This window comes from Pongo pygmaeus, chromosome 20 (genome assembly GCF_028885625.2).
Source record: "Pongo pygmaeus isolate AG05252 chromosome 20, NHGRI_mPonPyg2-v2.0_pri, whole genome shotgun sequence".
Lineage (NCBI taxonomy): Eukaryota > Metazoa > Chordata > Mammalia > Primates > Hominidae > Pongo > Pongo pygmaeus.
Genome location: NC_072393.2, coordinates 64,199,644 through 64,270,519, shown reverse-complemented (window position 1 = coordinate 64,270,519; position 70,876 = coordinate 64,199,644). Strand labels below are relative to the sequence as shown.

At 44.0% G+C, this 70,876-nt stretch overlaps 3 protein-coding genes across 37 annotated transcripts; all 3 read right to left on the bottom strand.

Annotated features, from left to right (window-relative positions):
- Positions 1-27,380: 27,380 nt before the first annotated feature.
- On the bottom strand, positions 27,381-42,465 carry ZNF211 (zinc finger protein 211). 30 transcript variants are annotated; one of them, XM_063658545.1, is made up of 6 exons: positions 36,700-36,989; positions 36,230-36,423; positions 36,074-36,112; positions 35,199-35,319; positions 30,086-30,241; positions 27,381-29,451 (listed from the first exon to the last, which is right to left on the bottom strand). In XM_063658545.1, the coding sequence occupies exons 2-6, from the start codon at positions 36,314-36,316 to the stop codon at positions 27,974-27,976; spliced, it is 1,881 nt and encodes a 626-aa protein (XP_063514615.1). In that variant the 5' UTR covers positions 36,317-36,423; positions 36,700-36,989; the 3' UTR covers positions 27,381-27,973. The 30 variants fall into 30 exon arrangements, with proteins under 30 accessions (XP_063514615.1, XP_063514619.1, XP_054320572.2 ...); XM_063658549.1 differs by having other exon boundaries at positions 36,263-36,423; positions 36,700-36,988; XM_054464597.2 differs by lacking the exons at positions 35,199-35,319; positions 36,230-36,423; positions 36,700-36,989 and adding exons at positions 35,382-35,508; positions 39,628-42,465.
- Positions 42,466-45,363: 2,898 nt separating this feature from the next.
- ZNF134 (zinc finger protein 134) lies at positions 45,364-56,018 on the bottom strand. 2 transcript variants are annotated; one of them, XM_054464587.2, is made up of 3 exons: positions 55,558-56,018; positions 50,531-50,627; positions 45,364-49,878 (listed from the first exon to the last, which is right to left on the bottom strand). In XM_054464587.2, exons 2-3 carry the CDS (start codon positions 50,568-50,570, stop codon positions 48,635-48,637), a joined length of 1,284 nt encoding a protein of 427 aa, XP_054320562.2. In that variant the 5' UTR covers positions 50,571-50,627; positions 55,558-56,018; the 3' UTR covers positions 45,364-48,634. The 2 variants fall into 2 exon arrangements, with proteins under 2 accessions (XP_054320562.2, XP_054320563.2); XM_054464588.2 differs by having other exon boundaries at positions 55,748-55,855.
- Positions 56,019-56,635: 617 nt separating this feature from the next.
- Positions 56,636-69,495, bottom strand: ZNF530 (zinc finger protein 530). Of its 5 annotated transcripts, XR_008495801.2 has the most exons (4): positions 69,246-69,477; positions 64,997-65,126; positions 61,378-63,717; positions 56,636-57,556 (listed from the first exon to the last, which is right to left on the bottom strand). XR_008495801.2 is itself a non-coding variant. In XM_054464584.2 (3 exons), the coding sequence occupies exons 1-3, from the start codon at positions 69,273-69,275 to the stop codon at positions 62,078-62,080; spliced, it is 1,800 nt and encodes a 599-aa protein (XP_054320559.1). In that variant the 5' UTR covers positions 69,276-69,495; the 3' UTR covers positions 57,563-62,077. The 5 variants fall into 5 exon arrangements, 4 of the variants coding, with proteins under 4 accessions (XP_054320559.1, XP_054320560.1, XP_063514628.1 ...); XM_054464584.2 differs by lacking the exon at positions 56,636-57,556 and having other exon boundaries at positions 57,563-63,717; positions 69,246-69,495; XM_054464585.2 differs by lacking the exon at positions 56,636-57,556 and having other exon boundaries at positions 57,563-63,717; positions 64,997-65,123; positions 69,246-69,495.
- Between the last annotated feature and the right edge of the window lie 1,381 nt (positions 69,496-70,876).

The window sequence follows — 70,876 nt, the reverse complement described above, 5'->3', positions numbered from 1 at the left end:
AATCAGATTACCTGGACAACTAGAGACACACCTTTTGGAATCCTGAATGGATAAAGAATTTAATCCCTTTTCTGTTAATATATCATTGCTATTTTTGTGTTTTTTCTCCAATTTTATATATGGTTAACATTTCAAAGATTTGTGCAATTTTGAAAAAAGCAAATTTCATGCCATAAAATCAGAAAATGGTAGGAGTAATACATGGACACACAAAAACTTAACTGATTTCTGTTAGTTAATGTTATTTCCTGCTTTGTGTTAATCTCATCTGGTCTGATTAGACCAGATCTGCTACCCTGATCGCATCAGTTAATGAGGCAGAGGTGATCCTGGTAAAACCTCCTAGGAGACAATGGAACACATTCTTGCCTTTCCCTAATCCATCTGTCATAATGCTTCCAGTCAACATTTATAAAATGCTAATCTGCTTACATCATACCCCACTCTACTCTCTGGATGGCTCCCCTTTGCCCTCAGGGAAAAGCACTGAGTCCTTGTCCTATGAGGCTTTCCTGGGCCAGCTCTACACTTCTCAAGCTCCATCTTAGGTGTTGTGGCTGATTCTCTATATCCAGGGACATTGGTCTCTCTCTCTCTCTCTTTTTTTTTTTCCTGTGGAACCCATGGCTTCCCCTTCATTTCACTTCCCTCCAAGTTCTCTTTTTGGATTACCCACCCTTTCTCCCCTATGACACACAGACCACATGTTCACACTTGGAGACATGCACTTTGTCCCACATAGACAAGGCTGCAAAGTATTATGGCTTATTTCCCAGAACCTGGGAATTCAAAACAAGGCTACCGGAGTTCTCATCTGGAGTCTGGCATTTATAAACTGTGACGCAGGCATGCTACCCCTGAGGTCTGGGTCTGTGTCCTGGGCTTTATGATCTCTAATGACACTCAGCTACATATTTCATATAATGCAATACAAAGGAATTACTAAGCTGGGCACAGTGGCTAACATCTGTAATCCCAGCACTTTTGGAGGCTGAAAGTGGGCAAATCACTGGAGGCCAGGGGTTTGAGACCACACTGGGCAACATGGCAAAATCCTGTCTCTACAAAAAATAGAAAAATTAACCTGGTGTGGTGGCATGCGCCTGTGGTCCCAGCTGCTCAGGAAGCTAAGGTGGAAGCATCACTTGAGCCTGGGGAGGCTGAAGCTGCAGTGAGCTGTGATTGGGGCTACTAAACTTTAGCCTGGGTGATACAGATCTTGTTTCAAAAAAAAAAAAATTACTAGAACATAAAGCCATACAATAGACTTTTCGAAGAAAAATCTTCAATCACACCAGGCCTTTATACAGAGTTCACAACATCAAGCCCTTTTGGGTCAGAGCTGTTGTAACAAAAGACCATTCCCTACACCTGGGAGATCCCCACATCTCTGTAGTTAGGAATTTTCCTGAAATAGCTATGCCTACATACACATGTATACACACTCAAAGACACAAAATTTTCCTTCCATTATGGAAGCTTACCTCCTTCTTGGTTGACTGGGTAATCCCGGGCTGAACACTGAGCTGATGTGTGACTAGCTTTCCACACTGGGTTTATCTGATGTGCCTCCTAAGGCTGCTCCCTTTTATAGGGGCTGGGATCAGTGATTGATTTAAAGACGTGATTGGATAACACTTGTCTGTTGATTGAATTACTGATGGAATCTTCATCCAGCCACAGCTCCATGTCTCTAACACAGTGTTATATACCATCACTGGTCCTGGGTCAACAGGTCATAAACAAACACATTAATATTTCTGCAGGCTAGGTGCAGTGGCTCACACCTGTAATCTCAGCACTTTGGGAGGCCGAGGCAGGCAGATCACCAGAGATCAGGAGTTCAAGACCAGCCTGGCCAACATGGTGAAACCCTTTCTCTATTAAAAATACAAAAATTAGCCAGGCATGGTGGTGGGCACCTGTAATTCCAGCTACTTGGGAGGCTGAGGCAGGAGAATTACTTGAACCCGGGAGGTAGAGGCTGCAGTGAGCCAAGATTGCACCACTGCATTCCAGCCTGGGAGACAGAGCAAGACTCTGTGAAGCTCTAGCCTGAGCAACAAAGCAAGACCCTGTCTCTACCAAAAATAATGTTAAAAATGTTAGCCAGGCATGGTTGGCATGTCCCTGTAGCTTGTTTGAGCCAGGGAGTTTGTGGCTACAGTGGATTATGACCGCCCCACTGAACTCTGGCCTGGGAAATGGAAGGAGACCCAGTCTCTGAAAAAACAAAACAAAACGAACAAAAAAAAACCACGCCTGTAATCCCAGCACTTTTGGAGGCTGAGGTGGGCGGATCACGAGGTCAGGAGTTCGAGACCAGCCTGGCCAATATGGTGAAATCCCACCTCTACTAAAAATACAAAAATTAGCCAGGCGTAGTGGCATGTGCCTGTAAGTCCCGGCTATTCAGGAGGCTGAGCAGAAGAATTGCTTGAACCACAGAAGCGCAGGTTGCAGTGAGCTGAGATTGTGCCACTGCACTGCAGCCTAGGCGACCGAGGTAGACTGTCTCAAAAACCAACAAACAAACAAAAACAAAAAAACACACAAAATCTGCGGTAAAATGTATAACGTCCACATTAAATGAAAATATAAAGACAGGCCGGGTGTGGTGGCTCCCGCCTGTAATCCCAGCACTTTGGGAGGCGAAGGCAGGTGGATCATGAGGTCAGGAGTTTGAGACCAGCCTGACCAACATGGTGAAACCCGGTCTCTACTAAAAATACAAAAATTAGCCGGGCGTGGTGGCGTGTGCCTGTAATCCCAGCTACTCAGGAGGCTGAGGCAGAAGAATTGTTTGAATCCAGGAGGCAGAGGTTGCAGTGAGCCGAGATTGTGCCACGGCACTCCAGCCTGGATGACAGAGCAAGACTGTGTCTCAAAAAAAAAAAGAAAATATAAAGACAAATGTTAGTCTCACAAATTCTGATCAAGTTTTATTATAAATTACTCATACAAACATGACAAACTTTTGCTCAAACTTTTAAGTTTTCAGAGATTTATGAATTACAAGGCTGGCAGAGGGCAAGGCTAATGCTGTGTCTCCTTCTGTGCCAATTACAGGCTGGTGAAACAGAGGGGGCCCGGGACCCCAGAGAAGGCATTCCTAATCCATCAAAAAGATGACAGGGGCTGAGACTAGGATTATATCAGTGGAAAGGGAGAAATTGGTGCCTATTTTATATTGAGAAAGCATATGATGTTTGATAGACTTAACGTGAGGCTTGAGAGAGATGGAGGAGTTAAAATGGTGAGAAGCGCCTGGTCACCTAGTGTGGTGGAAGCTGTGCCTTCTTCCCTGCACTCTCCCTCCCCACTTTCCACCCTCATACAGGCTGAGGCTTTGGTGGAGTTGAGAACACATGGAAGGGGTGGGAGCTAATTACAGCCATGTGTTTCATCTGCTCCATCAGGCATGCAGCCTCTTGGGGCTTAGATTGTCCCCCTATCACTGTTGGGTGCAGAGTTTGAATCTCCTGGTACTCCACTGATGAAATGTCTGCTTGACTTCCCCGCATTAGGAATTATGTTCTGAATCCTTACATTATAGGACTGTGTACTAGTCCATTTCTCCAAGGAGTTTCATCCACATATACTCCATACAGAGAAGTATCCCTGCTCCCATCAAGAGCCAATTTTCCACTGGTGGAAAATGTCACCAACTGTGCCATTAAACCAACTGTGACAGGAAAATCAGCTCTTGATGGAAGCAGGGATACTTCTCTGCTACAACAATGAAAAATGGGCTGGGCACAGTGGCTCATGCCTGTAATCCCAGCACTTTGGGAGGCCGAGGCGGGTGGATCACCTGAGGTCAGGAGTTCGAGACCAGCCTGGTCAACATGGTGAAACCTCGTCTCTACTAAAAAAATACAAAAATTAGCCAGCATGGTGGCGGGCACCTGTAATCCCAAGTACTCGGGAGCCTGAGGCAGGAGAATCACTTGAACCTGGGAGGCAGAGGTTTCAGTGAGCCAAGATCGCACCACTGCTCTCCAGCCTGGGCGACAGAGTGAGACTCCGTCTCAAAAAAAAAAAAGAAAAAAAAACAATGAAAAACAGACAATGTGAGTACCACTGGAGGTCAGTTGTTAATTTGTGGTGGGATGAAAGCATTTCCTGTCTGCTTCTGCAGTCCCAAGGAGTTCCTTGAGCTCTGTAAGGAGCTGTAAGGAAAAGGTTTGGGGAAAAGCTGGCAATTTCTGTTTGGAGGAGGTTATTGGATTTTTGAGTTCAGATATACAGCCAGCTGTTGGACGTGCTGGTGTGTAACTCTGGGAGCAGTTAGACCTGAGGCATAATGATATCAGTAAGAGTAGTAATAGCATCAGAGATCATAATAACTAACCTTTAAGCAGTCAGGGCATATTTGACTCTGTTCTCAGTGCTTTCTGTACATTAACCCATTTCCATCACAACAGTCCTGTAAAGTAGATCCTAAATAACTCCATTTTAACATCAAAGTAACAGAGGCACAGAGAAGTTCAGTACCTTGGCCAGTGCTACATAGCCTGTAAGTGGCTGGGCTAGGATTTGATACCTGGCTCCAGAGTGGGACTCTGAATGCTACATTAAGGAGGCAAAGACACACAGCCACTGTGTAAAACCAGCAGCTTTCTAGGGAATGGGCTAATGGAGGAGTGAAGGGCATGAGCAGGAGGATTTATCCTTGGGGAAACACAGATGGTGGAGGAAATGACCTGGTGATACCCCAACTTAGGCATAGAATAAACAGGCACAAAACAATAAAAATAAATGTGAAATCCACATAGTAATTTAATCAAATAAGGATATTACAAAGACAAGTATCAAATGCTTTTCTGATCAATTGGGAAGGCAGGTAGTGCTGCCTTTGGTAAAAATAGATGACCCGTTTACATCCAGCATCATCTCAACTTGTGTCTGGTGAGTATCCCCGCTCCAGTGTGAGTGAGGAAAATAACCCTTGTTTCCAAGAAGACAAAGCCAATCCGCCTCAGTATGTAAGAAACAGTGGTTTCAATTAGAATACCAAAAAAAAAAAAAAAAAAAAAAAAACCTGGTAGGAAAATAAACAAAACTGTTACTTTCTTTTTTTTCGAGACAAAGTCTTGCTCTGTCGCCCAGGCTGGAGTGCAGTGGCACGATCTTGGCTCACTGCAACTTCCGCACCCGGCGTAGCTGTAATTAAAGGCGTGCGCCACCACGCCCGGCTAACTTTTGTATTTTAGTAGAGACGGGGTTTCACCATGTTGGCCACGATAGTCTCAAACTCCTGATCTCAGGTGATCCGCCCACTTCAGCCTCACCAAGTGCTGGGATTGCAGGCGTAAGCCACCACACCTGGCGACTTTATTTTCTTTCTTTTTTTTTTTTTTGAGAAAAAATATTTAGTCAATTTATTTATTATTTATTTATTTTTGGTTGTTGCACCTACTTTAATAACAACTTCAAAAAAGGAACAACATTCATCCGGTTCTAAATGTCTTTATGAACGCAAAGACTGGGGTCCCCTGCCAGCTTCCGAGGCAGCCCTGCACGTCCCGTAGGTGGCCGCACTTGGACCGCACCACTCCATTAGCTTAAAGCTACAACAGTCGTAAAGAGAAGGAAAGAACTGGGGAGCCAGCACGCGAAGCTTCCAATGCTTCCAGTCATACAAGCAAGCTGCAGGATCTCAGGGAGGTGCGTGGATCACCCCGTGGAAATTCTCCAGGGCGCATCGAAGCTTAGCATGTTTAGTGGAGACTTGGACAAAGCCCCGAGTCTGTGCGGGACATGTAGGAACCATGGCAGGCATCGGCTGCTTCATGAGGATCTGACATGGTTCCTGTTTAAAAAGTGCATTCTTCAGAAGGCAAACTACCCAACTCCGTTTTAAATATGAATACGATACAACTTATAATACATACACTTGTCAAAATTGTGTGCAAAGAACTGCCAAAGTGACTTTCTCAAATTAAAAAATTGTCCTAAGATGATTTTCTGTAAACCTACTTGGGCCTCGCAAAGATACTTTAAGTATCAGTATTATTATTGAGACGGAGTTTCACTCTTGTTGCCCAGGCTGGAGTGCAGTGGCACGATCTCGGCTTACCACAACCTCCACCTCCCGGGTTCAAGCAATTCTCCTGCCTCAGCCTCCGGAGTAGCTGGGATTACTGGCGTGGGCCGCCCAGCTTATTTTGTATTTTTAGTAGAGATGGGGTTTCTCCATTTTGGTCAGGCTGGTCTCGAACTCCTGATCTCGTGATCCACCCGCCTCAGCCTCCCAAAATGTTGGGATTACAGGCGTGAGCCACCGCGCCCGGCCTTGGATTAATTTTAGAAAAAGGGTGACTTAGGTCAAACACACATTTACAAAAGAACAATGATTCACCCAGGAGCTGACAAGTGCTGACTGATGTCAGTGAACCTTGTCTGCTGGCTGCTTTTTTATGAGCTTTAAAAAAAAAGTATTAAAATTTAAAATGCAAAATTTGACACCAAGTGTAAACATATTTGTGTCTGCAGACACTGGAGATACCAGGTGCCTCCCTGTATTTAGCAGCCTACACAAATGGTAAGGGGTGTGCTGCGGGATTTAGCATGCTGGAGTGGCTGGGGTGGGAAGAACCGCTAGAAGCCAAGTAGATACACTCCAGGAAAAAAACATCAGAACTGAAGTTACAAAAAATGGAATCCTAGCAGCACAGTGGCAGCTAGATTCTTTTTGCGTTTGTCTGTAGCTTGCATTAGCAGAGTGCAATATCCAATTACTATCCACTTTACTATTCTAATCGTGCAGAGATCCCAAAAGGTAAAAGACCCATATGCTTCCAGCCAGCAGCGGCTTTGCATGAGGACTGCCAGGCTCTCAGACCCCACATCCCTTGGCCTTCTTAGTGGGGAGAGCTCCCAGAATGCCGCTGGCCAAAAGCCTATTTTGCCCCTGGTCAGTCACGGAATAGCCCAGTTTAGCCTCATTGTTAATGAAGGGCATCAATCCCAGGCCGGTCTCCATGAGGAGGGGGCGCTCCACGACCAGCACGCGTGCGCTTGTCCTGGAAAAGGACTTTCCTTTTTGGTGTTTTTGACCTTGGATTCACAGAGCCTTGAAACTTTCCATCAGGCACAGAGTTGCTGTGTTCTCATCCGCAGCAGCCATAGCGTGTTGTATGAAATTGGCACAGGGTACGTTTATGGACCAGGGATTCCATCTGTTTAAGAAGCAAAGGCGACTTCGCTTGCCCCACTGAATTCGAATCCCAAAACCTTCTCGCTTGTTGAGCGATTTAGGGGGAAATCGGAATTCTCCGCAGGAGACGGCATGCCATCCGGGCCGCCTGCCAGCCCTGGAGTCAGATGAAGCCGTCTTTACCGCTGAGCGCTCCCTGCCCCGTGACCAGCTCCCGCCGCTGCTTCTCACTGTCCCAGAGGCTCCACGGCCGGCAGCCGCAGCCCCCGGGTCTCGCTGTCCTCCACGGCCGCACCACCGCGCCGACTCCTCCCCCGCCCCGGGTGCTGCGGGGCGGGAACACCAAGGATTCCCTGACCGGTGCGGCTCTGGGTCCCAGAAGCTGAGCGGCCAGAGGGCCTAGAGCCGCGCCCCCGCGCCCCAGCTCCTCGCCCGCCGCCGGCAGCGCCCTGGGGCTCTTGCCCGCCGAGTCCACTGAGCCCCGCAGCTGCGGCATCGCCGCGCCCGACCCCGACCCCAACGCCGACCCCGACCCCCGACCCCGACCCCCGACCCCTCACTTTCATCTGCCCAGGAATTTCTTTTCCTTCCCTCCCTCCCTCCCTCCCTCCCTCCCTCCCTTCTTTCCTTCCTTCCTTCCTTCCTCTTTTTCTTTTCTCTTCGTTTTCTTTTTTGACGGAGACTCTCTCTGTCGCCCAGGCTGGAGTGCAGTGGCACGATCTCGGCTCACTGCAACCTCCGCCTCCCGGGTTCAAGCCATTCTCCTGCCTCAGCCTCCTGAGTAGCTGGGACTACAGGTGACTTAAGCACGCCCGGCTAATTGTTTTTTGGTATTTTTAGTAGGGACGGGGTTTCACCATGTTGGTCAGGCTGGTTTCGAACTCTTGACGTCAGGTGATCCGCCCGTCTCGGCCTCCCACAGTGGTGGGATTACAGGCGTGAGCCACAGCGCCTGGGCTTCTCTAGTAATTTCAAAATCGTTTTATTAAAATTCAATAAAATTTAAACATATCTATAAAATTTAAAGCATGCAATGAAGAGGATTTGTTCAATAAAAATAAATTCAATTACCAATAGCTTTTTTTTTTTTTTGAGTCAGGTTGTCACTGTCACCCAGGCTGCAGTACAGTAGTGGGATCTGGGCTCACTGCAACCTTGGCCTCCCAGGCTCAAGAAATCCTCCTACCTCAGCCTCCCGAGTAGCTGAAAGTAGCTGGGATTACAGGCTCATGATACCACACCCAGCTAATTTTTTTTTTTTTTTTTAGAGACATGGTTTTACCACGTTGTCCAGGCTGGCCTCGAACTCCTAGGCTCAAGCGATCCTCCCGCCTTGGCCTCCCAAAATGCTGGGATTACAGGCGTGAGCCACTCGCGCCCAGCCTATAGCATTTTCCTGACATAAAGGCCTACCATTATCTTAATGGTATAGAAAGGAAATGTGTGTGTATATGTACATAAATATAAATATTGGGACTTATTACCTAGTAATAAAATAGTATTAGTTGAAATATAGAAGTGATTTTTTTTTTTTTTGCCTCAGGTCTTAGCTTTAAAAAACATGTGGGATTCAAAGTGAAGAATAACAATCCCGGGTGCGGTGGCTCACGCCTGTAATCCCAGCACTGTGGGAGGCCGAGGCGGGTGAATCACTTGAGTTCAGGGGCCTGTAATCCCAGCACTGTGGGAGGCCAAGGCAGGCAGATCACTTGAGTTCAGGGGCCTGTAATCCCAGCGCTGTGGAAGGCCGAGGCGGGCGGATCACTTGAGTTCAGGGGCCTATAATCCCAGCACTTTGGGAGGCTGAGGCGGGCGGATCACTTGAGTTCAGGAGTTGGAGACAGCCTGGGAAACATGATGAAATCCAGTCTCTACAAAAAGTACAAAAATTAGCTGGGAGTGGTGGTACGCCTGTAGTTCCAGCTATTGGGGTTGGGGGGTGGGGGGCAGAAAAGGGGCTGAGGCAGGAGGATCTCTTGAACCCAGGAGGTTGAGGCTGCAGTGAGCTGAGATCGTGCCACTGTACTCCAGCCTGGGTGACAAATGAGAGCCTGTTAAACAACAACAACAACAAAAAACCCAAAGTAAAGAATAATCTTAGGCAGGGTGTAGTGACTCACGCCTGTAATCTCAACACTTTGGGAAGCCAAGGCAGGTGGATCACTTGAGGTCAGTAGTTCAAGACCAGCATGGTCAACATGGTGAAATCCATCTCTATTAAAAATACAAAAATTAGCTGGGCGTGGTGGCTTAAGCCTGTAGTCCCAGTTACATGGGAGGCTGAGGCAGGAGAATCACTTGAACCAGGAGGAGGAGGCTGCAGAGCTGAGATTGTGCCACTGCATCCAGTCTGGGCTATAGAGTGAGACTCCTTCTCAAAAAACAAAAACAGACGAACAAAAAACCAAATCTCTCAGTGGTAAAAATATTTGTATATTTTTACAATCTTGGATAGGTAAGCCATTAATATGTAAACACTGAAAAAAGGCAATTTTTAATAAAATGAAATATTAATGAAAAATAATTGCAAATTAAAATAATCTAAATAAGATATTTAAATACATAGAATGTAAAAGAGAAAGTTATCAATCACTTTACTATTGTTAATAGCCAGATAAAGAAAAAAATGCAACATATAAAAAGATATAATCCTGAGGAAAAAATAAAAACATAAAATGTTTGGCTCACATTCAAATGAAATTGAGATGACTTATTTTAATTGTAGCTTATATTACTTTGCTCAAATTTTGTTATGGGTTAAATTCTTCTGGAAGAAATTTTATGTTTCTTTTATTTTCTATCATAAACCATAATTAAACATGATTTACAAATTTACAATTGGCAGTTCTTTTTTTCTTTTCCTTTTTTTTTTTTTGAGACAGAGTCTTGCTCTGTTGGCCAGGCTGGAGTGTAGTGGTGCAATCTCAGCTCACTGCAGCCTCTGCCTTCCAGGTTCAAGCGATTCTCCTGCCTCAGCCACCTGAGTAGCTGGGACTACAGGCGTGCACCACCACATCCAGCTAATTTTTTTATTTTTAGTAGAGACGGGTTTTATCATGTTGGCCAGGCTGGTCTTGAACTCCTGACCTCAGATTTTCTGCCCACCTCAGCCTCCCAAAGTGCTGGGATTACAGGCATGAGCCATCGCGCCCAGCATGGTAGTTCTTTAAAGTAAGCTAAAACACTTAAAGATGTCAAAATTCTGAGTACAGAATATTCACAGACTTGTATTTATACAGGTCTAGTTTTATCATTCACTTTTACCTCAATAGGATTTTTAAAGAATTTCTAATTTTTGTTTCTGGCACATTTTATTTAGGCTTTATAAAAATAAAAAGTTTTCCTTTTTGTGATTATAGTTTAGTAGTTTTTATTACAGTAAACCACTTATGCCATTGAATAAATAGAGCAAATGGCATTAATTTTGGGAGGAGAAAACTCCCTGTTGATAAATATATACATCAACCTGTGGAGACAGACATGTTGGAGTTGAAAGCATTGATTCTACCAGTAACAATCATGTATGATTTATGGTCACTGATTAGCATGTTACATGAAGGGAATATGGAGAAAGAATTTACTCAGCAGTAAGTCAAGCAGAGGTGAGTTAAGGGAGATCTTGCAAAATTTATGTAAATTAATGGAAATCTATCTGGAAGGATACTCACCACTTGTAGACAGTGTTCCTTCCTTAGGTTGAGGATGTGGAAGAAGGAGGGGGATAGTGTGTCCCAGTGAGTATTCACCATAGACACATCATACGTTTATTCCAAATATTCATTAAAATATTTTAATATAAAAATAAAATAAAATATTTTAATATTAAGAAAAGTTATGAAATTACTGGTAAAATAAAAATATAGGGGATCAATGAGTCAAAAGAGAAGGAGAATAACTGGAAAACTTTTGGAAGAGAAATCTTAAAATGAATTTAAGTAACAAAATGTAGGTCAATAGACATAGTGTGGGCATTAATAAAGTTTCTCTAAAGTCCAAACACTGTTGCTGTGGTTATCAATCACACCAATTCTTCAAAAACGTAGTAACTAGTAATGAAGGCTCAATTTTATCCTGATCTGAAGGATTCTGTGGAGACAGAAGAGGAATCTACACCGGGGGCCAGGGGAGGTAAAAATGCCCTTCACTCACAGCCTCTGGTCAACACTTTTGTTTGCTAAAAATCCACTTAAACTAGGCAAGGAAGGGAGGAGGGAGGCAGAATAATAGAGGAGACAGGAACAGAGAAGCAATTCAGAAACTTTGAGGATAGAGAAAAGTACTGTGAGTGTATGAGAATGAGACTGTCAAGACACTTTTAGAAATATAATTATCTGTTTGCAGGGTGACATACTTAGGGATTTTTAAGCTCCATGAATTTTTCATGGCTGAAACTCACAACCCTCCTCTACTCCCCCATATTTATCTGTAAGTAAAATTTGCATTATTATAAATGGGATAATTGAGACTCATTTAAACGTTAGAAAAATGTTCAGAGTCTTCTGCTGATGACAGAATGTGGAGACATTACAGATTCCAGTTTGCACAACCTGCTCTTTCACAGAAGAAATGCACATATCAGCATCTGTCTCACAGACACCAGGTATCTGCACAGTGCCAAGAGCTCACCATTGTCATCCAACTGTTCTTAACATGTCTGTAGCATCAAGCCTTTATCTGTGGCATATAGACAGGATGCAATGTGTGTCTAGTTTTCTCAGCAAATGACTTTTCTACTATATAAACTCTTTTGTGTTCCAAACCCAGAAATGTTTTACAGAGAATAATTAATACTGAATTTTCTGAGATAGTTTCCATCTAAGGACCTGAAACTTACTTGAAAAGCATGAATTACTCACTTGGCATCTGGTGTCAGAATGATGGATTGACAGCATCCGTACACGTGTGGAAAGAACATCTGAACCTGAGATAAAGATTTGGAACTCCCTGATCTCACCTTTTTGCTGGGAAGTGGTTATCACTTCACCTGTAATTGCAGCGACCATCTGTAAGGAGAATGGAGGTTATTTGCGAAGAACATTTGAGTATTGTGTATATTACTGAAACTATTAATGGTGAATCATAAAGATATCTAATAGGAATGACAGAAGTAGCTGAGGAACACCCTATGTAGGAAAAAATGAAAAAGTAAAAATAAAATTGATCTGTAGGATAGGTAAGCAGAGGACAGCAAGATCTAAGGAGAAAGAGAATGAAGGTGAGAATATGGCTCTGCTGGATTCCTGGCCGCTTTGAAGGTTTTGGTAGCAGAATATAGAGCTGTGTGTGTGTTTTTTTAATCATCTCAGAACAAAGGTAACTTGAAGGTAGAGACAGTGAATGAATTAGACAGAATTTCTGGAGAGGTAAAAATGAATAAGAAATTGGTATGTCATATTTCTTCAGTGTTTCAAAAACTATTTATTGAGACCAGGTGCAGCGGCTCCCACTTGCAATACCAGCACTTTGGGAGGCAGAAGCAGGAGGATCCTTTGAGCCCAAGAGTTTGAGAGTTCGAGGCTGCTGTTAGCTGTGATCATGCCACTGAACTCCAGCCTGGACAACATAGCAAGGCTCTGCCCCTCAAAAAAAATTATTGCATATTTTTTGTGGGTCAGGTCCTTTTTTCATTATATGGGGTATAGCAACACACAAAATTAAAAAGAAAATTGCCTACGTGGAACTTAGACTTAGTTGATAGAAACATACAGTAAGCAGTAAGCAAAGCACCCATGTTATTAGGCTAATAGTGTATTAGAGTATGATGGGTCCTATGGAAAAGGGAAAAGAGCAGGATACAGCTGAGAAGTAAAGTTGGTAAGATGGGGTGAAACAGTAAATCAGGTGTTCATAGTAGGACTTACAGTGAAAATGACATTTAAGAAATATTTTAAGGGGGTGAGGAACTTAGCTTTGTTTCTTCTTTACAGATTATATATTTCTTGTCTCACCTGATTGCGTGAAATAGGACTTGCAGTATAATTGACTATATGTGCAGACAGTGACCATCCTCCTTTGGTTTCTGGTCTCAGGAAAATATTTTAATAATGGACCATGAGTTATTGTATTTACTCTAGGATTTTGCAGATGTTCTTTATAAGATTAAGGAAGAGTATTTTTGAGAGCAATTTGGGAATATATTACTTTTTTTTTTTTTTTTTTTTTGAGACACAGTCTCACTGTGTTGCTCAGGCTGGAGTGCAATGGCATGATATTGACACACTGCAACCTCTGTCTTCTGGGTTCAAGTGATTCTCCTGCCTCAACCTCCCAAGAAGCTGGGATTACAGGCACGTGCCACCATGCCTAGCTAATTTTTGCCTTTTTAGTAGGGACGGGGTTTTGCCATGTTGGCCAAGCTAGTCTTGAACTCCTGATCTCAGGTGATCTACCTGCCTCGGCCTCCCAAAGTGCTGGGATTACAGGCCTGAACCACTGCACCCGGCCAGAAGTATATTACTTCTTGAGCAGTGAATATTTTTGGTGTGTATTATTATTTTCCTTAAACAAATTTAGTGCAGTATAATACAAATAGGATGGTCCCCAATTTCCAGTGTATAATTTGACGAGTGCTGACAAATATAAACAGCATGTAACCACTACCACAATCATGATAGAGAAGGTTCTCATCACCCTACATACTCTTCTGCCCTTTGCAGTCAGCCCCTTCCACCCAGGCCCAGATCTGAGGATCATTCATTTGCATTTTGCCACTTGAGTTTTGCCATTTCTAGATTTTTATCTGAAAGAAATTTTACTGTATATAGACTTCTGAGTTTGGTTCCTTCACTTATGCTTTTGAGATTCAGATTAATGTTTTTTTCCCTTATGTCAGTAGTTCATTCCTTGACATTGATGAGGAATATTCTATTTATAAATGTAATACAATTACCCATTCAGATGTGCATAGACATTTGTTTTTGTTTTCCAGTCTTTAGCTTTGAAGAAAATTGTTGATAACACACAAAATCAGTTGGCTTTCTGTATCCATGGGTTCTGCATCTATAGGTTCAACCCACTGCAAATTAAATATTTGGAAGAAAAACTGCATCTGTACTGAACATGTACAGACCTTTTTTGGGTCATTACTCCCTAAGCAATACAACTATTGTGTAGCAGCTATTTAAACAGCATTTACACTATATTAGGTGACAATGTATAGCAACTATTTAAACAGCATTTGCATTGTATTAGGTATTATAAGTAATTTAAATTATAATTTAAATTATGTGGGAGGATATACACAGGTTATATGCAAATACCACATCATATTATATAAGAGACTAGAACATCTTCAGATTTTGGTATACTTGGGGGTCCTGGAATCAATCCCCCATGGATACTGAGGAATGATTATACAAGTATTTCTATGGACACGTTTCCATCTCTTGAGGTTATACTTAGGAATAAGATTAATTTATCAAATGATAAGTGGACAACTAACTTTAATATCGGCCACAGTGTTTTCCAAATTTATTTTACTATTTTGCATTTCCACCAGAAATGTATGAGAGCTCCAGTTTATTTCATATCTTCAACAGCTAGGTATGATCATTCTGTTAATGTTACTCATCAAAATGAGTATGTAGTGGTATCTCATTGTGGCTTTCATTTGTAGTTCCTTAAATAGTAATAATTCTGAACTTATTTTCATGCATTTATATACCATTAATATATCATCTTTAGTGAAAAATGTGTTCAAATATTTTGCCTTCTTTTTTTTTTGACATGGAGTCTAGCTCTGTTGCAGACAGACGGAGGGCAGACGGAGTTTCACTCTTGTTGTCCAGGCTGGAGTACAGTGGTGCGATCTCGGCTCACTGCAACCTCTGCCTCCCGGGTTCAAGCAATTCTCCTGCCTCAGCCTCCCGAGTAGCTGGGATTACAGGTGCCCGCCACCACTCCTGGACACTCCCGGATAATTTTTGTATTTTTACTAGAGACGAGGTTTCACCATGTTGGCCAGGCTGATGTTGAACTCCTGGCCTCAAGTGATCTGCCTGCCTCAGCCCCCCAAAGCGTTGGAATTACATCTATGATGTCCCACCTTCTTTTTTTTTTTTTGTCTGAGACAGGATCTCACCCTGTTGCCCAGGCTGGAGTGCAGTGATTTGATCATAGCTCACTGAAGCTTCGCTCTCCCTGGAATCAGTGATCCTTCCATCTCAGCCTCCCAAGTAGCTGGGGCCACAGGCACACACCACCATGCCCAGCTTATTAGCTAATTTTTGTAGAAACAGTGTTTTGCCATGTTGCCCAGGCTGGTCTTGTACTTTTGCCTATTTTTAAATTGTGTTGTTTATCCTATTTGTAGGGATGTTTTACGCATTCTGAATACTCACCATTTATTAGATAGAGGTTTCACAAATATTTTTCCCAGGCTGTAGTTGGCCCTTTCCTTTTTTTTACAGGGGGTATATGGATGAAGTCAACTTGCCAGTCCTGTTTTGGCAAATGGCCTCATGCCTGATGAGTGGAGAAAGGAGGTAATTTAAGAGCCCCTTCAGGGAAGTCTGACCACAAACTGGGCAGACTGGTTAAACATTCAAGGTTGGTTGTCATGGTGGTGGAGTGTGTGTAAGTTTTTAAAAACTGGGGTATGTGGTAATAACCAGCATGGAAGTGGTTGTGGATGTGGGAGGGAACAGAGAGTTCTTGAGATTTGGGCAAGATGAGTTTGTTGTCAAGATAACATCAGCCTTCCCTTTGGGTAGCCCCAAAGGGACTATCCCATACCACCTCCTAACAGGCAGAATTAGTCGACCTAACTAGTGTTGACTAGGTTGCATAATAGGGGGCCAGTCTGTTTATGTTTAAAGGGTATTCCATCAACTCCTAAAATAGTGATGGAAGAACTGAGGAGAGGTCCAGAATATTCTGGTAGAACTGAGTATGTTGCCCCAGTATCCAATAGGAAAGACATGAGCTTACCAGAACTGACAGTGTTACCCTGGGTTCTAAGGTGGTGATGGTGGTGGAGGGTCCTGTCAGTCTTCAGTGGCCAGGCCAAGAATGATTGCCAGACTGGGATCTGGAATGTGGGATCTGTTTGAGTTAGAGGTGGTCAAGCAGGATGAAGCATCTTGCTGAGCACAGTCTGACTTCCAGTGTCCCTTGATACCACAGATGGGGCAGGGTTTTGAGGGCAGCCTGGGATTAGGGCAGGCTTTTGCCCAATGACCCTGTTGGCTGCACTTAAAACAGGCTCCTGCTGAGGGCTGTCCTGAGGTTGAGGATTTTTGTATGCATTGGGAACCCTGTTGTAAGGCATCTGCCAGCATCTGGTATTTAGCCTAGTCCCTTTTGAACTTTTGGGTTTTCAGTTCTTCCTCCCTATTGTTAAAGAGTTTGAAGGCCACTTTGATTAAGTCTCTCTGGAGATTTTGAGGGCCATCTTCCAGTCTTTGGAGTTTTTTTCTGAATATCAGGGGTTGACTGGGAAATGAAGTGTAAGTGGAGATAGATTCTGCCCTTGTTGGCCTCAGGGCTTAAGGTGGTGTATTTAATCATGGCTTCTGAAAGGCAAGAGAGAAAAAGAGCAGGATTTTCTTTCTTTCTTTCTTTTTTTTTCTTTGAGACGGAGTCTCGCTCTGTCACCCAGGCTGGATTGCAGTGGAGTGATCTCAGCTCACTGCAACCTCCACCTCCTGGGTTCAAGTGATTCTCCTGCCTCAGCCTCCTGAGTGACTGGGATTACAGAGGCGCACCACCATGCCTGGCTAATTTTTTAGTAGAGGCAGGGTTTCACCATGTTGATCAGGCTGGTTAAGAGCAGGATTTTCATCAAGGCCTTGAATAATTTTCTTTATCTTTTCATAGTTGACTACCTTAAGGGTGGCTTTATTCATGCCTGCCAGGAGGCATGTTATCTTATGATCTTGCCTTTACCTGTCTGGGGAAGTTGGCTGATAATCCCACTGGGATCAGTTCTGGGGACAACAAAGGCCCCAACTGGGTTATAAGCTGCATCTTGGTGGTGGAGAGCATCAGTGTGAGCCTGAGCAGCTGTCCAGACATGTTCCCTGTCCTCAGGGGTAAGAGAGGAGGAGAGGATGACATAAAGGTCATGCCAGATTAGGTCATAAGATTGAGTGATGTACAAAAATTTCTTACAGAAGGAGGCAGGGTCTGTGGAAAAAGAGCTGAGTCTCTTTTCAATTTGGAAGAGGTCAGCTAGGGAAAATGGAACATGGATTCAGACCATGCCTTCAGCCCCTGCCATCTCCCACAAGGGAAGGGCTCTGGAAGGGTTTTGGATGTGGGCATGGCCTTCAGTGGGAGGGTGTTAGGCACAGGACTGTGTATGCAGTGGAGAAAGAAGAGGGGATGGAGGATGATGGTAAGGGGATGGAGGAGCCAGAGGAGGAGATGGAGCCAAAGGAGAAGGAGATGGAGCCAAATGGTGGTGAGGAGGGGTTCAAGGGCAGGGGTTCATCCACTGGGTCAAAATCAGAGGAGGAAGGCTTGTCCGAAAGAGGAGGTGTTTTCGTGGGTCTTTCGTTGAAGAGGAGGATTTGAAAAGGTGAACAGGATTGACAGAGAAAGGACCACAAACAGAGATAAACAAAGGCCTGAATGTAGGGCACCTTGGACCATTTACCATTGCATTGGAGAAAATTTTTTAGATTATGTTGAATTTGGAAGTTCAATGTCCTGTTTTCTGGTCATCAACTATCATCGTCCAGTTTATATTGGGGCCAAGCCACATTACAAAGGAAAATAAGGCATTTGGTTTTAATGGAGTCCACCAAGCCCAGGGTTTTGAGGTTCTGGATGAGATATCTGAGAGGGGTGTCTTGAGGGGGTTTTTAGGAGCCCTACCCCATATTGGTGGCCAGGAGGGTGAGTGTGGGGTGGTGAGTTTCCTGATTCCAATCATGAGGAGGGATGGAGAAGAGGTGGGCATCCCTGAAGCTTTTCACAGTCCCTTGGGAGTTGGAGCAGTGAGCATTCTGAGGACATCCCCTGAGAAGGCAGGTCAGGGTTACCCAGTGGTGACTGGGGAGTTCTCTCACCTGGCAGTGGGCTTTTCTGGAAATATGAGAGGAATCCAGAGGGGGAAAGGGGAACTAACCCAGAAATCGGAGACTGGTGTTGGATACGATGTCCAGTAATTGGAGTGATCCTTGCTGGAGCCTCCAAGTGGAAGAAGGAGAGAAAAGGGAAAGTGGTAGGAAGACGGGGCTGGGAGTGAAGGATCTAATTAGGATCTGGGAATTCACCTGGGATGAGCTGCCGCTGCTCACTGCTTCCCAGGTTGCAAGAATGGATTCCTCCAAGTGAACCCAAGCCTCGTCCCAGGTTTCAGAACCAAGAGTAGGGAAGGGAGAAGGAACAGAATGGAGATGGCTCTATGGCAACACAGATTTATTGAACAAAGACCTGTAAAGGGGGACATCAGCTAGCGCTGGAGCCCACCCCTGCTTACAGATTGGGGTAATTATAGGTCTAGGCGGGAGAGGTCTGGGCTTGTTGCAGACTGGGGTGGGGCATTGTGGTTAGCTGCTGATAAGGGAGGGATTTCCTGCAGTCAGGTGGTTAGGCTTGGGACTTGTCTGGCAGGATGTTTCTCACAGCCAAAGACCTAGTGGAATTTTCCACTCTGTCCAGAGTTTATGAAATGGGAGGGGTTTACAAAATGGCACCGTTTGGGCTAACATTATCTTTATTTATTTATTTATTTATTTATTTATTTATTTATTTATTGAGATGGAGTCTCACTCTGTCCCCCAGGCTGGAGTACAGTGGTGTGATCTCTGCTCACTGCAACCTCCACCTCCCAGGTTCAAGTGATTCTCCCATCTCAGCCTCACAGGTAGCTGGAATTACAGGTGCCACCATGCCTGGCTAATTTTTGTATTTTTAGTAGAGACAGGGTTTCACCATGTTGGCCAGGCTGGGCTTAAGTGATCCACTCGCCTCCGCCTCTCAAAGTAGTGGGATTACAGGTGTGAGCCCCTGAGGCTGGTGGAAACTCATGTTAAAACTTAATTTCTAATGCAATGATATTATGAGATTAAGAGGTGGGGCCTTTAGGAGGTGATTAGGTTGTTATGACAGCTCCTCCCTTAAGAGTATGTTTAAGGCCCTTATAAAAAAAGAGGCTTTGGCTGGGCATGGTGGCTCATGCTTGTAATCCCAGCACTTTGGGAGACCGAGGGGGGCAGATCACCTGAGGCCAGGAGTTCGAGACCAGTCTGGCCAACATGGCAAAACCTTGTCTCTACTAAAAGTATAAAAATTAACCAGGGGTGGTGGCAGGTGCCTGTAATCCCAGTTACTCAGAAGGCTGAGGCAGGAGAATCACTTGAACCCAGAAGGCAGAGGTTGCAGTGAGTCAAGATCACACCATTGCATTCAGCCTGGGCAACAAGAGCAAGACTCCATCTCAGAAAAAAGAAAAAAAAAAGAGGCTTCATCCTCATTAGTATAGTAGTGACTAAACTAACCCTCCTGAGTAGCTGGGATTACAGGCGCCCGCCACCACACCCAGCTAATTTTTGTATTTTTAGTAGAGAGGGGGTTTCACCATGTTGGTCAGGCTGGTCTCGAACTCCTGACCTCAGGTGATCCACCCACCTCAGCCTCCCAAAGTGCTGGGATTACAGGCGTGAACCACCACACCCGGCCGAAAATTACACATTCTGATGTGGAAATATACAGAACAATGAACTATACACACTGTGGAAATATACAGAACAGTTAAAAATTTTTAAGAATTTATTTTGAAATACAGATATGCAGGACGTTGCAAATGTAGTTGTGGGATCAGGAGCAAGAGTGAAGTTGGAGGTGCTCCACACTTTCAAACAACCAGATCTCATGAGAACTCACTATCGTGAGGACAGCACCAAAAGGGTGGTGCTAAACCATTCAAGGGAAACCACCCTCATGAGCCAATCACCTCCTGCCAGGCCCCACCTCCAACACTGGAGATTACATTTCAACATGAGGTTTGGGCAGGACAGATATCCAAACCGTATCAATAGTGCAGAGTACCTTTCACCTACTGTTCCCAATAGTAACATCTTATATAACCTTACTACATTACCAAAACCAGGAATGCGACATTGGTTCAATCCTCAGACCTCTTTCAGAGCTCACCATTTTACACACTCGTTGTGTGTGTGTAGTTCTATGCTTTTTTTTTTTTTTTTTTTTTTTGAGACGGAGTCTTGCTCTGTCACCCAGGCTGGAGTGCCATGGGGCGATCTCGGCTCACTGCAACCTGCATATCCTGGGTTCAAGCAATTCTCCTGCCTCAGCCTCCTGAGTAGCTGGGACTACAAGTGCGTGCCATCATGCCTGGCTAATTTTCTTTGTTTGTTTTTGAGACAGAGTGTCGCTCTGTCACCCAGGCTGGAGTGCAGTGGCATCATCTTGGCTTACCGCAAGCTCCACCTCCCAGGTTCACGCCATTCTCCTGCCTCAGCCTCCTGAGTAGCTGGGACTACAGGCGCCCACCACCATGCCCGACTAATTTTTTGTATTTTTAGTAGAGACGGAGTTTCACCGTGTTAGCCAGGATGGTCTCGATCTCCTGACCTCGTGATCCGCCCGCCTCAGCCTCCCAAAGTACTGGGATTACAGGCGTGAGCCACTGCGCCCAGCCATGCCTGGCTAATTTTTGTATTTTTAGTAGAGACGGGATTTCACTGTGTTAACCAGGCTGGTCTCAAACTCCTGACTTCGTGATCTGCCAGCCTTGGCCTCCCAAAGTGCTGGGATTACAGGCGTGAGCCACCACTTCTGGCCAGTTCTATGCAATTTTATCACATGTGGAGATACATGTAATCACCATCACAATCAAAATACAGAACTTTTTTTGGCAGGATAAAAAAAGGTTATATTTGGCCCCAAAATGCACATAGTGCAAGTCAAATTAAGAGAAGTCTGAGATTAAGGACTCAATAACTTCAGAAGTGAGGGGTATTTTGGGAAGTAAAACCAATAAGTTCTCAGGGGCTAAAGTCTTGGACTTAGTATTTGGTATGAATTATTGCCAGTGAACATTTTGGTCAGACATAATAGTGGGTCATCTGGAGTAACTGGAGTTGGCATTTTTAAGAGAAGTCCAGGAGAACAAGTTTAGGTTTGAGGTGTGACCAGCCAAATAGATTGATAGTGTGTGGAGAGTGCCATGGTAAGGCTTACAGTCAGCTGAATAAGCTGTGACATGGTGAGGCAGTTGAGGGGGAGCCTACGGCGTACACACACACAGGTGTATAAAACTTTGCCAATGAGGGAGGGGGAGCCTGCATTCCTTAGTGGAGGATGCTGTTAGACAAATTCAGTTTTGGTCTTTGCTGGCCTGTTATTGACACGGTGTGGTTGTGGGTCTTGGAGCCGTGATTTCCGTTTCCTGAGTGAGATCATTATGGGCATTTGTAATTAAGTATCCTTTATAACCAAGAATATTTGGCAAAACTCCTGGCTTAGGCCACTCAACGTTAGCAGGGTGCCAGATGGCTCTGGCAGGAAGCCAAACGGCCATTCATTCATGAGGATCATAACTCACAATCCACCCTCAGTCTGTCTTTCTTTCCGGTCAGGATGGGGACTGAAAAGTGATAGCAGAAAGAGGAAGAACAGGAGGAATGCCTAGTTCAATCTGATCTTTGTAAGCTCTGTTATGTGAAGTGTCACCGCAGAGGGCAATGAAATCTAATGGAGATGTTTTCAGTGCATTTTGGTATGGAATAGAGCCGGGAATTTAGTATAATAAGGTCTAATGGCAGGAAAAAGACCCATCTATAAGACCATATGCTATTTCATAATTTCTATTAAGTTTTAAGTAAGACATTGTGGCATTCTATAAAACCAGCAGCCTGGGACTGATTGGAAAGTTGAAAGTTCTCTCGAATGCTTTGTCTAAAATGAGAGCTTTGTTCACCGCTGTTGTTGGGAACTCCAAAGGGAACAGGAGCGTTTTGTGGTACTGTATGGTAGCTTCAGCAGTGCTGTGTCTAGTGGGGTAGACAAGTAAGATGTCAGCGGTAGGCATGAACCACACTCAAAGCATAACAAGTGGCACTGGTAGACAGAGGCAGTGGCCTGGTAAAATCTACCTGCCACATGACTAAAAGTGGGATCCAGAATAGCACACCTCAGTTGTCTTGCCAATGACAGGTATTCCCACAGAGTGCACTGACCTGTCATCATGTTGGCCATGGTAGAGGGGTGGGGAGACACTTTGTGTTCAGCCCCAATGTTCAAGAGTAGAGATTCCTCTATGACTGTTGTTTCATGGGCCTAGTGGGCCAAAAATAAAGGAATGGGCCTGGAAGGTCATCCAATAAAGTTTTGGTCCTAGTTTTTGAAAATTGTTGTAATCTACCAGCTTGGGAATTAAGTTAGGCTTCAGCAGTCTGAGCCTTGGTGTGGACAGAGACATACATGATCTTAATTTATATCTTTGATCAATCTGAGAGGCAAGAAATTCCTAAAGTTGTTTACCGCAAGAATATGGTCTTGAATGAGAAATTGTTGCCATTGGTTGCACCAAAGGGCTAGAAGTGTAATTGGGGTAACTTGTTGGCCAGGGTATCCTCCAGCGCTAAAACGACTGCCTGCAGTTCCCATCCTTCAGCAGGGTGTCTTGTTTAGAAGAAAAGCAGCAGACCTCCAGAGAACTCCAGCTCATGTAGTGGTGGCATTACTGTCAATAAAGTATGTGATCTCCCTTTGTTGTTTACTTACTTGATTCCAGGGCTGCCAAAGGCCCAGGAGAGAGGAGACTTCCTTCACCATGGCATCTGGCAACAGACTGAGGACAGAGGCGGCCACCTCTTTTTCCAAGTGAGATACACCAGGGGGCCCAGGTTTGGCTCCATCCTGTATCAAGGCCTTGGTGATCATGCTGAGCTCGTAGGTGTTGCTTTCATGACCCAGGTAATAATGTGTAACTGGGTGCAGTGTGTCATGGTTCAGGTCCCGTGAGAGCTTCTGTTTCTAAGAGGTCCCAGTATGTAGCTGGCAGTTGTTGCTCTAATTGCATGTTACATGAGGACAAAACAGGCAGCTTTTTGCACCAGAAGCCTATGGGCAGCTTATGGCCAGATGTGTGGTCCAGAGTCTGAGAAGAGATTCTAGTGGGTAGTCCACCAGAGCTTCTACCATGAAGGAATCTCCAGGAGGCACTAAAGGAAGTATCTGTTGTATGGTCATCTGAACTGACTCTAGGGCCTTCTGTTGTAAAGTTCTCCAAAAGTGGGCTGTTTTGTGGATGGGTGCATAAATAGGCCTGAGTGGTATTTGTAAATGGAGACTATGTTGCCTCCGGGAGAGAAAGAGACCCAATAGATGCTTGGCCAGCTTGGGATTGATTGGAGCTGACAAAGTTAGAAGTTGCCTTCTAACAGTATCAGAAATGGAGTAATGCTAAGCACACCAGATGATGTGCACCTCAGGTGATCCGCCCACCTCGGCCTCCCAAAGTGCTGGGATTACAGGTGTGAGCCTCTGCGCCCGGCCGAGAACTGTTGAAATCACCTTCGAAGGTGAATGTGTACGAGAGGCTGTTGGAATAGGTAATGAATGGAACATATATAACAGCAAAGTATTTGCCAGTGGAATAATGAATGGCTTTGTTCATGTCAACTATGTGAGGTACAGAGGATTTAATGGGTGAGACCAAAGTAGCAGTAATCTACAGTGAAATACCATTTAATTACATTCTCTTATTTTGTGTACTAAAACTTTTCTAGAATGTTCCTTCAGTTTTTACTTCATGCTTAAATTTTTCCTACAAATACATATAAATTTAACATACTTTTTGCTCTACCTGTGTAACACTAGAAGTAAACACTTATCTATGATTGAGGATCCTTCTGGAGACATCCTGATTTACTTGAAAACAAACAGTAGCATCTCTTCTGATTCTCCTCCACCTGATCTCCTGGTTGGTTGATTCCTCCCACCGTGCTCTTCCTGGCCAAATGTCTACGGACAGCTGTGTGATCAGTTAGTGAGATGTGCTCCTCATTATCTAGCCCTGGTTCTGTGGGAAGGAGGCAACAAGTAGCTATTTTCTTCCCCAAAACATTAGTGCTATTTGTACTTTCCGTTATTACAGAATGTACCAAATATATAACATGGACAACTAAAATGTGACTGAGAGTTCTTTATCAGTAAATCCTAATAAATCCCAAAGTATTTGCACTAGAAAACTTTATAAATTTTACAAAATCCCAAAGGATTCATAATGAAAATAGACTTTGATTCCAAAATAAATGTTGGCAAATTTCATCTCAATTGTTAACTTTCATTCTTTCTCCTATTTTGTCAAGGCATCTTCAGTTCATGAAGATGAATACAGCAAGAACTGCCTGTATTTCAAATATGTTGCCTGCTTTGTTTTTTGGATAATTGTATGTAACAGAATAACTTAACTGTTAACTGTTAACAGTATTACAGATTGTCTTTTCACTTGTTTTCAATGAAATTTTTTATTTTAAGGGTATAAGCATGTATCAAAATATCAGAATGTACATTAAAAAATATGTGCAGTTTGCATTGTCAATTACACCTGCTTTATATTTTTTAAAAAACAAATATTCAAAATTTGTCGCTTCCTAATCATTTTACTATGTTTTATTGTCTACATTCTAGAGGCTATTTGCAGGTAGTAAACTTGCAAATAAAATTACTTGGAAGTAAATTTAAATATGGATCACTATTGTGGAAATGGTATGTTTCTGATGGCTCTTCCCAACCCCAAATTCAGTGACATGATGACAGTTTGAAATTGGCCACAATGGGAAGTTTTACACCACTGGCATCACTATAAACCATAGCTTGATTTACTGTATTACTAAGTGTCTAGAATTAAGAATGTGATAGAGAATATGTGAATAACACAGATTAAATTTAAAAGTGTGTGGTGTATGTGGTAATCACACTGTGCATAGCATGAAAATAATTGTGGAACAAAAACTAGTTATTTGTTAATGAAAAGCAAAACAGACACAATTGCTAACAAACAGATAAAATACATGAACAGACATTTTATCAAAGAAGATATACAGTTGGCAGGCCGGGTGCAGTGGCTCACGCCTGTAATCCCAGCACTTTGGGAGGCCGAGGTGGGTGGATCACAAGGTCAGGAGATTGAGACCATCCTGGCTAACACGGTGAAGCCCCGTCTCTACTAAAAAAAAAAAAAAAAAAAAAAAAAAAATTAGCCAGGCGTGGTGGCAGGCACCTGTAGTCCCAGCTACTCAGGAGGCTGAGGCAGGAGAATGGCGTGAACCCAGGAGGCAGAGTTAGCAGTGAGCTGAGATCATGCCACTGCACTCCAGCCTGGGCAACAGAGCAAGACTCTGTCTCAAAAAAAAAAATGTAAAAAGAAGATACACATTTGGCAAATAAACATATGAAAAAATGTTCAACATCATGAATCCTTAGGGAAATGCAATTAAAACTACTGCACACTTATTAAAAGGGTACATTCTAAAAGACCATGCCAAGTATTGGCAAGGATGTGGAAAACCTGGAATTCTCATACATTCCCAGTAGGTAAGCAAGAGCAAACAGCCATTTTAGATCAATTTGGCCATTTCTTTTTTTTTTTTGAGATAGAGTCTCACTTTGTTGCCAGGCTGGAGTGCGGTGGCGCGATCTCAGCTCACTGCAACCTCCGCCTTCTGGGTTCAAGTGACTCCCTGCCTCAGCCCCCTAAGTAGCTGGGACTACAGGCATGTGCCACCACACCCAGGTAATTTTTGTATTTTTAATACAGATGGGGTTTCGCCATGCTGGCCAGGATGGTTTAGATCTGTTGACCTCATGATCTGCCTGCCTCGGCCTCCCAAAGTACTGGGAGTACAGGCGTGAGCCACCACACCCAGCCCATTTTTGGCCATTTCTTAATAAGTTAAACATTCACTTATCCTGTGTCTCAGGCATACACAAGAGAAGTGAAAAAAATGCACATATGAAGAATTGTACATTTGTAGCAGCTTTATTTGCAATAGCCAAAACTAGATATAACCTAAATGCTCATAAACAAATGGATAAAGAATAGTATATCCATAAAAAATATACCATTCAGCAATAAAAAGAATGAACGACACATATAAGCTCCATTGAAGAATCTCAAAATAATTATGCATCATGAATGAAACTGGAAAAAGAAGATTTTATTAATAAAATCATATAATATTATAGAAAATACAAACAAACCTATTATAAATGAAGGTATAAATCAATGGTTGCCTTCAGGGCCAGAGAGGGGAGGGAGAGCTTAGAAAAAGGCCTGAGGTAAATCAGAGGTGACGGATATGTTCATTGTAATAATTATAATGATGGTATAATGTGTTTTTGACTAGGTTTGGTAACCCTACATTAACTCTCTTTCCTGATGACCTTGGAGGGGCACCTTGCCTCAGTGGGCAGCAAATATTGGTAATCAATGAAACTGATTTGAATTCATTTAAACACAGGATGATGGTAGGTTACAAAGTCACATACCTGGAAGGACATCCCCCGCCCCTTTTTTCTATGCTTGTTTTCCTGGCCTATGCAGCAATGTCCTTGAGGTGCACATCCCAGAAAGGCTACTGGAATACACAAAATCTTTAGGTTGTTTTATTATTTTTTGACAGTCACCTCAGCTACAAAAAATACACATGCCTGGAAATTCTAAGAATGTCTGTACACACTGATCCTGCACAATTACTAGAACATATTACAAGGAGCACATTCCATCTAGTTTGCTGCAGTCTCCTTCACTCCCTAGTAACCCAGTGTTTCCACACCAATTATGGTTCCCCCATCATTTTACAGTGACAGTAGCCTACTAAATTGTATTGGGGCACTTGGTTCCTTGGCAGGACCTGGGGTAGACTGCCTCAACCGTGCTGGGCGGTATGTAATAACCCCCGAGGATAACAAAATTCATCTTGTTCCCAGAAGCAACGGAGTTTGTCACAATTTCCCACTTCCTCGGGTTGTCCTTTGAGCCCACAAAAAATCCTGGCATCCAGTCCACAAATTAAGACCATAAAATCCTGCAGTATTTCCTAGAAGGCCTTGGGCAATAATTCAAATTCGGATTAGGCCAAAACTGGAAAGACAGTTGTATTTTTCCATTATACTGTTGTCTCTGAGGCATACAAATAATATGACACCTCCCTCTCCCTCCAAAGGTATTTACTCTGTAAAGCTGGCAGGGCCCAATTCTGTTTTTGAACCACCTCAAAGAGTGAATCAAACGCCAAAATAAAGGTAGCTTAAATAATAATGGCTTTATTATTGTAAAAAACAAAGCAATGTGAGGCAAGCAGTTCCCAAGTTGGTGACTTAGAGGCTGGAAAAAATCCATGGAGGTGTCACATGAAACCAACATGTCTTGAAAAAGATAGTCCTTCTTGGCAAGCTGCCAACAACACTCATATTGGGTTCTCTGGCACAAAGCTGGGTCAAGTCCATGCCCTAATTTGTCAGAGAGGAAGACTCAAGACTATTCATGATTTCTTCGAGCAAATGGGGAGAAACAGAGGTCTGCTTCCTTGAGCAGGTTCAGGAGGTAAATGATGCACACTGTGTGGACCTCACAGGTGGTAGACATGCTATGGCTTCTGCCTCAGAAACTGTCAGTGACATAAATGGCAAGGGCCATAAATGGCAGGTGAGAAAGTCTAACCCTTTCTAAATGGCACATTAGAAAGTGTAACACACACCTGGAACTTAAGGGGAATCCGCCCATTGTATATCCTTAGATGTTGGAGCTTCCAAATCAGGTACTTGTCTCTCTCACAGGTGTACTCCTTCAGTATAATTACACTAAAAGGAAATTGCATATTCTCAGTACAGCTAAGGCTTTTCTCCAATGTGAACTCTCTGGTGTTGAATGAGGACAGATTTGCAGCCAAAGGATTTCCCACACTGATGGCACTGATAAGGCCTTTTTCCAGTGTGAACTCTCCGGTGTTGAATGAGGCTAGAACTTTGGCTAAAGGATTTCCCACACTCACTGCACTCATAAGGCCTTTCTCCGGTGTGAACTCTCAGGTGTTTAATGAGGTTAGATTTACAGCTAAAGGATTTGCTACATTCACTGCACTCAACAGGCCTTTCTCCAGTGTGAACTCTCTGGTGGTTCTTAAGGTTGGAGCTATGGCTAAAGGATTTCCCACATTCCCCACACACATAAGGCCTTTCCCCTGTGTGGACTTTCCGATGTGAACTGAAGCTGGAGCTTTGCTTAAATGATTTCCCACATTTACTGCACTCATAGGGTCTTTCTCCAGTGTGAAGTCTCCGGTGGTGAATGAGGCTGGAGCTTCGGCTAAAGGATTTTCCACATTCATTGCACTCATGAGGTCTTTCTCCAGTGTGAACTCTCTGGTGGTAAATCAGGCTGAAGTTTTGGCTAAAAGATTTCCCACATTCGCTGCATTCATAAGGCCTTTCTCCAGTGTGAACTCTGCGATGCTGCATGAGGTTGGACCTTTGGCTAAAAGATTTCCCACATTCCCCACATTCATAAGGCCTTTCTCCAGTGTGAACTTTCCTATGGCTATTGAGGCTGTATATCTGACTAAAGGATTTCCCACATTCAGGGCACTCATAAGGCCTTTCTCCAGTATGAACTCTCTGATGTATAATGAAACTGGAGTAGTAGGTAAAGAATTTTCCACATTCATTGCATTCATAAGGCCTTTCTTCACTGTGGACTTTCTGGTGCTGAATGAGGTTACATCTTCGCGTACATGCTTTCCCACATTTACTGCACTCAAAGAGCCCTTCTCTAGTGAGGATTCTCTGGTCCTGAACAATTGTGTCTGTGTGGCTAAAGGCTTTACTGCATTTTCCCCAGTTGTGATGACTTTTTCCACTGTCAAAGGCCACCGCACACTTGTTACTGTTATTTGGCTTCTCCCCTGTTTGAGCGGCCTCTTGATGGAGAAACCTCATGTTGGCCAGGAAGTCTTTCCTGATCTCCCTGCAGGTAAAGGGTTTCTCCGACACATGGACTATGCAGCTCTGTGTAAATGAGGCTGTGTCCACATAACTTCTGAAAGGTGCCTCTTTAATGTGCTGCCTCTGGTGCTGTTGAAGATTTGCACTGATGTAGAATTGTTTTCCACATGTGTGTAGTTTCTGCCCACAGTTTGTTCCTTGGTGTTCAGCCAAGTGCAAAATATCTCTCAAGACCAGGCCACATATTTCACAGGAGTCAGCATTCTGGGAAGATGAACCTTCTTTGGAAGTCCTGAACTGTGGCACTCTTTCTACAGAAATTCTCTGTTCAGAAGGTGTTTCCTCATGTTCCACTCCACGCCAACAACCTAAAGTAAAGAGGTCATGGTAAAGTACTTGTTACCTTTATTAGGAGGAGGCAATGCAATTGCAAATGCACATCAGTTACAGCGAAGAACCAGTATATGAGCCTGTTTTTAGGAAAAGTGAGTTGGGGGTCAGGTTGAGGAAGCAGCTGTTGTGCATTACTGGTCCCTAAGGTTACGGAATAGAGTAGGCCCTCCCAGGTACAGTCCACAAGGCTAAGGTATGGCCCAGGACTAAGAGGCATGTTCTACAATTAATTCCTCTGATAATAGCTTTTAGCAGGATCATATCTGCTGCTGACAAGTGATGCTGTGAAGTGTATGCCCAGGCCCAGGAAAATCTCACTGGAACAGTAACTGGTGTTCAGGGACTATTAAGGGAGATATGCACACTTCAGGACAAAATAATATTAAAGAACGCTACAGAGGGAACAGTGAAAAGAACAGGTAGGATAAGGAGTCCAGAGAGGTGAGGATTAGCGTTAGCTAGAAGTCAAAATAAAAATGACAAGTAGTAGAAATAACAAGTTTGTAAACTGTTAAGAATGAAGAGGGGAAGGTCAAAGTGAAGTGTCTCTGGCAATGGCATCAAGACAAGTCAAATAGGACAGGTTCCTGGTGCAATTTAAACACAGACCTGATGACATGCCTTTTCCCAAGTGCCATTCATGTAGGCCAGGCCCTCTCTGATCCCAACTTGCTGAGGCTGGAGTCATGAACATCCTGTGAAGAACAGAGGGCACTTCCCCTAGCCCTAGTTGAGCAACTACATGAGACCAGGATGATGTAAGTCCTAAGGGAAAGACAGGACATGTGAGCAACTAACACTGGCCCAGAACAACAGGGCACAAAAAAGAACAAGGAAAGTTAAAGAAGTTAAGTTTGTATAAATTCAAGTTACAGTGTTGTAACTTTAGGATGTTAAATGTAATCCCCATGGTAACTATTTTAAAAAAAGAGCTACATAAAGTATACGAAGAACTGGGCGTGGTGGCTCACACCTGTAATCTTAGCACTTTGGGAGGCTGAGGTGAGTGGATCAACTGAGGCCAGGAGTTTGGGACCAGCATGGCCAACATGGTGAAACCCTGTCTCTACTAAAAATACAAAAATTATCTGGGTGTGGTGGTGTGCGTTTGTAATCCTAGGAGGGATTACTCAGGAGGCTGAGGCAGGAGAATCGCTTGAATATGGGAGGCAGAGGTCGCAGTGAGCCGAGATTGCCCCACTGCACTCCAGCCTGGGCGACAGAGCGAGACTCCATTAAAAAAAAAAAAAAAAAAAAAAGTACACAAAGGAAATGACAAGGAATTAAGAAGTTTCACTAAAAAAAAAAAAAAAAAAAGTGAGCCAAACACAAAAGAAGCAGTAATGCAGGAAATTAGGATCAAAAAAGCTATAAGGCTATAAGACACGGGGAAAACAAAGAGCAAAATGATAGAAGTCAGCCCTTCCTTATCAGTGATTACCTTAAACGTAAATGCCTTAAACGCTTCCAACTTTTAGCTTAAACTCTGCCAAAAGACAAAGATTGGCAGAATGGGTTAAAATAAAAACAACCCATGATCCAACTTTATGATGTCTACAAGAGATTCGCTTTAGATCCAAAGATATAAATGAGGTGAAAGTGACAGCCTACAAAAAGATATTCCATGCAAATAGCAGGCAAAAAAGAGTAAGAATGGCTACATTAATATCATACAATAGAGATTTTAAATCAAAAAGGGTAACAAGAGATATAAAAGAATATTATATACTGATAAAAGGTTCAGTAGAGCAAGAAGATATAACATTTATAAACACTTATGCACCTAATAATAGACCATCAAAACACATGAGGCAAAAATGGACAGAATTGAAGGGAGAAATGGATAGTTCTACAATAACAGTTAGAGACATCAATATCTGACTCTCAGCAGTGGATAGAACAATCAGAGAGAAGTGAGAAAACAGAGGACCTAAACAACCAACTAGCTCTAACAAATATATAAAGAGCATTCTACCCAACAACAACAGAATATACATTCCCCTCATGTGCACATAGAACATTCTCCAGGACAGACCATAAATTAAGCCTCATTTGATTTAGACACACGTCATACAAAAGTATCTTCTCCAACCACAGTGGGATGAGGTTGGGAACTCTTAATAGAAGGAAACTAAACAATTTACAAATCTGTAGAAATTAATACAATATTGAACAACCAATGGGGCCATGAAGAAATCAGAAGGGAAACAAATTGGAGATGCAGTAAAAGCAGTACTAAACGGGAAATTTATAGCTATAAACATTAAAAAGAAGAAAGATCTCAACTCAACAATCTATTTTTACAACTTAAGGGATTATAAAAAGAGGAACAAACTAAAACCAAAGCTGGCAGGAAAAAAACAATAAACACTAAAGCCTAGATAAATAAAATAGAGAAGAGAAAAACAATATAAAAAAAATCAACAAAACCAAAAGGTGTTTCTTTGAAAAGGTTATCAAAATTGACAAACCTGGCCGGGTGCAGTGGCTCATGCCTGTAATTCCAGCACTTTGGGAAGCTGAGGCGGGTGGATCACCTGAGGTCAGGAGTTCAAGACCAGCCTGGCCAACATGGTGAAACCCTGTCTCTATTAAAAATACAAAAATTAGCCAGGTGTGGTGACACGTGCCTGTAACCCCAGCTACTCGGAAGGCCAAGGCAAGAGAATTGCTTGAATCCAGGAAGTGGAGGTTGCAGTGAGCCAAGATCACACCACTGCACTCTAGCCTGGGTGTCAGAGCAATACTCTGTCTCAAAAAAAAAAAAAAAAGACAAACCTTAAAGAAAAGCCCTTGACTTGATGGCTTCACAGATGATTTCTATCAACCATTTAACTAAGAACTAATACTTATCCTTTTCAAATTCTCTCAAAAAACTGTAGCATATACACATCTAAACTCATTCTGTATGGCCAGCATTACCCTGATTCCAAATGACACAAAGATTGTCTAAGAAAATAAAACTACAGACCAATATCCTTGATGATTATTAATGCAAAAACCATCAACCAAACATTAGCAAACTGAATTCAACAGCATATTAAAAGGATTATGCACTACGACCAGATAGAATTTATTCCTGGAATGCAAGTTTTGTTCAACAAACAAAAACTGATCAAAGTGGTGGCTTGCACTTGTAATCCCAGCTACTTGGGAGGCAGGAGGATTCTTGAGGCCAGGAGCTTAAGACCAGCCTGTGTAATATAGCAAGACCTCATCTCTAAAAAAATTAAAACGATCATCTCAGCTGATGCACTGAAAGCATCAGACAATATGCAACACTTTTTCGTGGGGAAAACACTCAGGAAACCAGGAATACAGGGAAATTACCTAAACATAATAAAATCCATATGCAAGAAAAAAAAAAAAAACCCACAGCTAAAATTATACTCAACAATGAAAGACTGAAAGATTTTCCTCTAAGATTAAGGACAAGATAAGGATGCCTACTTTTAGCAATTCTGTTCAACATAGCAATTAGGCAAGAAAAAGAAAGAAAAGGGACCAAAATGGGAAAGGAGGAGTAAAATTATCCCTGCTCACAGATGATATACATGGAATACCATAAAGATTCCACTGAAAAACTGTTACAACTAATAAGGAAATTCAGCAAATAAAAGAATATAAATACAACACGCAAAAATCAGTTACGTTTCTATACACTAATGGTAAACAATTTGAAAAGTAAACAATTCCACTTATATCAAAAAGAATAAAACATTAAAGATTAACTTAACTAAATAAGTAAAAGCCTTGTACACTAGAAACTACAAAATATTGCTAAAATGAATTAAATAAAACATTAATAAAAGAAAATAGATCACATGCCTGCTCATAGACTAGAGGGCTCAATATTGTTAAGATGTCTATACTAGCCAAAGTAATCTATAGAAAGTGCGATACCTATCAAAATCCAAATGACGTTATTTTGCAGAAATAAAAAAATCTATCCAAAATTCATCTGAAATATCGAGAGACACAGAATAGCTAAAACAATCTTGAAAAGGATGAAAGTTGGAAGACTCACAGTTCGTAATTTCAAAACTTACTGCAAGGCTATAGAAATTAAAACAGTGTGGTATTCCCATAAAGAAAGACATATAGATCAATGGACTAGAAGAGACCCCAGAAATAAACCCTCAAATATCTGGCCAAATGATTTTTGACTAGGAGAAAGAAGACAGATTTTTCAACACATGATGCTAGGAAAACTGGATATCTACACGTGAAAGAATGAAGTTGGTCCCTTACCTGACACCACATATAAAAATTAATTCAAAACAGATCAAAGATCTGAATGTAAGCACTAAAACTATAAAAGTCTTAAAACAAGGAAAAAGCTTCACGACATGGGACTTGTTAATGATTCCTTGGATATGATATAAAAAGCATAGACAATAAAAGTAAAACTGAATTCATCAAAATGAGAAACTTGTACATCAAAGGATCCTATCAACACACTAAAAGTGTAACCCACAAAATAAGAGAAAACATTTGCAAGTCACATATCTGATAAGGGAATATCTAGAACACACAGATAACTCTTAAAGCTCAATAAAAAATTATATTTAATACTTCTAATTATAATTAATAAAACCTAATTTAAAAATAGACAAAGGACTTGAATAAGCAATATCATTTGAAGATATACAAATAGCCAATCAGCACATGAATCGATGCTCAATATCAGTAATCTGCAAATCACAACCACAATGAGATATCACCTCACACCAATTTGGATGACTTATCAAAAAAATCAGAAAATAACAAGTGATGGTGAGGGTGTGAAGAAACTGGAACCTTTGTCAGCTGCTTGTGGGAATGTAAAACGGTGCAGCTGCTATGAAAAACAATTTTAGTGGTTCCTTAAAAATTAAAAATAATTACCTTATGATCCAGAAATTCTACTTTTGGGCCAATACCCAAAAGAATTGAAAGCAAGGACACAAATACGTATCTGTACACCCATGTTCACGTAATATTCACAACAGCCAGAAGGTGAAAACAACCTGTGTCCACTGATGAAGGAATGGATAAACAAACTGTAATACATACAAAAGAATATTATTCAGCCTTAAAAAGAAGCAATTCTGATATATATTACAACATGGATGAACCTTGAAAATATTATGCTAAGTGAAGTAAGCCAGATAGAAAAGAACAAATATTTTGTGATCCCACTCATATGAAGTACTTACAGTAGACAAATTCATACAGACCAAAAGTAAAATGGTGGTTGCCAGGGGATGGGAAGAGTTATTATTTAATGAGTACAAAGTTTCAGTTTTATAAGATGAAAAAGTACTATAGAAGGATGGCGGTGATGGTTGCACAACAATGTGAATGTACTAAATGCTGCTGAACTATATACTTGAAAATGATTAAAATGGTAAATTTTGTTATATATATTTTACAACTAAAAACAAAGAAAAACACCTTGAAGGAGATTTCTATAAGAACAGTCTGTGTAGTGTCTCTGTGGCGCAATTCGTTAGAGCGTTCTGCTGTTAATGGAAAGGTTGGTGGTTGAAGAACAGTCTGTGTAAATAGTGACAATGTCAGTGACTACATTTCATGTTACAGTCAAGCACAAATAAATGTTAGGTACATGAAGGGAGGGAAAACTGGGTGCCATAGATCTAGAAAGTCACCAGACAGGGAAAAGGCAAGTCAGGTGGGATCTATTAGGCTTACTGTAAGACTACTGATCCCAAATCCTTACCCAAGATGCTTTTGGGCTGGGACGATAAGGGAAGTAGGCTTGCACTCAGTCCACAACATCTACCCAGGGAACTGGGGAAGGAGGCAGTGCCTATGGTCCAGATATGAGGAAAGAGCTGCTCCTGAGGAAAAGGAGAAACAGAGAGCCTAGTCCAGGGCACAAGGGTGAGTATGAGGGCCTTACCCAGGGAGGATGTAAGTGCAAAGTTCTCCAGCATCACACTGAAGTACAGGTGTTTCTGAGTCTCATCAAGGAGATCCCATTCCTCCCAGGAGAAGTACACGGCCACATCTTCAAAGGTCACACTTCCCTAGCATAATAGGGATTGATGAAACCATGAACAGTCTCACTTTGGAAGACTCAAAATCCATGTCCCCATACATTCTCCTCCCAAGATCCCCAAGTCAGAAGAGACACCAGACCTTGGTGTCATTGATCCCTGCTGTCTCTTCACATTCCCATTAGTCACTGTGTTCATTCTGTTTTCCACTCTGTATCCTGTCAACACTTGGATTAGATAAATCTCCCTCCTCTGATCCCAAACTCCAACTTCCTCACAACAGATGCCAAACTTCAAAGAAATAAAGGAAACCTGCAGTTCCCTGAACCAGCTCAGCCTCACCTCCAAGGAGTTCCAAAAGCTGGTACCTACCTGTTCCTATCAAATTTTCACCCCTCTTTCCATTGGCTGCTCCAAATGGAAACGTTGGCCTGGACTCAGGATCCTGAGCTCAGGGATTCTCCCGGGTTCCCAAACCAAAGGCTGAGAGAATGGTAGGTGAGTCCCATGACACCACAAATCTAAACAAAATATCTGTCTGGGGAGGGAGGAGGGACATTCCAGACCAGTGAGGGGCTGAGATACCTCCACTTACCTGTGTAAGTCTGAAAAGCACCTCTGTAGCTATGGGAACCTGTGGAAAGACGCAGGCCTCAGAGGAATGTGATCATGGCAGTGCTCCATGGGCACAGGCCTTCTCTGTACCCTTGCCCCGGCCCAGAGCCACGTAACTTTGGGTCGACTGTCTAACCTGTGCGCCTCGGTCCTTAGTGCTGCCTCTCACCAGTTGTGTGGCCTTGGAAAAATATTCAGCCTCCCTCTGCCTCAACGTCCTCATTCATCTCTAAAGTCTTTTCTTCCACTGAACAGCCTGCAGAGGATTTTTCAAATTCTAACTCAGATGGTGTCTCTCGTTTGCGAAAGCTCTCTATGGCTCCCACGGCCCTAAGAATAAAGGTAGATCTCTCTCAAACTTTGTTCCCTGCAGTAACAATGTGGAGCCCAGGTTCCTGAATGCCCCCTTCTCGGTCGCCCGTCCAAGCTCTGCACGCGCCGGTCCTGTCCCTTGTACCCCTGCCCACCACATCGGATGTCAGAAATAGGGGCCCCACCCACGAGCCTCAGTGTCCCCGACCCTGTGCTACAGAGACGTGAGCTGGTGCCCCTCACTGGGGACTTAAGAATCTCGGCCGGGGGAGGCCCGGAGATAGCAGCGCTCACCGAAGCCGGGTCCCTCAGTACGGTCGCCATCCGAGTCTGTGGGCGGAGCTGGACCGGGAGCTGCGGGAGACCCGGGGAGAACCCGAGCACCGCTATCCCCAGGCCGGCCTCGCGGGCGGCTCTGCCCCCGACCCTCAGACCTGATTCTCGCGGCTTCACGGTCCGTCACTTCGATCCGGATGCAGCACACCAAAGCGGCTGACGGATAGAACAGACCTCAGGGCAGCCAAAATGACCGCTGCGAAGACGCCAGATGTCCCGCCCTGAGGGGGCGGGGTACACCCACACGGAAATGCCCCTGTCTTGAATTTTCATTGGATCAAAGTACTGCCGCTCGACGCAAGGCTTTCTGGGTAATGTAGTCTCCCCAAGGCTGCGACGGAGGGCGCCTTGTGTGCAGACAGCTGGGAGCGCTAGGAAGCTGCGTCTGCCGCACTCCAGGGCGACTGAGTGGCTTCGGTGTTTGAGGTCTTAAGTAGGTTGACACTTGAACAACACAGGTTTGAGCTGTGCGGGTCCATTTACACGTAGGTGTTTTTTTTTTTTTTCCAATAAACGTTACTTCGAGTGTGCTCCTTTTCTTACCTCTTCCAGCTCCCCGACCTCTTGCCCCAGAGAGAGCAAGACCAGCCCCTCTTCATTCTCTTGCCCAGCATGAAGAACACAAGGATGAAGACCTTTATGATGATCCACTTCCATTTAATGATTAGTAAATGTATTTTCCCTTCCGTATTCTTTTATTTTCCTTTTTTCAATTGGGTGGAATATCAACGAGCCTCTTATACTTTTCCTGATACCCTTTCTCTAGTCTGTTTTAGTATAAGTATAGTTCTTATACGAAAATATATATAATGCATATATCATACAAAATGCATATATCATATATGTTATGCATATATCATGCATATATCATACAAAATGTGTTAATCAACTGGGAGTTTATGTAATTCATAAGGCTTCTGGGCAACTTCATAAGGCTTCCGGGCAACAGTTGGCTATTAGTAGTAAAGGTCTAGGGGAGTCAAAAGTAATACAAGCATTTTCAATTCCGCGGGGGTCGGTATCCCTGACCCCTGCGTCGTTTAAGGGTCAGCTGTATATCAGTCTCTAGTGTAGAGGTTCACTTCAGTATTTAGACATCATTTCAGATTCCATGCAGCCCACCTCAGCAGATCTCCACTGGTAGCGGGAAGCGAAAAAACGTTATCTTATTGCTCTTCAAATGCATGCAGCCTGAAGTGTTAAAGTCACTTTTCGTAGGTTTTGTCAGGGACAAGACACCAGACAGGGCTATGATGGGAAGATAGAGGAGGGATAGTGGGCAGCCCTGAAGCCAACAGACAAGGAAAGTTCCCTGCTTCTGGTGCCCCCAGAAAACGCTCTCCTGCCTGCAAAGTCAGTTTTGTTCATAAAACATGAAGCTTTAATACATAAATGTTCATTTTCCTTGTATAATCAAAACATTTAATTTTTTTTTTGAGACAGGGTCTCACTCTGTTGTCCAGGCTGGAGTACAGTGGAACAATCATAGCTCATTACAGCCTCCACCTCCTGGGCTCAAGTGATCCTCCCACCTCAGCCTCTTGAGTAGCTGGGACTACAAGCACACCACCACACCTGGCTAGTTAAAAAAAAAAAATTATTGTAGGAATGGGGTCTCCCTATAGGGCCCAGGCTAGTCTCAAACTCCTAGGGCCATGCAATCTTCTTGCCTCAGCCTCCCAAACTGCTGAGATTACAAGCATGAGTCACCATGCCCAGCCAAAAGTTTTTAATGCATAAAATATCAAATTATTATCATTATTTTAAACAGGGCCTCACTCCGTCGCCCAGAAAGTTTATATGATTTTAAGGTACATATATGCACATTGTTAAATGTACACATATACATTTTATATATATTAGATAGATCAAATTTTACATTTCACAATAAAAATGATCCTTTAGGACAAATTAATACCAGTAAAATAAAATAAAATTAAAAGTTGCAAAATGATTTTATCAAATATATAATGTATTTGTTTACACATTTACTACAAAAATTTATAAGTGGAATGACTACTATTGTACATCTGGTTAGATCTCACAATGGGCTTGTCATTGTTTTTAGGAAAAAGGTTAGAGTTCTTGGCTGGGCCTATATTACAGAACCAACCATTACATATTGCTTCACCTCCTACCATATATCTCCTCTACATCCCACACATGCTGGATTTCCTCAGATCCCTGAAAGCTGTGTGTGCATTCACATGCAGGGATCTTTCCAGGTTGCCTTTTTCCTACCTGAGACTGCTGAATCCTATTATGCTTTGAAAATTCATACTTTCAGGTAATCAACTGAAAAACTAGTGAAAAATGACATAACTGGCTGGGCACAGTGGCTCACACCTGTAATCCCAGCACTTTGGGAGGCCGAGGTGGGTGAATCACCTAAGGTCAGGAGTTCAAGACCAGCCTGGCCAACATGGGGAAACCCGGTCTCCACTAAAAATTCCAAAATTAGTCGGGCGTGGTGGTGGCACCTGTAATCCCAGTTACTCAGGAGGCTGAGGCAGGAGAATCAGAATCACTTGAACCTGGGAAGTGAAGGTTGCAGTGAGTCGAGATCCCACCACTGCACTCCAGCCTGGGTGACAGAGCGAGACTCTGTCTCCAAAAAAAAAAGGACACAACTCTTTATGTCCAAATTCAATGTTTCCATCCATTGCACGTACTCAAAACTTCCCAGTACTCCTCATGAGGTAATGAAGCATAGGTTAAGTAAGTTTTGTATAATTGTGTAAATTTTTCAGGGCTGGGTTTGGTGGCTTATGCCTGTAATCCCAGCACTTTGGAAGGCTGAGGCAGGTGGATCACAAGGTCAAGAGATCAAGACCATCCTGGCAAACATGGTGAAACTCTGTCTCTACTAAAAAATACAAAAATTACCTGGGCGTGGTGGCGCACGCCTGTAGTCCCAGCTTGGGAGGCTGAGGCAGGAGAATCGCTTGAATCCAGGAGGTGGAGGTTGCAGTGAGCTGAGATCATGCCACGACACTCCAGCCTAGTGACAGTGCGAGACTCCGTTTCAAAAAGAAAAAAGAAAAAAAAGAAACATCTTGATTAAAAAACGAAATGGGCAAAGACTTTAGGTTTAGACACCTCACCAGAGAAGATACACAGATGGCAAATAAGTGTATGAAAAGATAATCCCCATCATATGTCATCAGGGAAGTGAAAATTAAAACAGCACTGAGATACCACTACACATCTATTAGAATGAACAACCTCTGTAACACTGACAACTGCAAATGGTTGAGAAAATGTACAGCAACAGGAGCTCTCATTGCTGATGGGAATGCAAAGTTGTACAGCCACTTTGAAATGGAGTTTGGTGGTTTCTTACAAAACTAAACACATTTTTACCATACAATGCGGTAACCATATTTTTCAGAATTTATCCATATGAGTGGAAAATTTATGTCCACACAAAAACCTGTACATGTATGTGTATAGCAGTTTTATCCAAAATTGGCATACCTTGGAAGCAACAAAAATGTCCTTCAGTAAGTGAATGGATTAGAAACTGTAGTATATTGCCGGGCGCGGTGGCTCACGCCTGTAATCCCAGCACTTTGGGAGACCGAGGTGGGCGGATCATGAGGTCAGGAGATCGAGACCATCCTGGCTAACATGGTGAAACCCCATCTCTACTAAAAATACAAAAAAAAAAAATTAGCCGGGCATGGTGATGGGCACCTGTAGTCCCAGCTATTCGAGAGGCTGAGGTAGGAGAGTGGCGTGAACCCGGGAGGTGGAGGTTGCAGTGAGCCGAGATCATGTCACTGCACTCCAGCCTGGGCGACAGAGCAAGACTCCGTCTCAAAAAAAAAAAAAAAAAAAGAAAGAAAGAAACAAAAGAAACTGTAGTATATCTAGACAATGGAACACTACTCAATGCTGAAGGTAAATGAATCTTCAAGACGTGAAAAAACATGGAGGTACCTTGTATGCATACCACTAAATGAAAGAGGCCAATCTGAAAAGGCAATATGCTGTATGATTCCAATTAATGACATTTGAGAAAAGGTAAAAGTATGAAAGAGTAAAAAGATCAGTGGTTGCTGGGGGTTTAGAAGGGTAGGAGGGATGAATTTGTGGAGCACAGAGGATTAGTAACTATTTTATATGACACTCTAATAGTGGACATGTGTCATTGTACCTTTGTCCAAACACATAGAATGTGCAACACTAAGAGTGAACCCTAATGTAAAGTAGGGACTTTGGATGATAATGATGTGTCAGTGTAGGTTTATAATTGTTACAAATGTGCCACTCCGGTTGGGGTGGGGGGGTGCTATGCATATGTAGGTACAGGGAGTATATGGAATATCTCTTTACCTTCCCCTTAATTTTACTGCAAACCTAAAAGTGCTCTTAAAAACCTAGTAATAAAAAAGATTGTGTCAGCACCATAAGGCAGGGTGGGAAAAAAAGATAAATTTCAAAAAAAAAAAATTGTGGCTGCCTCAGAGCCATATTCTGCATCCTCTTGAAAGATAGTTGGGGATCAAAATTTTCCCCATAGGTGAAGTCACAAGTGACATACCTTGTAAACCTTTTTATGGGGAGGAATAAGTATCCAAAGAACAAGTATTTCACAAGACAGCACTCCATGACCTGGCAATGTGATCAAGGGCAAGGAAGAATATGTTTGAGAAGACAGTTGACAAGGAGGTCTGAGATAATGGCATGTGAATGGATACATGGGTAATTGTGCACATTGGGGAGATTTTTGATGGTATAAAAACCATCACCAGTCACTCTTGAATTGTGCTTTGACCACATGATTTGTTTCACTTCCAGGCAAGCTCCTGCTTTTTGGACACTGTACTGGCTATTTCTTTTCCATAGCACATTTTCCCTGTGTTTACAAATCACTCTCTCTGCTCTGCTTTAAATATATGCTCAAATATTATCTCCACTATAAGGACAACCCTGACTATAGAAATTTACTATAGAAATTCTACCTACTTCACGTTTATTACTTGGTGCTGGTATTCTGATATTTTCCATAGAATCTGTCTCTTTATAACTTAGTGTATATTTTCCAATATTTTCTTTATTATTTCCAGACCACATCTCTTAATTTGAATAAAGCCTACTTGAGAATACGTTTCTTTGTAGGTTGTTCACTGCTGTAAATACAAATCTAGATGAGCCTCTGAACCAGATAAGATGTTGAGTAATGCTTTCCCTCAACTGTTTCACCTTTGTACTCTCACTCTCTTTTTACTATTTCTTTCCTTCCAAGTTTGTTATTCCTCACCATTCATATGAATGAAAAAATGTCACACTCTGTAGAAATAAGAATTTTGGCTGGGCGCGGTGGCTCACGACTGTAATCCCAGAACGTTGGGAGGCCGAGGCGGGCGGATCACCTGAGGTCAGGAGTTCAAAACCAGCCTGGCCAACATGGCAAAACCCCGTTGCTACTAAAAATACAAAAATTAGCCGGGCGCGGTGGTGGGCGCCTGTAATCCCAGCTACTTGGGAGGCTGAGGCAGAAGAATTGTTTGAACCTGGGAGGCGGAGGTTGCAGTGAGCAGAGATCGCGCCATTGCACTCCAGCCTGGGCGACAGAGCAAGACATCTCAAAAAAAAAAAAAAAGAATTTTATAGGAGCCAAGATTCCAGCATAGCCAAGGGTTCAACTTACATGTCTCATGTCTTAGAACTGTTTCCTCTATTTACCTTTATTTGTTCCCATTTCACAGATATTTTTCTCTTTTAGGTATGATGTCATTCTAAATGGATAACTCCAGTAATTAATGTTAATAACTCTCCACAATTTTCTAACTTCAAAAATATTTTTCAGAGATTATCTCCAATCCTCTTGGAGACACTGTCACTGCAATGACAGGTGGAAGAATAAAATGACCATCATTTCCCAGCAAGGAGATGAGGTCATGGAATCCCAAACCTTATTCTCAGAGTTCAGATGCCCATGCCAAAAACTGATGCTACTTTCCTAGTAGCAAATACCAGTTTGGTAAGTAACCACTATTTCTACATAAATGTCATATTCTTCAAAAAGTAGACTATATCTTGGAGAATCCAGTAAGAAATGTTATATAAAAAATTGTAATTTTGAGGTTTAGAATACAAATACTCAGAAGGAACATACTATGAGGGACTCAGAAGCATAGACCACCTCATGCATTTGCTTTAGTGCCCCTAGAATCTCTATTCCATATTTTCTCTTATAACCTGTCTGGATTAGCCTCCATTTCATCCCTGACCAAATACTCTGAACTTCACACAATCACTCAAAGAGTTTATTTGCCTGTGAAGTGAAGAGCAATAAGACAATTTGTTTTACTCACAACTACTGAGTGGACATTTGGCATCTCTGTAGCAATTAATTGGAAATAAATATTTTTGCTTTTTTTAAAACCATGATTTCAAAATAGAATCTGTAGGGGTATTTCACTAAAGATTCTCAGACACCTGCAAGACCAAACATTCTTTCTAATTTAGTGTAAGAAAAATATTTGTAAAAAGTTGTAAGTTACAAATAGATAATCCTGAATATAAGGACTCTGAAGCAGATTTGAAAGCATGGTTTTGTTTTTTGTTTTTTTTGACGGAGTTTTGCTCTTGTCACCCAGGCTGGAGTAGGCGTAATCTCTGCTCACTGCAACCTCTGCCTCCCGGATTCAAGCAATTCTCCTGCCTAATGTTAGTATTTTTAGTAGAGATGGGGTTTCACCATGTTGGCCAGGCTGGTCTGGAACTCCTGTCTTCAGATGATCCGCCTGCCTCGGCCTTCCGAAGGGCTGGGATTATAGGTGTGAGCCACTGCACCCGGCTGAAAGCATCTTTTATAAGTATATAGTAATGTAATTATCAGTATTTTGCTATGTCCTATGTTGAAGTAGCTCAGGTAATTCTGAATCAGTATAAGTATTTAGTGTGTCATCTAGACGTCATAAGATGGCTTATTCTGGCAAAATTTATTCTGGTCACATACACTGTCTGATGAATATCTAGTTTCCTAAAGACTGTAATTTTCTTTTTTTTTTTTGAGGTGGAGTCTTGCTCTGTCACCCAGGCTGGAGTGCAGTGGTGTGATCTCAGCTCACCGCAAGCTCCGCCTCCCGGGTTCATGCCATTCTCCTGCCTCAGCCTCCCAAGTAGCTGGGACTACAGGCGCCTGCCACCACACCCGGCTAATTTTTTGTATTTTCAGTAGAGACGGGGTGTCACTGTGGTAGCCAGGATGGTCTCCATCTCCTGACCTCGTGATCCACCCGCCTCAGCCTCCCAAAGTGCTGAGATTACAGTTGTCAGCCACCGCGCCTGGCCTAAATAACGTAATGTTAAGTTAAATCTGAACTGTGCTCCCATAGTACCTCTGTACCAGAAAACCTTGAGCCTTTTTGAAAACTTGAAGTTTGTAAGAGGCTTAGTGTTAAGCGTAATCTTAGGATTTGCAGACTCCTAGTCTTTTTCCCCAATTAATACAATCTTTGTTAATCTCACAAGTTAATTTGGCATGCTTGTATATGGCTTAAATTTATTTTATACATTTCGATATTAAGTAATTTCATTTCTTTCATTAGTCTCTTATTGTGCTTCATCAACCTAATTGTTGTTCTAATAGTATTTTTTCAATTTTTACAGTGCTATATAATTCACTATTGTTTTAAACAAATCTATGCATATGTGGCATATTATCCTCTCTGAATCGCTTACTCTGTAATTTAGACTGAGATCACTATTGTTAATTTTCCCAGGAACAATTTTATTCATTTTCAAATATACTAGGAACTCCATTGCTAATCTCTGTTTGTCGTAATTGCTCAATTGTCTTCCACAGCTCTTTAAACCAATCCCAAAAGGCCGGGCACAGTGGCTCATACCTGTAATCCTGGCACTTAGGGAGGTCGAGGCAGCCAGATCACCTGAGGTCAGAAGTTCAAGACCAGCCTGACCAACATGGAGAAACCCCGTCTCCACTAAAAATACAAAATTAGCCGGGCGTGGTGGCACATGCCTGTAATCCCAGCTACTCGGGAGGCTGAGGCAGAAGAATCACTTGAACCCGGGAGGCAGAGGTTGCAGTGACCTGAGATAGTGCCATGGCACTCCAGCCTGGGCAACAAGAGTGAAACTCCATCTCAAAAACAAAATCCCATTTAGGATTATGAAATTCAAAATGATCAAGGCTATTAACATGTTATCCCACACACCAGAACTGTTGTCGAGTTTTCAGTTCACCAATAGGTATTTCCCCTCCAAAATTTGATGCCTTTTACTATTTTTATTATTTTTTTTTGAGACAGTCTTGCTTTATTGCCCAGGCTAGAGTGCAGTGGCGCAATCCTGGCTCACTGCCACCTCTGTCTCCTGGGTTCAAGCGATTCTCCTGCCTTAGCCTCCTGAGCAGCTGGGACTACAGGTGTGTGCCTCCACACTGAGCTAAATAAAGTCTCCAATCTCATCTAAATTGTCTAAGTCCAGTATGGATGAGGCTCTAGATATAATCCCATCTTGGGGCACAATTCTTCTCTGTGTTGCTGGGGGGTTCAGGGGGGTCTCTGGACATTGTTGGTGAGACCCCAGCCCCAGCCAGCATCCAGGTTCTTAACACCATTGAAAGAATTCAGTGACAAGTCACAATGAAGCAAAGGCAAGCAGCTTTTATTGTGAAGCAAAAGTACACACGAGAGAAGTGTGGGAGTGCCCCTGAGAGCAAGTCATGCAAAACAAAGTTTGGGTTTCTAATTGTATGGGTGTTCCTTTAATAGGGGTAATCATTAGGTATTCTGGGAAAGGAGGGGATTTCAGGGACCCCTGATTACCATCCCTCCTCCCTTATTTGGGTTTGCCTGGAAGAGTCATGGACATGTCACCCTGACTGGGGTTCTGGCAGTTTTCTCTTTTGTTTTGGGTTTTCTGTTATCCCATGGTTTCTTTGCCTAGTTCCCGTTTTAGCTGTTGTTTGGGTTTTTCTTTTTTTTCAGCTGCACCAAAACCAGGGTGTTGAGATTTTCCATCCTCCTGTGACCACCCAGTGCTATTCCTGTCTCATTTGGATCCGTAAAACTAGAAAACTAGTTATCTGCTCTCAAACAAAAGGGTGGGAAAAACCTAGGATAATAGTTATATGTATATGCATTGTTTCAAAAGGGGAGGAAGTGGAAGGGGGAAAACAAAAAAATGGAACCACCAATCCCAAGAAAATCTGAAATCTAGTTTGGCAAATGCCACTGGGAGTCAAGACATAGGAATATCATATGGTTCAGGACTCTGCCCACTAGACTCTCCTCTGCTCTGAGTCATCCTTCCTTTCTCATGAAAGGTAGCAAGGGCTTGCACCTGTTTCCGCAGCCAGTCTCATGTATAGAATATTACACCCTTTAACTTCACACTTTACATGCCTACACCCTTTAACTTCATACTTTCAAGTTCCCTTTAGACCCAAGGTGAGCATTTCCACTGGTATAAAATTTTCAAGAATTTTGTGAGTCTCCTGTACGTCACTGAAATTCACATTAGAAAAGAGGCTTATGCAGATTATTCCTCCTAGGGAATCCCCTATCTATATTTTTGGCTTTTACTGAGATGAGTGATAAATAGTTTAAACTTCTTACAAATTGTTTGTATTGAGGGGATCTACAAGTCACATTTAATCTCTTCAAAGAGCTTTTTGTGTGACAGTGTTCTAACGTATGTTTTGATCCCGGTAACAGCAAACATCCTTGGCTATCTCTCTAAAACATGCTTTCCTGACAATGAATCTCTTAATTTCAATGGTTTTTTTTTTTTTTCCCCAATTAAGATGGGCTGAGAATTTCCCAAATCATCAAATCTTAGGTCTTTTCTGTTTCGCAGTTCTTCTCTGTATGTATCTCTTTTCCAATATATTTTACTATAATTAGTAAGATACATGGCCACACCTTCAAAACCTCTGCTTAAAAATGTTCTCAGCTAAGTGTCCATATAAAGACTCATGCATCAATATTTGCAGCAGCTTTTTAATATTTAAAAATGGGGGTGGAGTACAGACATCAATTAAGATAAATGGATAAACTGTGGTATATCCATACAGAATATGACTCAGTAATTTTAAAATGGGCTGTTCATACATACCATGGACAAATTTCAAATTATGTTGCATGAAAGACAGCAGATAAAATTAACACTTTATAGACAGACTTACATAAAATTCTAGAAAAGACAAATTTACCTACAGTGAAAACTACTCAATTGTTGTCTAGGGATTTTGGCGGAAGGCGAGCACTGAGAGAAAGGTTAAGGGCCTGAGGTTAACTTTGGGGGTGACAGATATGTCCAATACCACTGATAGGGTGATAGTTTCAAGTGTGTGTGTGTGTGTGTATGTATCAAGACTTACTCGTACACTTTAAATATGTGCAATATATTGCATGTTGATTACACCTCAGTGAACCTATAAAAAGTTATCCCATTTAAAAATCTGGGTCTCCCACTTCTATTGGAAACTGGACAACTGGACATCACTAAGAGTGACTCTACCTCACTACGGTGACTCATCACTCGAAATATCTTGGGAAGACAATCTCTTCCTCAGTAGTAAGAAAAACTGGCAAACAACGAGGACCATTGCCAACAGAGTCACCAGAAACTCCAGCTGGTCACAAAAGCTACTTCCTTGGACCACCACACCTCTTTACTCCCAGGGTTACTGCCTGTGCAGCAAAGACATTAGGTAAAGAGCCCAGGGAGGTAGAGGAATCTAGGAAAACTACATTCGTTGCTGCACCAGTGACCTTGACCTAACAGTAACATGGCCCTGGAGATCCTGAGATTTCTGGATACCCTGATCCCATTCAGCCTTATGTCTGGACTGTCTGTGGATGTGTTTTTACAATGGGCACTTCCCCTCTAGTTTGCCACAATCTCCCCAATCCCAATCACTCACACCCAATATTTATCCATTTTGTTTCCCTACTGGATGCTTTAGATCTTACCAACAGTGGCCTGTGAAACAGATTCAGGCCTTCAGGGAATGTGGCCACTCAGCAGGTCCTGAGGAACAGCTTTCCCTCAACAGTGTTGGGGAACATGGGACACATGCTGCAAACAAGACACCCAATCCATGCTGTTTCAAAACACTGCAGGCTGTCACAGCAGCAGCACCCTCCTCAAGATGAAATATGGGCTCTCAAATAACTCTAAAATCCAGACAAATCAGGTTTACACAAGATCTGAATTCTTACTTAACAAGCTTTGTCAGCTATGGAAGTTAACATCAAAACTGGACTAAGAACTGTTCTCCCTCAACCCACTGTCCCATTTGAGGCAAAGTTGAAGGCACCGCACAAAGGCTGTCTTCAGTTTGGCAGAGCCTGTTTTCAATCCACTTCAGACAGTAAGAAGAACCCCCAAGATTAAAGGTGGCTTAAACTGTAAAGCCTTTATTATCACAAACCAGAGCAACATGAGGCAAGTACTTTCCCAGGCCAGGTGACTTGGAGGCTGGAAAAACTCGATTACAAGTATGTGAGACCAATATCCAGGAAGAAAGTAAACCTTTTGTATAAGCCACAAGCAGATACAGCTCAGACCCTCTTGGCTAAAAATGGGTCATATCTATACCGGTCATACAGAAGGGAATGAGGACCCCCAATGAACTCAGACATTTCATGATTTTCTCCAGGGACTAGAGAATATAAAACCCTGCCTTCCCCAATGCTGGGGTATCTTAGCTGGTAGAGTTAAGATGGTTTTGGCCACAGGGATTGACAGTGACATAACTCTGGCAAAAAACCTGAGCAAGTCAGAAAGTGCAACATATCCCTAGAAGGTTCCTACGTACCTGGCACCATAAGGTATCTCCTTTGTGTCAATGTTCAGATAAATGAAATTCAACATCTGATTGATGAGTCCTGTTGTATTCAAAGCACTCCTAAAGCCTGCCTGCAGTGTGAACTTTCTGGTGCCGATTGAGGTGGGAGCTTAAGCTGTAGGCCTTTCCACATTCACTGCACTCATATGGCCTTTCTCCAGTGTGAACTCTTTGGTGTCGAACAAGGTGGGAGGTTCTGATAAAGTCTTTCCCACATTTACTGCACACAAAAGGCCTTTCACCAGTGTGAACCCTCTGGTGTGCAATAAAGTCAGAACTTCGACTAAAGAATTTCCCGCATTCAATGCACTCAAACGGCTTTGACTCAGTGTGAATTCGCTGATGTTTAATGAGGGTGTATTTGTGGCCAAAGGATTTCCCACAATCACTGCAATCATAAGGATTTTCTCCAGTGTGAATACTCTCATGCTGAACAAGTGTAGATTTGTGTCTGAAGACTTTCCCACAATCACTGCACTTATAAGGCCTTGCTCCATTGTGAACTCTCTGGTGTACAATTAGATTGGAGTGATGGCTAAAATATTTCCCACATTCATTGCACTTATAAGGCATTTCTCCAGTGTGGATTCTCTTGTGCTGAGTAAGGTTGTCTTTTCGACTGAAGGTTTTTCCACATTCGCTGCATTCATACGGCCTTTCTCCAGTATGGATTCTCTGATGCTGGACAAGTGTAGCTTTGCGGCTGAAGGCTTTCCCACATTCGCTGCACTCATAAGGCTTCTCTCCACTATGAATTCTCTGGTGCTGGACAAGTGTGTCTTTGCGGCTGAAAGCTTTCCCACATTCACTGCACTTGTAATGCATTTGTTCAACATGAAATGCACCCCCACTCTCAGTGCTCCTGTGTGTCTTCCTCTTACTGCAGATGGCCTTTTGTTGGCAGCCATCCAAAGTAGCCTGGAAGTTTTTCTGCTCCTCCTTACATGTAAAGGGCTTCTCTGACGGGTGAGGTTCTTTGCTAACTGTGCAGTTCTTCACAATTGAGGCCTCACTTTTATCCCTTCTTAAGGGTTGCTCTATACTGTAACACTTCTGGTACTGACGAAGGTTTGCACTGAACCAGAATTGTCTCCCACATGCCCCACATGTGTGAAGTTTCAGTCCATGGTGTGTACCCTGGTGTTCATCCAGGTGCAAAATATCTTTCAAGATGGGGCCACATATGTCACAAGGGAGAGCCGTCTGTGCGGGTGAACCTGCCTTGGAAGTATTAACATGTGACACTGCTATAGAAATGCTCTGTTCAGAATATGACTCTTCATCCTTCACTCCATGCCAACAACCTGAAGGCAGAAAAATACTACTGATGTACATGCTGACTTTGGTGCGTGGGGCAACTCCATCACAAATATGTGTCTGCTGTACCCAGGACTGAGTACCTAAGTTTCCTGGTGGAACAGAGCTAGGATCAGGTTGAAAAAAGGGCTGCTGTACAGTACTGGAATCTAAGAGTCACAGAATGGAGATGGCCTCACAAGAAACGAAGACACAAGGATGGGGTGTAGTACAAGGTCTCCAACTTAATCCTCTGCAATGACTTTTAGCAGGACCTTGACTGATTGTGGGTGACAGATGAGTGCTATGCAGAAATGTGTGTCCAGGCCCAGGAAAATGTGATTAAGAATAAGTAACGTGTTCAGGGACTATTTAAGGATATGCACACATCTTATGACACAATAGTGTAAGTGCAGTCCAATATTGGAAAGCATTGCAGAGAGAGCTATTGCTCTACTAGGGCCCCTCTGGTAGAGAATGGGAGAAGACAGCCCTGGGTCAGAAGTCAGATTAGAAATGACAAGAGTGTACAGAATGGGGATAAAAAGGTAGAAATAAGTTAGGGCCTCTGGCCTTGGCACTTGTGATGGGCACAACATAGGTTTCTGGAACTACAGGAACCCAGCCCTGAGGTTATGGTGTCCCTCAGCTCCCACTCACCAGGGCCTGTCCAAGCCCCTCCTGCTGTGACTAGAGTCATGCCCTCTCAGGCAGCCAGAGTTCTCTCTCTTGTTACAATTCAGCAACCACAGAGGATCTGGAAGATACAAAGCATAGGGGAAAGGTGAAACAGGCTGAGAGCACTAGCCAGAGTAGCCCACCCATGCAAAACTGCAAGAAAACAAATACTACAAAATGAACCTCAGAAAACTGTCCTGCAGGAACAGTGCAGTGGGCCCACAAGTGGTGACCATGATGACTGAAATTGAGGACACAGGCAGACTCAAGGAAATTACAATTAGAGGAAGCAGGTGGAGCCTGGAGTCCAGAGGTGTCATGAGTGTGGACAGTCACCTGGCCAGGGAGAGGCCAAGCAGGATTCACTGGGTCACCTTAGGACCCCTGACCTCCAAACCTTTCCTGGCAAGGCTTCAGGGCAGCAGGAGTACAGGAACACAGGGAAGAGAGGAGGCAATGCATCTAGCTGAGCCTAGGCACCCAGGGTACCTATGTGAGGGAATCAGAGAAGACAGCAGTACCCATGTTCTAGCTATGGAAAGGAAAGAGCAACCCTTAGGGTAAAAAAGAAGAGTAGGACCCAGCCCAGAAAAATGGGATACTGGGGCCTTACCCAGAGAGACTATAAATGCAAAGCACAGAAGCCATTATTTCATAATAGAAGAGTCTCTGAGCCTCATCCAGCAGCTCCCATTCCTCCTAAGAGAATTAAACAAATAAACCTTGAAGGTCACATAGCCCTGTGTGAGGTGGACAACTGAGCTTAAGGACAGCCTCTCTCTCCAGGACTCCTTGTCACATCTAACTCAAATGAGATAACAGGCCCTGGTGTGATTGGTGCCTGTTCTTGACTCATATTCCATTAATCATTTTGTCCAGCTCAGAACAGGCAAGTGGACAGATAAAACACCATGGGCCTGGTATGTAGGACCCAACCCTTCTCCTATCAGCCAGCTCCCTGGGGATCAACAGATTATTCCTCATACACAAACCTGAGCTCAGCATTCTTTCAGAAATCCTCGGTACCAAAGCTCTGGGCTCATGAATTCACACTGCATCTCCATGTGCACATCACCCTTTTGGCCATACCTCCTTTACATCTATGGACACCCACAACATAGGTACCTCCATGGCTTCCCCACATGCAAATCTGCATACAGCATCCAGAGAAGGCTTGGATAATGCATCCAGGATTACATGTGGTCCTGACCAATGGCCACACTGCCATGGGTTGCCCTGAATCCACCTATTAAATCCTCCCCTCCTGGCTCTATTTCACGGGTCAATTCAGCAATCCAGAACCATGTGCAGATCTCAGATAAACTCAGCCCTTTTCTGCTTTGCTGTTGTACTACTGAGGTCAGTCACAGGCTTCTTCTCCACATTTAACTCATTCAAAACCCACACTCACTGGGCACCTACCCCAAGCACAGGGATTCTGCCTACTGACCCAATCTGTCCCTGGGCTAATTCACTAGCTTGACTGAAACTCCACAGGTCCCACCAAAGGTCACCATGGAAGCCTGAGGAGTACATAAAGAGCTGAATAAGCACTGGCTCTGGCCTCACTTCTATTACTATACCTCACTTCTATTACTACAGTAATTCACCTCACATCCACTCTCTCCCTGGAACACTTTGCCACCTGCCTGACCCTATTATTCCCCTTCCTCCCAAGGACATTTCCCTCCCTCTTCTAGACTCTAAGATGGCCCCTACCTCTACCCTGCTGTGCCTGCCCTTACAGTGTGCTGATGGCACTGTCACCATGACCTAAAGATTCTCTCTCTAAATTGGAAGTAAAGCTCCATCCTGATCCACATGCTGGCTGCCACCCTGTGGATAGCTCCAACCTGAATCCCTTCTCTGAACTTCAGATCTCTGTGTCCAGCTGTCTACTTGACACCTCCACTCAAGTGTCTTTGGAACATGGTAGATTCCACATAGCCAAACTGCACTCCTGGTATTACCTCTGAAAGGTACTCCTATCACCAACTTTGTCACTTCAGTTGATGGCATCTTTATATCTTCTCAGACTAAAAAATCCAGGGTCATCCTTCACCCCTCCCCTTTTCTTTCTCATCTTCCACATCAGAAAATCTGGTTGGTCCCACTTCAAGAAAAATGATTCAGAATCCATCCACATCTCCCACCTCTACAGCCACCACTCTGGTCCACCCTGAACTGTTGCATTAAGCTCCTCAGTGGTATTCCTTCCTTCATCCTCACTCTCACAGTCTTTTCTTTACTGTACAGAGAAAGTTGGTTAAGACCAAAGTCAAATTACTCCCTCCTAGCTCCAAACCTACAGTGGCTCCCAATTCTCTCAGCATACAAACCCAGATCCTCAGGCTGCCATTTCTGGGCTGAATCCTGTCCCTGCTGTCTGATCCCACCAGACATAATGGAGGCCTGAGGTTCCCCGAACACTCCTAGTTTAGCCTCAAGTTAAGTATTTGCACTTGCTGGTTCCTGTGCCTGAGATAATGTTCCACGCTTTATCCCATTGCTTGCCAGAAATGGAAACCCTTCCACATAATTCCAAAACAGAATTTACAACACAGAGCTTTGAGTGACTGCAGGACCTCCAAAAACGGTAGGCAGAAGGGACACTGAAAAGTCCCAGAACACTATCATTCTCCACACTGAGTTGCTGAGATAATGGGGGTGTGTTGGGCTAAGTGAGGGCCTGAGACAGTCTACTCTCATCTAGGTAGGAATCATAAGTTTCTGCCACCATGGCAACCTCACAAGAAGAGGGAAGCTGGGAGTGGCAGGTTCCCACAGTGGAATCTCATGGACTGAACTGTTTCCCTAAGTCCTGCCTACCCTGCCCTTTGGCAGGAATGATTTTGGGTTACCTCTCTAACTTCAGATACTCAGATCTCAGTGCTGGCTCCCACCAGCTGTGTGAACATAAACAAAGACCAGCGTCTGAGTGTACTCATCTTAAAAGTGGGGATAACAATGGCACCCACCTCATAGGGCTACTGTTTGTATCAGGCTTCTCTGTACATCTCAAGTGCCTTTGAAACAGCTACTACTATCCATGCAAATGAACTGATGAGTTTTTGAAAAATTAGGTTTGTTTTGCCTGCTTTAAAGCTTTTAAGAAAATTTGGTAAGATTTTTCCATTGTAATAAAATACTTCAAGGCAAATTAATATTTTGACCAATCATTAAGTGCTAGTATAAATTTCCCTTACTTTGTACATACATTTTTTAGTTCCTTACTTCTGCATACTTGCAAGTTGTACACTAGCCCTTGCACTAAACCAGCCTACCTGATACATATTCCTCTGAAGGGGAGCTGCAGTGATCCTTCATTAGAGATGTTCATCAATTCTGCTTACCTGAGGGTTTGGGTAACTGAGGCACCAATGCACTGGTTGGGGATGGGACTGCTCCACAGGCAGTGCCCATGAAGTCATGCTGAGCCTGTAGGGTGGCAAATCTGCTGCATCCCTCACCTTGGTCTCCAGTGCAGGCCAGGCTACTTATGCTCTACAGTCCTCTCCTCTTGCTGACACTATACGATATAATAAAATTCCTCTTCAAAGGTTTAGCCTGTTAACTTCCTTGTTCTTTGTTCTCAAACCTAACTTTCTTGTTCTCCATGCCTCCTTGCCCCTAGTTACTGTAAACAACCTTCCTGTAAGCACTAATCAATAATTCACATCTGTTCCCTTACTCACTTTGCACCCATCCCCCCCGCCAAAACCACACGTCCTACACAACTCACATGTCCCACCACTGTAACTCACCTTCCCCTTTCCTCTTCCTTATTTGGGAAAATATTCACAAATATCCAATTGGGTCAGTTTAGATTAACCGGTCCAACCCCAGCCCATGGGGGAGTGACACAGAGGAAGGTAGGGACTATGGGTTAGAGATAAAAACCTCTTTCCTCATTTGTTCAGTGTGCTCTTGGGATCGTGATTAACACAGGCAGCACACTTGCACAGAAGTAAATTGCCTTGCTGAGAAAACTTTTGCCTGAGTGCTGGTTTCACTTTACAGCACCAAGCATTTACTTCCAACAACACCATCTAGAATGCTTTCACATGCCAGGACCCCTCCTTTCTGGAAGGAATCTTAAGTGTCCACCCCTTCATCCCTGGCCTTCCACCCTAAACCCACCTCTCACTTCAGAGGCCACATAAAATAACTTCCTTAAAATTCCACCCTCTAAATCTGATCTACTACAGGCTTTGACCTTATGCCTCACCCATTGAAGTCTCTAGCACAACTCCCTCTCCAGAACTCCAGACCTGCATGTTCAGCTACCCATGTGAACCTCCAATGCAGAACACCTTAGATTCACCAAGTCCAAAACCCAATTGCTGATCCCCCTGAAAGGTGCTCCCTGCTGTGACTTACCAATTTCCATTCTTTCACATGTTCAGGAAGGAAAACAGGCCAAAAAAACCCTGGATAGCCCTTTGCTCCCTACATTCACTCACGACCACATCTGATGCAGCAGGAAACCCCGTTGGTTCCATCTTTAAAAATCTATCCAGAATCTCATGACTTCCCCATCCAACCCCTCCTGCCACTGCTCTGGCCCAGCCACCACCGCAACACTTCTGGAGTTTGTTGCAGGGACCTCCTCAAAGGTCTCCTTGCCTCCATCCTCATCGTTTCTACCTCACTGTAGTCGGTTTCCTCCTCAGCAAACGTTGGAATACTTTAAAAATCCTTTATCAGATCCCTTCCCTCCACCATTCAAAACCCGCCATGGCTCCTATCGTCCTCGCAATGAAGGTGCAACTTCTCCCAGCGACACTGCAGGCCTGACTAGGTTCACACACGCTCCCGACTGCTACGGGCTCAGTCCAGCTCCAAGCCTATGCTCAGGATGCCCCTCTGCCAGTCACACTCGCCCCCCACCCACCAGCGCCCCGCTGCCTTGGACACTGGGGCCTGCGCTGCAGGGACTCAGACAGGCGCTCCTCATTCGGAACTTCAGGATTCGGGGCGGGCCAAAGTCTGGGGAAGGCAGCACCCACCTGCGCCAGGCCCATCACCGCGGCCGCCGCCATCACAGTTCGTAGACCGCACGGAGCCTCGAGGGGGTCCCAGGTCGCGGGACCCTGGCACTGCTATCGTCCGTCCCCGGGGGCGGAGGCGGGGTCTTCGCTGGCGAGCCGCTCTGCAGAGCGAACAGCGACTCCTCCCGCACCCTCCCGCTTCCCTCACCTCGGAACCGCCTAGCAACCCCGAGCTTTTGCTCTGATGGTTCCACCTAAGAGCCAACAAGATGTCCACCGCGAGGAAGATGCCGGAAGTGCCGCCCAGAGAGCTTCCGTCCGCAGGGAAACGCCCCTAAGAGTGCCACCGCCCCGCGGCGCACAGGTTTCCGGGCAATGTAGTTCTCATGTGCCCTTGGCCGTGGCGACGGCTAACTCCCCTGCACGCTGGGCAAAGGCCAAATGGTACTGCGAGGGGCGCTGAGAAATTATGCCCTGAGACTCTGAGGTCAGGGCGTGGCTTCGCTCCTTTTAAAAGACCCTCAACCAGGTCCTGTGTAGTGAAGTCTGCAGGGATCCCCGAAATATTGGGATATATTCTTACAAATGTTCCCTGAAGCCACACCACCAAATGGACACACAACATCCAATGTCACTGAGTCCACTCATAGTTCACTCAAATTTCCTTCATTTAAAAAATATGTGTACTGTAGAGGGAAGCTTTGAGTCAGTTTTGTGAGCCTCAGTTGGGTCAGGGTTAACAGAGAATTGCCCCCAGGCAGGGCCATGGAGTGGAAGAATGGTCTCCAGACAGTGGCTATGGAGGGATGCTGGAGCTCCCTGAGGCAAGTGGACTAATATAGAGCTCTTCCTCTGGTTTCCTCAGAAAAAAAAATACCTGAGAGAACCATGAGGAGGAAGACAGGTGAGAGAAGGTGGTCAAGGAAGGCACCTTTCCTGCCTGTATGGTCACTAATGTCCAACCAAAGGAGAAATATTCTTTTATCCAAGTGAGAGTTCCTAGCCCAAAAGTTGAGATATATCTATTTCCTTTTGGTAATGTTTCTTATCTGAAAAGAAGAACCATTATAAATGCTTTTGTATGCCAAGACAGGGGCTGAAAATGTGGTGTCTGAACCCAGAAATAAAGATATGGAAAATTGGGATCACATTTCTTGGCTGGGAGGTGATTCTCATTTCACCTGCAATTACACTGACAGTGTCTGAATTGAGAATTGAGATTTATTTATGGTTTAAAAAAAGAAAGAAGGGGAAATGTATGGGGAAAGAAAGACAAAAACATTTGTGAATTGTTTAAATTACTCAAAAGTTTTTTTTGTTTTTTTTTTGAGACGGAGTCTCGCTCAGTTGCCCAGGCTGGAGTGCAGTGGTGCGATCACAGCTCACTGCAGGCTCCACCCCTGGGGTTCACACCATTCTCCTGCCTCAGCCTCCGGAGTAGCTGGGATTACAGGCACCTGCCACCATGCCCGGCTAACTTTTTGTATTTTTAGTAGAGATGGGGTTTCACCGTGTTAACCAGGATGGTCTCGATCTCCTGACCTCGTGATCTGCCCACCTCAGCCTCCCAAAGTGCTGGGATTACAGGCGAGCCCCCACGCCTGGCCAAATTACTCAAAGTTAATAATTCTGTAGTTATTCACAGATACATGAAGAAATGGACCTGGAGAAACATATCTGTGATAAGTGCAAACGGTTAAGATGACAGCAAAATTTGAGCAGGAGACATTGAATTCTGAGAAGTGAGCAAATGAAGCTGAGCACATAGCTGTGTTAGAACTATGACTACAAGTAGGGTTTAGTCTCCAAAATGTAATTTTATTTATTTATTTAATTTTGGAGACAGGATCTCGCTGTGTTGCACAGGCTGGAGTGTAGTGGCATGATTATAGCTTGCTGCAGCCTCAAACTCTTGGGCTCAAGGGATCCTCCCACCTCAACCTCCCAAAAAGTTGGGATTACAGATGTGAGCCACCATGCCAAGCCTCTTTTCATCCTTGAAAACACTCATTAATACCTGGAAGGAGAAGTAAAGAAAACATTTAGAAAGTGCTATTAGAATGTTAAGGCGAACAGGGATGCTGTAGTATTATGCTTATTCATAGTTCTAACAAATGTTCAAGGAACACCTACTGTACTTCCGACACTATCTTAACTGCATGGGACATTTACAAAACAAGAGACAGACCCCAGTAGCTTACGCTGTACTCAAGAAAGAGGAGGAAACATGAAAAAAAAAAATGCTAAATTATCTGGAATGTTAGAATGTGGCAGACATAATGGAGAAAAGGTGAAGGCATTGAGAAGTGCCGGAATGATATGTAATATTACATAGCCAAGAGAGGCCAATTTGTGGATGGGTCTTTATTGGAAAAGGACATGGAGAGCTCAATGCCAGTGAAATATAAGTTTAATGTTACTCAGAATTTCCCTAGAAATGAGAAGTACACTGTGCCATGCAGGGCCACAGGAGGAACAGGTTTCAGTCTAAAGGAAGAAGCAAGAGCTAGGGGAAAGCCTAGACCAGATCAGAGCAAACAGCTGAGTACTGGCTAGTCTGAATAATTCTGGTTGGCTTCGATTTACAGAGGTGGTCTCTAGTTGCCTCATACCCTGACCCTGGTGTTAGAGTAGGCAGATATGAGTAGGGCAGAAGAGAGGGACCCCAGGAATGCCAGGCAATTTTGGAGTCAAGGACAGGCAATCATAAATCTTTTCCTCTGAGATAATAAACAGAGCAAGAGAGGGACCCCCGAGATGTCCAGCTCTCATTGGGTGAAGTACAGGAAAGCATAAAACTATCCCTCTGAGAAGATAAGTGGCCATGATTGGTACCAGGAGGGAAAAGAGTTTTCCAACAGATAGAAAACAACTGGAGCCAGTGAACCGCAACCCCTGATAAGGTTTCAAGCATGCACAAAATTGGGCAAGACGGCAAAATTTGACTGGTATTTGACCTTCCTCTGGGGGTGCATGACTCGTAAGGGAAAAAACACCCCAAATGAGTATATATGTATGACTTCAGTAAACAAACTGCATGCGGCCCCTCCCAAGTACTGGCAGACCACTGTGCATGCAGTAGTCAAGCAACAGCCTACCCAAGGAAGGAGAATAGAGAGCCTAGGAAATGAGCAAATGTATAAAGTCTCAAGCCAAGGATCAAGTGGGGCACTGGACCTCTCAAGTAATCCACTTGGCCCTCTTCCAAGTGTACTTTGATTCCTTTCACTCCCACTCTAAAAGTGTTGGGGAACATGGGACACATGCTGGAAACAAGACACCCAATCCATGCTGTTTCAAAACACTGCAGGCTGTCAAGTTGTCCAGTTTCCAATAGAAGTGGGAGGCCCAGATTTTTAAATGGAGTAACTTTTTATAGGTTCATTGAGGTGTAATCAACATGCAATGTACTGCACATATTAAAACAGTAAGTATATACACACACACACACACACACGTACATTTTTGAAATCATCACCCTATCAATGGTGTTGGACACATCTGTCACCTCCAAAGTTAACCTCAGGCCCTTACCTAAGGGGAAGTTTTATAAATAAAACCACAAAAAAATACACATTTTATGATGTCTAAAATAAAATTCCAGAAAATTCAAGTCAATCAATTGTAAAGGAATGTTAAAAGTTGCCTGCATATTCTGGAATGTATTATAAAAGAGCAAAAGTAAAATATGCAGGTGAGATATGCTCATTCTTATGATTACAACAATGCTTCCATGTGTTTACATTTATGTCAGAACTTATCAAGTTGTACACTTTAAATATATATAATTTATTCCACATCAATTACAACTTGATAATTTTTTTAAATGGATGCAATTAACAATCTCGGTCATTGACACTTCAAAAAGTCTGGTTTACTAAGTCTCTATTGACTCTACCATCTAGCTCCCCAGGCCACGTAGAGGCAGACCTGCTTCAGTGGCAGGAAATACAGGTGAGCAATGAAGGCCATTTCCATCAGCGTTAAGAGGATTGCTACTGGATCACAAAAGCCGCACCAAGGACGACTGAATCTCTCTTGACTTCATCCTTTTTTTTTTTTTTTGTCTGTGCAGCAATGGCCTTGAAGTAAACAGGCCAGAGAGGCTACAGGAATCCACAAAACCCTTGTTGTCTCTAATAACTTGAGCTACAAGACACACATTTCTAGAGATTTCTGCACACAGTGATCTTGCAGTCATAGTCACTGGAACATGTGGATAAATTTTTTTTTTTTTTTTTTTGAGACAGTTTCGCTGTTGTTGCCCAGGCTGAAGTGCAATGGCGCGATCTCGGCTCACCTCTCAGGTTCAAGAGATTCTCCTGCCTCAGTCTCCTGAGTAGCTGGGATTACTGGTGCCTGCCAGCACACCCAGCTAATTTTTGTACTTTTAGTAGAGACAGGGTTTCGCCATATTGACCAGGCTGGTCTCGAACTCCTGACCTCAGGTTATCCACCCGCCTCAGCCTCCTAAAGTGCTGGGATTACAGGCATGAGCCACAGCGCCTGGCCTTTTTTTTTTTTTTGGAAACAGAGTCTCACTCCATCACCTGGGCTGGAGTGCAGTGGTGTGGTCTCAGCTCACTGCAACCTCCATCTCTGGGTTCAAGCTATTCTCGGTGTGTCAGCCTTCAGAGCAGCTGGGATTATAGACGTGCACTGCTGCACCTGGTTAATTTTTGTATTTTCAGTAGAGATGGGGTTTCACCATGTTGGCCAGTCTGGTCTCTGACTCCTGACCTCAAGTGATCTGCACGCCATGGCCTCGGAAAGTGTAGGGATTACATACATGAGCCACTGTGACTGGCCTGAATGGATTTTTTTTTTTTTTTTTTTGAGACAGAGTCTCGCTCTGTCGCCTGAGCTGGAGTGCAGTGGTGTGATCTCGGCTCACTGCAACCTCTGCCTCCCAAGTTCAAGCAATTCTCTGCCTCAGCCCTCCAGGGTTTCACCATCTTGGCCAGGCTGTTCTTGAACTCCTGACCTTGTGATCCACCCACCTTGGCCTCCCAAAGTGCTAGGATTAAAGGTGTGAGCCACTGCGCCTGGCCGGATGAAACTTTATATGAGGAACAGTCCATCTAATTTGCTGCAGTCTCCTCCATTCCCTATTATTCAACCCAGCGTTTCTTTACCAATTATGTTTCGCTCCAGCCCCATGGTTTTACAGCTAGGGACACGAGCTCACTGAATTCTGTGTTTCAAGGGACACACCTCCTTCATAGGACCTCATTAAGGGATTCTAAACATTGCAGGGCATTATGTGATATCCTCACTCAACAAGAAAAACTTAAGTTTTGTCTCCAGAAACAACGGAAGTTGTCACAACTGCCCCCTCTGCAGAATGACCTCTGAGCCCACATGCAGGCAAAAATCAGAGCCAGAAAGCCCTGCAGTGTCTCCTAGAAGGCCTTGGTAACAATGCAAAATAGGCCCAAAATGGAGCAAAAGCTATATTCTGTCAGCATAGTGTCCCCTCTGAGGCAAACAAAATTTGAATCTCCACAAATGTTATACACTCTTTTAAGCTGACAGAGTCCTATTATGTTTCCAAACTACTCCACAGTTAATACAACTTACAAGATTAAAGGTACTTAAACAAAAGGCCTTTATCATTGCACAAGCCAGTTAACAGGCAGTTCCTGGTACGTGGTGGAAGCTAAAAAATGCTTCATCACAAGCATCGCCTGAGATCAACAATGTCCTCAAAAAAGGCAATCCTCTGGAAGCTGCCAACAGAACTCAGATCAGGTCCTGGGGCCAACACTGGGGTAGTTACATGCACTATGTAGCCACAGGAGGAAATGAGAAACCCCCCTAAGAGCTTAGACTACTCACGCTTTCCTCCAACTAATGGAAGAAGTCTGCCTCCCTGAGCATGTTGGGGTGGTGACTGATGCACACTCTGTGGGTCTCCCAGCGGGTAGAGATGAAAAGGCTTCAGCCGCAGAAACTGGCAGTGACATGAATCTGGCAAGGTCCCTGGGCAGGTTTAGAGAGTACAACATAGCTACACATGCTTCCCACATACCTCAAATTTATGGGAAATCCATGGATGTTTGGATACGTGAGTCACATCAGAGAAGGCTCTTCTCAAAGGCTAGCCTCCAGTGCCGTCATACCAAGTTAAAACAAACAAACAAACAAAAACACATTCACAGCATATATAAGGCCTTTCTTCTTTCGGAAATCTTGTGTTAAATGTGACAAAACAAGCCGGACATGGTGGCTCACGCCTGTAATCCCAGCACTTTGGTAGGCTGAAGCAGGTGGATTACCTGAGGTCAGGAGTTCAACACCAGCCCGACCAACGTGGTGAAACCTTGTTTCTATTAAAAATACAAAAATTAGCTGGGCATGGTGGTGGGTGCCTGTAATCTCAGGTACTCAGGAGGCTGTGGCAGGAGAATCACTTGATCCCAGGAGGCAGAGGTTGCAGTGAGCTGAGATTGCATCATTGCACTCCAGCCTGGGTGACAAGAGCAAAATTCCATCTCAAAAAAAAAAAAAAAAAAGGTGACAAAATAATTTCCCACATTCACTGCACATGAACTCTTCTGTGTCTTAAGAGGCCAGAACTTTGACTAAAAGATTTCCCACATTCACTGCATTCATAAGGCCTTTCTCCAGTGTGAACTGTCTTGTGTTGAATGAGGTGATTTTTGCGGGTAAAAGATTTCCCACATTCGCTGCACTCATAAGGCCTTTCTCCAGTGTGAACTCTCCTATGCTGAAGGAGGGCAGAGCTTTGGCTATAGGATTTCCCACATTCATCGCACTCATAAGGCCTTTCATTAGTGTGAACAGTCTGGTGTCGAATGAGGTGGGTTTTTCGGATAAAAGATTTCCCACATACACTGCACTCATAAGGCCTTTCTCCAGTGTGAACTGTCTGGTGTCGAATGAGGTCAGTTTTGCAACTAAATGATTTTTCACATTCACTGCACTCATAAGGCTTTGTTTTAGTGTGAGCTCTTCTGTGTCGAAAGAGGCCAGAGCTTTGGCTAAAAACTTTCCCACATTCACTGCACTCATAAGGCCTTTCTCCAGTGTGAACTCTTTGGTGTTGAATGAGGACAGATTTCTGGCCAAATGATTTCCCACATTCACTGCACACATAAGGCCTTTCTCCAGTGTGAAATCTTTGGTGGTGAATGAGGTAGATATTGCAACTAAATGCTTTCCCACATTCACTACACTCATAAGGCCTTGCTCCAGTGTGAACTCTCCAGTGTCGAAAGAGGTTAGTGCTATGGCTAAAGGATTTTCCACATTCACTGCACTCATAAGGCCTTGTGCTAGTGTGGGCACTCCTGTGACGATAGAGGTTAGTGCTGTGGCTAAAAGATTTCCCACATTCACTGCACTCATAAGGCCTTTCTCCAGTGTGAACTCGTTGATGTTGAATGAGGACAGATATCTGGCGGAAGGATTTGCCACATTCGCTGCAGTCATAAGGCCTTTCTCCAGTGTGAACTCTTTGGTGTTGAGTTAGGTGAGTTTTGCGACTAAATGATTTCCCACATTCACTACATTCATGAGTCCTTGTTCTATTGTGTGCTTTCCTGTGTCGAAGAAAGCCAGAACTTTGACTAAAGGATTTCCCACATTCACTGCACTTGTAAGGCCTTTCTCCAGAGTCAGCTCTTTGGTGTTGAATGAATACAGATTTCTCTCTAAAACATTTCCTGGGTTCAGTGTATTTGAGAGGCTTTCGTCCAGTGGGAACTCTCAAGTGTCTAATCCTGCTGTGTGGTCTCTCAATGCTGGGAGTCACCTGATGCTGGAGAAGTCCTGACGTGGCTGAAAAGTCCCTCCCAACTTCCCCAAACGTGAAGGGTTTTCCTGACACATGGAACCTGCAGTTCATCATAAATGAGGCCTGGTCCCCATCCACTTTAAATAGCTTCTCTCCATTATCAAGCTTCTGGAGCTGGTGAAGGTTTGAACTCATCCAGAAATCTCTTGATGCCCCACCCAAGTACAATTTCTGTCCACAGGGTGAGGCTTGGAGCTCAATCATTTGTAAACTGTCTCTCAGGACTGGGGTACAAATCTCACAGGGGTGACTCTTATCAGTGGATATATCTGCCTTTGGAGTCCTGCCCTGTGACAGTTCTTCCACAGAAATGCTGTCTGCAGAAGGTGCCCCCTCATCTTCTGCTCCACACCAGCAACCTGAAAGAAGAGAAATGCTGAGAAAATGTAGGTTTACTATGGTGTGAGAAGTTACATCAAAAATGTGTGTCAAAGAATGAGTCTAAGAAAATGTTTTTAGGATATGAGAGCTGGTGAAAATTTGGGGAAAAAAGCCTCTACAAGTCACAGAACAAGAGAGGCCTTATGAGATGAAAGATGCAAAGATGGGGCACAACTCAGAGAGAATATGTAGGGTCTCTGACTCACTATTCTGCCAAAAGCTTTTATCAGGACCTCCTCCCTTGATGAGAAGAGAGGATTTTGGTACACTGCACAGAAGATTATTGGTGTCCAGGCCCAGTAGAAACCCATGGGAACTGAATACTAGGTGTGGAAGGACTATTTAAAAACATGTGCACATCTGATAACATATTACATGTGGGTCAGTGTTAGAGAACACTCTAGAAGTTGCACTGGAAAGGAACAAGTGACACATGGAGGCCAGAACTTGGGAGCAGCTAAGGGCTGGAAGTCATGGATGAAATAAAAATCAGAACATGTGTAGAAAAGAAAAAAAAGATAGAAATGATATATGTCCTATGGAATTGGCACCCAATCACTGAGAACTCAAGACAGGTTTATGGTGTGATTAGAAACAACCCTAGTGTCTTGCCCTCCCTTAGTTGTCACTCATTAGGGCCAGGCCTCCTCTGAGACTATCTTGCTGTTTGCACCCTGTACAGCAACCGGACCCATCCCCGAATCCCAGTTGTGCAACTATACTGGACCTATAAGATGCAAGCCCTAAAGGGAAGACCAGAGAGGTGCACAGCCAGCACTGGCACAGAGCAACTCAGCACATGACAAACTACAGCAGTGAAAAATAATGTTACAAGAAAATCTTTCAGGTGGATCTTTATGAAAAGCCTGTGGACCAATTAAGTAGTTACCATGATGATGCCTGCAATTCCTGAAACAGGCAACTTGAGATTTTAGTTAGAAGCAAAAGGCAGAACATGGAACAAAGAGCATCCTACAAGTGGACAAAGCCATCCTGTCATGGAGAAGGCAAGGACAAATCCTTTAGGTTGAAAGAAAGATCCTGTCTCTCAGACCCTTCACTGCATGCCTAGAGGCAAAAGGTGTTAGAACAGTCTGAAAGTGCCTTGCTTGGTGATGTCCCTCAGAATACATAAGCCAAGAAAGTGGGAAGGTCCGTAGAGCTCAGGGTCTAACTGAAGAAAGGACAGAGCTGTCTCAGGGACAGGGGAAAAGGAGAGACCCACAAAGGACACTGGGAGGAACAGGAGGGCCTTACCTAGGGATGCCATAACTGCAAAGTTCTCCAGCATCACATCGCGGTACAGGAGCCTCTGCATCTCATCAAGGAGCTCCCACTCCTCCTGGGAGAAGTAAATGGCCACATCCTCAAAGGCTACAAAACCCTGCTATGATGGGGACAGTTCATTCCATGATCAGCATCTTTCCTAGGACCCCAAGTTGATTCCCCCAAACATCCATCCCTGGCTCACCCTCCTCCCCATCTCCCCACCTCAGCGAATACAACAGGCCCTGATGCCACTGATGCCCACTCTCTCCTCATGGTCTCATTGGTCACTGTGTTCTCCCACAGCAACAACAGGCAGGTGGACAGATAGAAACCACATTCTTGTGTCTATAAATTCTCCTGGAATCCCTCAGACCATGGCTCCCAAACACAACTGAAGGTCTGGGTTCACATTTCACCCTCATGTCCTCAATGTCCAGACTCATGAAACAAAAGCTCACACTCCGTCTTCATATGTGCATCACTCTTTCCACCACACCTCTCTCACCCAACTCACTCCCTCAGCCACCTCCACCCTGATCCCACAACACAGGCATCTCTCCTGCCTTCCTGTATGTTACTCAGCACAAGACATCTAGAAAAGTGCTCGCAAATTCAAACAAGTTCCAGGACTACCCAGACCTATGATGGTCCCTACTGCCACAGGCAGCCCCATATCCTGGTCTGAAGCCCTCCCTACCTGAGTCTATTCCTTTCATCAACCTCAGCCACCCAGAACCACATACATATCTCAGATACACATGGCCCTTTCCAACTTGTACTGCACTAAACAGTAACTGCCTTCCTGTCTTGCTACCCTTCATTCAAAACCTTGCCTAGTGGCCCTCCACCCAAGGTTAAGTGATGCTCCCAGATGACTACTTCTGCCCCTAAACTGATCCACCAGCCTGCATGAAACTCCCTAGGCATAGAAGGCAGGCATAAGATCCTGGTGAGGCCATACAGCAGTAAAGCATTAGGTCTGGCTTCAGCCTCATCTTGTCTGAAATCCCACTAGGTCTCTAATATGGTTTAGCTGTGTCTCCATCCAAATCTCATCTTGAATTGTAACTCCCACAATTCCCATGTGTCATGGGAGGGATCCAGTAGGAGGTAACTGAATCATGGGGGTGGGTCTTTCTTGTGCTGTTCTCACAATGGTGAATAAGTCTCATGAGAACTGATGTTTTTAAGGCCGGTTGCAGTGGCTCACGCCTCTAATCCCAGCACTTTGGGAGGCCAAGGTGGGCGGATCACTTGATCAGGAGTTTGAGACCAGCCTGGCCAATGTGGTGAAACCCTGTCTCTACTAAAAATACGAAAATTAGCTGGGTGTGGTGGTGGATGCCTGTAATCCCAGCTACTTGGGAGGCTGAGACAGGAGAATCCCTTGAGTCCAGGAGGTGGAGGCTGTAGGGAGCTGAGCTCTTACCACTGCCCTCCAGCCTGGGGAACAGAGCAAGACTCCATCTCAAAAAAAGAAGAACTGATGGTTTTAAAAAGAGGAGTTCCCCTGCACAAACTCTCTTTTTGCCTGCTGCCATCCATGTAAGATGTGACTTGCTCCTCCTTGCCTTCCACCATGATTGTGAGGCCTCCCCAGCCATGCGGAACTGCAAGTCCATTAACCCTCTTTTTCTTCCCAGTCTCAGGTATGTCTTTATCAGCAGCATGAAAACGGACTAATGCAGCCTCCACACCCATCTTATATTCACTCATCCTTCATAACCCTTGGCCACCTGCCTGGTATCCTCTCTCTGTATTATTCCTAGGGCCACTTCCCTCTATAACCTGTATTTGTGATTTCCACAACATCCATCCAGATACCCAAGTATGGTACCCTCTTGTGGCTCCCACCCTTCCCCTTCCTGGCCTGCTATTATCATCATGACCAGGAATCCCACTACTAAATGGGATCTATGATGTTATGGGCTCAATGTTTCTGCCCCACGCCCACCCACAAAATGCTTATGTTGAAGCACTAACACAATGAAGCCTAATATAATGTGCTAGTATTTGGAGATGGAATCTTTGGGTGGTAATTAGATTTAGATCAGGTCAAAAGAGTGGGGCCCTCATGATGGAATTAATGCTTTTGTAAGAATAGAAAGAAAGAGATTCCTTGCTTTCTTTACATACTCTCTCCCAGGAAAGGCCATGTGAGGACAAAGCAAGAGGGCAGTCACTGCAAGTCAAGAAGCAGCCCATCACAAATAAGTGCATCTAGAGGCACCCTGATGTAGAATTTCCTAGCCTGCAGAACTGTGAGAAACAAATTTTTGTTGTTTAAGCCACCAATACAGGCTATTTCATTATCAACCCAAGGTAAGACACTGATATAGCCTGTATATTTGTCCCCTTCAAATTTCACCTGGAAATGTGATCCCCAATGTTGGAAGTGGGGCCTAGTGGGAGGTTATCTGGGTCATGGAGGTGGATCCCTCATGAATGGCTTAGTATCCTTCCCACAGTAATAAGTTCACATGAGACCTGGTTGCTAAAAAGAGACTGGTGCCTCCCTCCTGTCTTGCTGGCTTCCTTTTTGCCTTCTGCAATGATTGGAAGCTTCCTGAGGCCCTCACCAGAAGTGGAGACTAGCACTAAGCTTCCTGTACAGCCTGCAGAACTATAAGCTGTAATAAACCTTGTTTCTTTATAAACTACCCAGCCTTAGGTATTTCTTTATAGTAATGCAAATGGCCTAACAGACATAGGGCTCCATCCTAGTTCGATACTATCCTCCACTCTTTGTAGAAGTCTCTATCCTGCACCCTTCCTCAGAGTCCAAGACCTGTGTGTCCACCTAGCCACTTGATATAGCTACTTACTTATTCTCTAAAACATCTCATATTTTTAATACGGACAAAACACATTCCTGATGTCCTGAGTGAAAAACAATCCTACTATCTACTTGGCTCTCCCAGTAGATGGAGCTTCTATGCTTCCAGCTACTAAACTCGAAAAGCCTTGAGTCATCCCTTTTTATCTCTCAGTCCCAATACCAGAAAATCAGAGCCGACCTACAACCCAAAATTCAACCATTTCTGCCACACTGTGACCACTACTCTGGCCCACATCATCTACACTCACCTGGACTATTGCAGTAGTCTCCTCTTTCCTCTTTGGTATTGCTACCAACTCCCTTAAACCCACAGTCTGTTGTCTGTGCTCAGCCACAGGAGCCTCATGAGGCCTGGGGAAGATCACCTCCCTCTTCTGCTCCAAATCTTCATTGCTGCCATCATCTCCAGAACAAAGACATCTGAGACAGCCATTTAGTTTCTAACTCCTGTACCTCTGCTCTCTGTTCCCACGAGAAGGAAATGAGACTTGAGGTTCTCTTAACCAGCTCAGCCTCACCTCCAAGCAGCTCCAAACACCTGTACTTATCTCTGCGACAAACTTCCACATTCATCCTATTATTTGCCAGCAACAGGCACCACTTCATATAATACCCACCCTGGACATATTTTTGTTCAGAGTCCCTAGGCTCAAAGCCTGGAAAAGCGGTAAGTAAAGAATCCCAGGTTACCATAGTCCCAATCCTAGAGATCCCATTGCTGGAATCACTGAGCTTCTGGATTCCCTCCACTTACCCTTGTAGGGTCTTCAAGTGCTTCTTACAGACCTATAAGTACTAGTGGCAATCTGTGGGAGGAAACATGTTCTGAGAGGCAGGTGACCAAAGTGTGGCTCCATGGACTTCCGGTTGCAATGTGCAACACCAGAGCCAGGTGTCCTGGGATGACTGCTTTATATCTGAGTGTCAGTCCTTGGTGCTGACTTTTACCAGCTTTGTGACCTCGTAAAAAGACTAGGTCCCTCCATGCCTGCTATCATCACTGCCCTTCCAGCACGTTCCTCTGAACAGCTTTTGTTAAACTTTTAGAAGCGTGACTGGGGCCATGCCCCTCTTCTCTCCTACGCCCTGTGGCCCTCAGTGTGCTGGTGAAACTCAGTGGGGCCAATGCAGCGCGGCGCTGCCCTACCCTCTGCTCCCTGCACGCGTGAGGCCGGCCTGGGTCTCCCCAGCCTCCCGGCTCAGGCGCAGCTCCAAGCCGTTGCCCGCGCAGCCCCCGACCGTGTCGCTCTCCCGCTCCCTGCCACACTACCAGAAACGAGACCCAGCACCAGCGCCTCACTGTGCTGGACAGTGCGGTCCGGGCTGCAGAAAACCCTTCACGCGCCCCTCAGTTTCGGGTGGGGAGGGCGGAGGAGGCCGGGAGGACGCAGCGCTCACCTGGGTCGGGGCCCTCAGTGCCGCCGCCATCGGACTCTGGGCGGAGCGGGCCGGGAGCGGTGGACGATCCGGGCGGAGACACGAGCAAAGCTGTCACCCCCGCCGGCGACCGTCAGGCCCCGGCTGTGCAGCTGAGAAAACGACTCTCCTCGCGCCTTCTCGCTGTCAGCACCTAGGTCCAGGTCCGGCACCCGCGGTTGGAACTGACACAAGCCAAAGTGCCCGCCACAGGGAGGACGCCGGAAGTCCCGCCCCGACAAGTTGGGCAGAGCGGAAATGTCCCTCCCCTGGGCCTCAGTGGCTCCACGCCAAGCGCCTGGCGCACGGGCCTCTGGGTAATGTAGTTCCACTGCTTCCTGCGCTGGCAGAGGTCGCCCTTCTCCTGGACCTCAGGGAGGAATGGCCCCATGCTATGGAGGAAAGTGGAGGGGAAGCCTGAGAGGTGGTGTCTCCAGCCTCCTTGGACCAGGGAGAAGTTCGCTGCTTTTTTAAGGTACCACACAGAGATTTTTGGAGGGTATTGTGTACAACTAGTCACCTAGGTAATCAGAGTTATTCAGATACAAAATGCCTCTACCCTTGGCGAGAGCCTAGTAAACATTACCTTCTTTCTCCACACATTTATGTAAAGTAGAACGTTAGAGTCAACTTTGTGAGTTTCATTATGCTCAGTAAGGAATAAGGGAAATAGAGTTTACAAAGAGCCATGACAGGAATGATAAAACATCCGTTAGATCGCACCGAAGCTGGAGGACGAAAGAGGAATTCTGTCTCACAGAAAATGCCTCTCCTGCCTGTGTAATCGGTGAGTTTGTGTCTAGCCCTATAAGGAACAGTGTTGTATTCATATAATATTTCTTCCTCCATATTCTTAGATATGCTTCTGTTAGGATTGTAGCAACTTTCTAAACAGAAGAGCCACTTAGCATATGCCATTTTAAAGTAGAACAGTGTCTGTAGTGTTCAGAGTCAGAGCAGTTGTGCAAAGGGGACACCAGAATACCAGAATAAAGGTTTGGGACACCTAGCTTTCATCTCTTTGATGGGAAATTTTGATCACCGATACTGTTACTGCAGGGACAGTGCTTGCATGGGGAGTTGAGATCATCTTAGAAAAACAGTTGTGAAATGAAAATTACTGAAAGCTATTGTATTAGTCAGAATTCTCCAGAGAAACACAGAACCAATAGGATACATAGATTTACAAGAGGGGATTTATTATGGGACTTGGCTCATCCAGTTATGGAGGCTAAGAAGTCCCAGGATATGCCTTTTGCAACCTGGGAAAACACGAAGGTGGGTGGTATCATTCAGTCTGCATCTGAAGGCCTGAAAACCGAGGGAGCCTGTGGTGAAATTCCCAGTTGGAGGCTGAAGGCCTGAGAACTGGGTGAGGGTCATTCTTGTATGTTCCAGAATCCAAAGGCCCAAGATCCAAGAACTTTAATGTTGGAAAACAGAAGAAGGTGGATGCTCCAAGGCAAGAAGAGAGTAACTTGCTCTTTCTCTGCCTTTTTGTTCTGTCTTGGCTCTCAAAGCATTGGATGTTAGCCCCTAACACTGATGAGGCCAGATCTCCTTTACATTGTCTACAGACTCAAATGCTAATATCTTCCATAAACATTCTCACA

Coding starts and splice junctions, on each gene's coding strand:
- ZNF211 (XM_054464596.2), bottom strand. CDS start 39,726: ATGATCTCAGCTCACTGCAACCTCCACCTCCTGGATTCAAGCGATTCT. Junction 36,113..39,627: donor GCGTGCGCCACCACGCCCAG/GTAATTTTTGTA, acceptor GTCTTTCCACAG/GTTCCCATAGCTACAGAGGT. Junction 29,452..35,198: donor CCAGCCCAAAAGCATCTTGG/GTAAGGATTTGG, acceptor TCTTTACTTTAG/GTTGTTGGCGTGGAGTGGAA.
- ZNF134 (XM_054464587.2), bottom strand. CDS start 50,570: ATGACTCTAGTCACAGCAGGAGGGGCTTGGACAGGCCCTG. Junction 49,879..50,530: donor AGGGGCTTGGACAGGCCCTG/GTGAGTGGGAGC, acceptor TTCTGCCTTCAG/GTTGTTGGCATGGAGTGAAG.
- ZNF530 (XM_054464584.2), bottom strand. CDS start 69,275: ATGGCGGCGGCACTGAGGGCCCCGACCCAG. Junction 65,127..69,245: donor CACTGAGGGCCCCGACCCAG/GTGAGCGCTGCG, acceptor TCCCCATCATAG/CAGGGTTTTGTAGCCTTTGA. Junction 63,718..64,996: donor TGCAGTTATGGCATCCCTAG/GTAAGGCCCTCC, acceptor CTCTTCTTTCAG/GTTGCTGGTGTGGAGCAGAA.